The following is a 64,122-nucleotide window of genomic DNA, read 5'->3' on the forward strand; positions in this document are numbered from 1 at the left end:
CCTCCCCCCCCCCCCCCCCCCCCCCAAAAAAAAAAAACACACACACAATGTGCTAGCACTCTCTTGGTACGACTTTATAAATATCTTACCTTATTCAAAAAAAGAAAAAAAAAAAATACTTGCTCTCTCTCTCTCTACATGTTCCATATAATTTCAAATGTTTTGGTTCCTTCTTTTGATAATTCTCCCTGTAAGCAGCTAGTACATTCATGCATATCTGCTGATGGTAAAGGAAGAAATTCATATGCTCTTTTGGCAGAGATAGTTGTGCTTCTCAAGTAGAGGATCAGTAATTTCATATTGAAACTAAACTAGTCACTTTCTCAATGCTGTTTTTAGCAATGTTGACCTTGCTTCAACTGCTTTATAATTGATTATTTTGTTGTATTTTCGTTTTCTGTTTTCTCTGTGATGATTTAGGGAGTGGCAAGACATACACAATGCAACCATTGCCTCTTAGAGCAGCAGAAGATCTTGTTAGGTTGTTGCATCAGCCAATTTATCGTAATCAGAAGTTCAAGTTGTGGCTCAGCTTTTTTGAAATATATGGTGGAAAACTGTTTGATCTTCTTGGTGATCGGAGGTTGGTATCCTTATAATGCTTTGGAAATTTCTTTTTACCTTATTTAAGGGATATTGCACTCAAGTGATACTAGGTAATGTCATGCATGACACACGTTGAGTACTTGTGTAGCCTTGAACCTGGCATTGGGTCCCATAATTTGCACAACACCAATCGGAAACTTGCATAGCCTGGAACCTGGACCTGGTATTGGGTCCCATAAACTAGTCTATGATGTGAGGAGAGTAATGGTACTCCTATCAATAATTTCTCGCAAAAATAGAGGAACTTCAAAACCTAAAGGTAGACATTGAAAACTTGTAGTGTCCTAAATGGTTAGATGACTATGTCGCTAAGTCAATACAGTGGTTGGGACTTGGGAGCGTGTTGTCTTGGTTGTCCATTTAAAAGATGATTGAAATCATTGTAAAAACTGCTTATATTTTCACTCATGAATATGATGCTTCATCTATGCAACATAGTTTTTCTTCGCCAGTTTCTTACCTAGTCCATACTTTATGCAGGAAACTCTGTATGAGGGAAGATGGGCGGCAGCAGGTGTGTATTGTTGGACTCCAGGAATTTGAAGTTTCAGATGTGCAGATTGTTAAAGAGTATATTGAGAGGGGAAATGCTGCAAGAAGTACTGGATCAACTGGTGCAAATGAGGAATCATCAAGATCACATGCGATATTGCAGCTTGTTGTCAAGAAACCTAATGAGGTCAAGGAATCTAGAAGAAACAATGATGTTAATGAGTCCAAGGGTGGGAAAGTTGTTGGAAAGATTTCTTTTATTGACCTTGCTGGTAGCGAGAGAGGTGCAGACACAACTGATAATGACCGACAAACAAGGTAAGTTCTCATAGCACACTTCTTGCTGCACCTCGTTATGCTTCCCTCTTCTGAGATGGTTTCTTTTTTTCCCTTTGAATTTGTTTTCCTTAGATGTTGTGCATCTTTTTTAAAAGTCATTTCACTGAGCCATTTTTAACATAGATCCTCGGAGGGTTCTGGCTGGGAACAGCTTAGATATTTCTCGATCTTATTCTACAAGGACTAAAAGTACAAGGTCACGAAGATAGTTTGTATGTTAGATGTTATTGTTCTGAATTTTTTGCTCAAAGGTTGATCTTCCAAACACTTGGAAATAAAGAGCTTGGCATTGTCAAGTACCTTACTCTCTGCTGCTGGAAATCTTCGAGTTTCCACTTTGGCCAGTCTGAAACTGTAGTTTACATGAGTATTCAGCACTTAGAAGATTGTGTGCTTCTCAGAATTTACCTCCATATAATGCCTGCTTTTCTTTTGCTCTCCGTCCCTACCCCCTCCATTTCATACTTTATGGGCCTTGCTGCTAATTTGTTCAAGTAGCATATTTGAAATCTATATATTGATTTCCTTTTCAGGATTGAAGGAGCAGAAATTAATAAGAGTTTGTTAGCTCTTAAAGAGTGTATCCGCGCTCTCGACAATGACCAGAATCATATTCCATTCCGTGGGAGCAAACTTACTGAGGTGCTCCGTGACTCCTTTGTTGGCAACTCAAGAACCGTTATGATTTCCTGCATCTCTCCTAATGCAGGATCATGTGAACATACAATCAATACATTGAGATATGCTGACAGGGTGAAAAGTCTATCCAAAAGTGGAAACACAAAGAAAGATCAGAGTGCGAGTTTAATACCGTCTTCAGTGCCAACTTTGGCTGTTCCTGCTGGAGCAGGAGATGCTTATGAGCAACCTCAAGAATCTAAAGTATTGGACACAAGAAGAAAGGCTATGGAGAAAGAAAGCACATCTTACATTCCCTCTAGTGATTTTGATAAACAACCCTCTAGGTTTGGTTCAAGTCTTATCGCCAACAGCTGGGCCGAAAGTGGGGCAAATTCTGGTGGTATGGAGAGGGACAGGGTTGAGGTGAAGAATGCGTACAGCATTCCAGGTGGTCAGAAACTGCACTCGACAACCAATTTGCAAAGTTCAGCTGATGTAGTGGACAAGGTGCCGAAAGTGTCTCCACCTCGAAGGAAAGCATACAGGGATGAGAAATCTGAAAAGCCAGAACGGCCAGGAAATTGGTCAAGAAAAGATGTCGCAAGTGTTGATTCATCTTCTACAAGTTATAGACAACAATCTACAAGTACCCCCACAAAAAGTGTTGGATCAAGACAAAATGAAGTTTCTTCACCTCCTCGTGATGAAAATATCAATGAAATACTCGAGGTTAGTCTTTGTTATGCCTTTTGCTTTTCATTTTGTTATTTTTTTCTCTTTGAACTTGGTGTAGAACTTCTCCAACGATGTATTATTGTCCTCTTGCTGCATACAGGAAGAAGAGGCCCTTATAGCTGCCCATAGGAAAGAAATTGAAGATACAATGGAGATTGTTCGTGAAGTAAGCAAAATCCCAATGTTTTGTCCATTTTCTTGTGGTGATGATAGCTGCATGTCGTGAACTTGTTACTATGCCCTGAGTAACATATATTCTTTTGCTCTCAGGAAATGAAACTGCTGGCAGAAGTTGATCAACCTGGAAGTCGCATTGACAATTATGTGACACAGCTAAGCTTTGTGCTATCGCGCAAAGCAGCAAGTCTGGTCAGCCTTCAGGCTCGTCTTGCAAGATTCCAACATCGATTGAAAGAGCAGGAAATACTGAGTAGAAAGAGGGTACCGCGTTAGACATGAAATCTAGTTACTACATCAAATGTCCCCTTGTAATTCTTGCAGACAATGAATCAGGTGAAGAATCATTGTGCAGATTATTTTTTTACTAAATAGAAGAAAGAAAACAATGAATGGCTTCTCTCATGATTTTCTGTTATATATATATATATTCATCCTGTTTGAGCAACACTAAGATGATAATTTATTTTCTCCACATCCCATGAACCAATTTCTTATACAAAAAAATCGAGGTGTGGGGTTCATATCTAATGAGTCTATCATCTTCCCCACTGTCTTCCTTCAAATTTCCCTGTTGTTACCACTGATGAATCATAATCATATAAATTCTGGCCCAAAAGATCACTCTTTTCCAATTCATACAAAGCTAGCTTTTGAAAGCTATTTGAGAAAGAAAATTGGAAATAAACAGCCATGTATTGTACGGGGCCAAGTAAAACCGCAGCAGCAGGCGGAACATGAATTTATATGTAGAAATCCACAAATATTGCAACGAATAATAGACCCATAGAGAATAATTACAAAAGGAGAAAGAATCACGCATGTTTAAAACTCGAGAATTCATCCAAACAGGGTGAAATTTGAATGCTTTACGGGGATCGAAAAGACTAAAGAAGCAGTTCCAAATTCAAACTTACAAAATCAAATTTTTCTAGTTATATAATATACTGACAAAATCATACTATAAAGATCTTCACGAAATAGTTGGCTTCGCGCCGACCAACTATTGAACCACATAACTATTCCTTTGTTGAAACTGGATATACTGCATTGTTGCTTGGACTTTTCAAAAATGGCAACAGGTGTGTGTCGGATTCTCCAAAAGTAGTGTATTTTGGAGAATCCGACACGGGTGCAGTAGCATCAAAAGTGAAGAGTCAACGCTACTTAGCTCAAGATTGTTTAATCTGCTTTCAACCTCAAGAGCTCCTTGGCAGTCCTCATCCTAAAATATGGCATGTCTCCCTACAGATAAAAGGAAACAACACTTGAGACTTCACATTAGCATGATTTTTGCAGAAAAAAATTGAGTAATGAGTTAAGTTGAGAGTTTTCCAAGTATACAAATTGTCAAATGGTGCAAACAAACTACTTCACTCCTTTTCATTTTATATGAAGGTGTTTGACTAGGCATGAAATTTATTTTAAAAAAGAAAAACGACTTTTGGAACTAATCTTAAACACGTCATGGCATTTTTGCAGAAAAAACTTTTATTTTCCTGAACAGATTGCACTAAAAGATGAAAAATAGTCAAGAGTATCATGAGATTTCAAATGGTCCTATCTCAAGCTGGACTGGCACAGCAAAATTTATTTATGGCCTGGAGAAACATACAAGTATACAGAATCAATGTGTCATGGTACTCTTATTAATTGAAAGTTTCCTTTTACATTCTATCTTTCTCAAAACTCAATGTTTGTTTATCTTCTCATTCAGAGTTGGTATGTGTGATGTGTGTCGAGGGTAAAAAAGCATCAGATAATGATGCAGCAGATAGCTTACCTGATTAAAACAAAGTCCTATATCTCTGCTGTAGAAATCCGCATTTTTTATCATAAACACACCGCAGTCGTACCTGTTCACAACGAAAGTTCCCAATCTGATCAAATGATAACACATAAAAACCAACAGAAGATAGATCTGAAGTTAATCAATTTTCTTGCATAAAAGGAAATCTAGCAACAGACTCAAAGATATTTGGGGAATAATGGCTATAAAATCTGAGTTCAGAAGCATCAGAGTATCTCTAAAATCAGATTCACAAGGAAAGCACAAGAAACACAATACAATTTGCTGTAATAACAAGAATAACTCTTTTTTTCAAATAAGGAGAATACCTTCACATAGCAACACTAATCAGATAACAAACTTGGATATAACATATGACCTATTTATGTATCCGACTGCGGAATGTTGGAACATTTACAGAAAACATTTATGTATTCTAGCTTTAATTAAAGTAACTGTAATTCTATGTAGACTTAGCATACAAAAATAACATTTCATTCTTCTGAAAACAATTTGTGTAAGGCCAAGAAGTTTCTCTGCAAAGTAACCAACTATAAGCTGGAAATAAATTCATTTGGAATAAATAAAATAACAAAGCATGTCGCAGCGCCCAATGGCATTTAAGGAATTCTACACCAGTAGGATACAGCATTTCTCATCCACTGTCAATAAGGCTTCAAGGAATTATATCATGAATAGCAAAAAATTTCATACTTTTCGACTTCTATTTGTGATTTCTAGCAGAGCATGCAGTAATTAGAAGTTAAGAATTAAACTAAGTTCCACCCGAAATTATGTCGAATTAAATGGATTAGGATGACCATCTTTACTAATATGAGGCCGAACAATGCTATGCTTAAACAGGCCAAGATTTCCCACGATATCAGCAGAATGTCAACTACACGTGCCTTGTAGAGAGACACTCCATATAGCAACCAAGTGAAAGCCAATGTTGCAGCAGCGTTTAGCAGGTCAAAGCAAAGCGTCTTCCCGTATACTTAACAACTGACATATGGCAGGGGAAGTGCAAAACTAAGGTCAACCTATAGAAAATGCCTTCTTCTCGTACTAAGTAAAACTTAATAAGGAATAAGTTTCTATAAGAACTACTGCACAATTTCCAGTAAAACTTAATCAGCTGAAGAGGTTAACAGAAAATAGCAGTAATAAATATCAGAGTCGCAAATATGTTTGGGAGGAATCATTAGACCAAAGTGTCAACACACCCATTCTTTTGCTCTGGAAGGTCCTCAACAAACTCTTGCTTCCATGAACTAACATCAATGTGTTTCCCACTCTTGTCCTTCACCTCATCAACAAAGTAACTTGCCTGCACATGGATATCAACAAATTGTAACACCCATCAAGCTAGAGCAAAAAATCCAGAAACATGATCTTTCCTCAACACCCTTTTCCCAGTCACAAATAAAATTAAGAATAGACAAGGTAACATGTCTCAACAAGTTTTCCTTCGTACAGATACCAAACTTACCAGCACTTTCAGCACATTACTATCCCTTCCTCTGAGTGAATCAAGATATTGGAACTTCTGATCCTTTTTATTGATAACAGCTAAACACCAATGTATTTCTTTGTGGATAGGGACAAATATCTAAGTAAATTAGGAGAATCAAATTAGTACACAGCAGATAGCAAAACAAAGTAGGAACAGGAAAACAAATCAAAGAACTTTTACTTTATCGCATTCAAGGAGGGAGTAACCCAGCTTTCTTTGGGATGTCCATCTTCTCACAGATTGATAGTTATAGCCTCCCGTGCCACTTATCAACTGCAAATGCGGTAATATTTCCACGAAAATAGGCAGATTTTCAATTAAATTCTCACATATAGTTTCAGTAAGGTGATAATAATCAGTAATTGACATTGCAACCTTATAATGTGAACAAAATCAGATATTAAACGTGATAACAAGTTAACCACGAGAGAGAAACTAAACAGTGTCAATAACCATAGTTCATTCATGGAAGAGTAGAGTATGGACTAAGAAGCAGAAGCAGATCAGTATACGAATAAAATATTTTTTGAATATATCAGGTCTAGGGAAATAATTCGTAAAAAAAAAACTGCCAACTATGGTACTTATGGATCAGATAAGGACTCTGATAGAGAAGATAAATACTTCATTCTCTACTCTTGAAGTGCGAATTCAGTGGAAAGAGGGTGTGACATGTTTAGGCAAATATGCAGACTGAGATGGCATTTTATTGCAAGCACTAGTCATCACATTCCATACAGAATCTAAATCAACTGCAGAAATCAGGAAAGCATTGCAGACCATTTCCAACCATAGGCACTTGAAGAGTGGCACAGGAGTCGCTGTACTGTCTGTTATAAAGAAAGAAAAAATATCTATGGATAGTAACTTATATCTATGTATATACAAATACAATCTGATGTTTCCACACTTTAGACAAAAACATCTTCTATTCATATACATGACTTAAAAAACTTTTCTTTTATAATGAACCTATTTTTCTTAATATGAAGTAGACAACAGACATAAATCAACAGGCCACACAAGAAGGTCAGTTTGTAGAACTTAAATTTTGATCTGAAAGTCAACGAACTGACCTTCTTGTAAAAGAATGTGTTGAAGAAATGACATTTCAAGAACTTCTGGGGCTCCCTTTTCTCTCTTTCCTTTAACAGTTCAAGATACACATTGATAACCTGCAAAAAAGCAATCCATCCATGACATTAAAACTCTAATTTTTTCTTCTTTTCCATATTCAGCGTCACTAAATTTTAAACTATCCTAATAGAAAAATGAGCATAAAGTATCACCTCATCATTCAACCATGCCCCAGGTCTCAAACATTGCAATATTTCTCCAGTAATATCAATATTGGAGCTTTTATGGGTTACCAAAACCTTTCTCCTACACAGAATTAGACAGATACAACATATGAAGAGATTGCAAATTACACCTCGTACAAAATAAAATGTGTACAAATCATACCGATTGGATTTAGATAGAGCACAAGCAACCTCATCATGTTCCTCTTCAGTTAGAGGCACAAATGGTTCTGAAATCGCATCCTGCAAGTTAATAAACACCAAAATGAGGAAATTAAACTATGAACACACGTAAACCCACATCATAAAGCAGATTCTATCACGCTACCTCTATAACCTGTTCTTCTTTCTTTTGAGGCCGCAACAACCTATTCGTTTCGAGACTCTTCTCATTCAATCCTATCTGGAACTGTAATCTTTTCAACTTATCACTTATTTTATCCACTGAACCAAGAAGTTTCTTATACAAAGGGACATAGAAGTAGGAATCCGGCGTGGGGTTCATAGCTAATGATTCTATCATCTTTCCCACACTCTCTTCCTTCAAATTTCCATCATCCAAACCCGTTGTTAACACGGATGAATCCTTACCATCATAACCATCCAAAATCTTCATATCATCATCAACCTCCTGGCCCAAAAGATCACTTTTTTCACAACCCCATCTTTCTGATTCCTCGATACTCGAATCCTCCAAACCATTAGCAGCAGCAGCAGCAATATCTAAATCACTTTTTTTACAACCCCAAGCTTCCACTTCCTCAATACTCGAATCCTCAGAAACCCCCTCTTTAGCATCATCACCATCAATATCTATCACTTCAATATCTTTCCTCAAACCATCAAAATCACTTCTTTTAGTTTCTTCATGCTTTCTCGATAGACAATTACCCATTTCAGAACCTGAATATTCCGAAACACCCTTATAATTCACAGTGTTCGACTTCGTTTGCTTAGACCCAAATCTCAATTTCCTACAAGGAGCATGAACTTCTCTTCGAATTGGGTTTATCGGATCTGGGTACTTGAAAAACCTTTGTACAGTTGATTTACTTGATAATGGTGGATTTAGGGCTGAAAGTTTGAGCTTTTTGGACAAATTTGAAAGTGGGGTTTTGCAATTCGAAGAGAAGAAGTCATTACCTCGCTTCCTGTTGCTCGTTAACGCTCCCATTGAAGTAGAAATTCTTCAATTTGCTCAGAAATCATCAAAACACCGCTAATGTTGAGTTTGAACAAAAATGAAGTAAAATCTTCTGATTTGGGGGGAAAGGGCTTTTCTTCTTCTTCTTCTTCTATTTTGGCGGTTTTGATATATTTTTTATCTAATTTTTTTCCCCGTATTTATACGGAAGGATTATATCAAAGAACAGTATTAATAATTAACAATAAATTATGTGTATTTAAAAGTTTTGAATAGCATGTAATAGCGAGTATTTGTTCATAGAAATAAAAAATGGAGATATGTGATTTGCTAATATAGCGCCTTAGAATATTTTAGTATCTTATTTATGAATTGTGTTATGCTCATTTGGTAAGAAATACTTTGTCGGTCCACTTTTAATTGTCACGTTACGTTTTTCGAAAGTCAATTTAACTAATTTTCAAAGTTAAATTAGATTATATTAATTCGATATTTTAAACAAAGAATTTAAATATTCAAAAAGTATACGAAAAATACTATAAATTGCAATTTTTTACATATTAATATGATGAAAAAATACATCATAAAATGTTAGTCAAAGTTCTTATAATTTGACTCTAAAAAGGAAGTTATGACAATTTAAAAGTGAACGGAAGAAATAACATTTTGTGCATTGAGATATTGTGAAACTTGAAAGTAAAATGACGTAAATTTGAGTAAGATTATACACGTTTTACTTAAGGAAAGAAGTGAAGAATAAAGGAAATAAAATTTACAATAATAGTCTTAGTCTACGTGGAGATTATTTATTGGTTTGATAGTTTTTGATACTTATTAATAGTATATATATAGTGAAGTTAAGTGAAGTGAAATATATGATGTTTTTGTCCCACATCGGATAGTGAGTAGGAAAAATAGTGGTTTAGAAGTAAAAGCTAAAAGTTGAGAGTTCACTGTGGAGTTGTGGAGCTGAGAATTGGCTTGCACACGATTCCCGTCCCAACCATGAACCCGTCGCTTCTGTAATCAGAGGATTAATTTAAAGGGGGTGGTTTACCCGGTGTTTTTCCCCCAGTTGTGCCAAACAAAAGAAACACCGATGCCTACGCGTGTGTTAGTTCTCAGAGTTGAATTATCTCCCGGCAGGTTAGAAGGTAGGTGGCCATTGACATGAAAATGTTCGATGGTCACTTTGTTCCTCGCTTGCCAAGTACCCCCACTTTTTTTCTTTTTTTTTTCTTTTATGAACATGAATTAATTATATAGTTTTTCTATGTTGGTTTCAAAAGAAACGCCAATGCCTACGCGTGTGTCATCCCCACTTTTTGACTTTTTTTTTTCTTTTTTTCTGATGAACATGAATTAATCATATAGTATTCCTATGTTGGTTTTAAAAGAAACATCTATATCTACGCGTGTGTCACCCCCACTTTTTGACTTCTTTTTTTCTTGATGAACATTAATTAATCATATAGTATTTCTATGATGGTTTCAAAAGGAACACTGATGCCTACACGTGTGTCATCCCCACTTTTTGACTTTTTTTTCTTCTTTTTTTCTTATGAACATGAATTAATCATATAGTATTCCTATGTTGGTTTTAAAAGAAACACCGATATCTACGCATGTGTCACCCCCACTTTTTGACTTCTTTTTTTCTTGATGAACATGAATTAATCATATAGTATTTCTATGATGGTTTCATAAGGAACACTGATGCCTACACGTGTGTCACTTCTCAGAGTTGAATTATCTCCCGGCAGAACTGACATGGATTATGTAATTTAATATGGGAAAAATGGATTCATTTCACTTATATGGGCTGAAATTGTCACCCCGTTAGGCTAATTCATGAATTGAATCAAATTGGGCATTTTCATTGTCTAAATTGGAACTTAAGTAAACTAAAGAGGCACGCTCTTTAAACACCCTATAAGAAGAAGAAAGACGTTTAAGTCTTCACTTACAATCCGATAAAGGATGTTTTTGTTTTCCACGAATGTTCGATATATCAAAGAATAATTAGTTATTAATTACTAGTAAATTATGTGTATTTAAAAGTTTGGAATAACATGTAATCACATGGATTTGTTCATAAAATAAAACATGGAGATATGTGATGCATTAATACGGCGCCTTAGGATATTTCAATATCTTGTTTATGAACTATGTTATGCTCATTTGGTAAGAAGTATAGTAAGAGATGGGAAAGTTTTAATTTGTTTTCACAAATTGTGGAATTTTTATATTTATCAGAAAAAATATATTACATAATTAAGAATTTCAAATTACATGTCCAAAAAAATATAATATATATACCTTCTCAATGAAAATAAAGAGGTTGGAAAAACTAACCTTTGTGGATATCATCTCTCTACTTGGTATTTTTTTTTAGACCTTTAATTTTATTAACTACCTAGCAATGTCCACAAGTTATAGTTTAGATCCATAATTAACTCCACTAATTTGATTGCAGTATAAACATTTTATAGAACCAAACACAAATAAATTAAAGCTTTTGTATTGTTAAGCAATAAAAAGATAGAAGATTAAGAAAAAACACAAAAAAAAATGAGTGAAAAATCAGTGTTGATTTTCGCAATTGATGATAGTGATCATAGTTTCTATGCTCTTGAATGGACACTTGATCATTATTTTGGTTCTCCATCAACTTCTCAATTTAAGCTTGTAATTATTCATGCAAAAAGTAATGCATATGCTACTTGTTCGGTAGGAATGTCTGGACCAGGTATAAAATGAATTCAGAATTTAGAGTCAATATGTTAAAAACTAGGGTGATATTCTATATAAATATTGTTTTTGTGTATGTGTACATAATTTCAGTTGAAAACATGCATATTCGATGGAAATACAAAATCCTTTGTTGATTCGTCTTTATGTTAAATCAAGAGGTGACAAATAGACTATTGATGGATTAAAATGGGTTGGATGGGTCGAATGAAAATATAGAGTTCTTCCTTTTTTGCCTTTGTGTTGAACCTATATGTGTCAAATGAGTGTTAGTTAAAAATAGGTCGAGTCAAGATCGATTTGTTATATTATTTTGATCCGTTTGACCCCATTAGTAATTTAATAAAACAATTCAAATCCAATCGAATTTCGGCAAATTCTCTAAAAAAAAAAAGGGATCAAATGAAATCATTTTCAACGAGTTCATAAGAAGTGATCTTGTTTTACCTTGGATCCATTGAATCTAATCATACAACATAATATGTTAACGATTCATATAGCAAAGTCATGTGTTGTTTAGTTCCCTTATCACTATTGTTATTATTTTTATCATTCTACTATTTTATTCTTCGATTTTGTTATCACATGTTGTGTTTTCGCTTTGGTTACCCTATGATTTGTTATAGCTATTGTTCTCTTCTCCTTTTTTTTTTGAGCATGTATTTTCCTATCGATACTTGATTAGGATATTATTTACTTAAGCCAATGATCTATTAAAAACAGACTCTCAATCTTCACAGGATGGGAATAAAATTGCACGCAAACCACCCTAGCTCCCAAGACCCTCACTTATAAGACAACCCTGAATATGTTATTGTTGCCGATTCATATGACACATACAATAGATACTTGATAGATTATATTATTGATTAATGTTGTTGTGCAGGAAGAATTGATGTGCTTACACTCATAGAAACAGACATTAAAAGGGCAGTAGATAAAGTTATTGAAAAAGCAAAAGAATTATGCAAGAGTAAAGGTGTAACAAATGTATCATATGAAGTATATGAAGGTGATGCTAGGAATATTATTGTTGATGCTGTTGAAAAGCAACATGCCACCCTCTTGGTCATGGGCAGCCATGGTTATGGAGCTTTCAAAAGGTATATATACACCCAAAAACATGATCACAAAATAATAATAATAATAAGTATACGTCGATAGTATAAGATTTTTTACACTATCAATATATACGATTTAACCAAGTCTAGAAAGTTATTGTTCTATTTCTAGGTTACCATATCGGAACACTTGACATGAAGAGTTAATTACATGTTGTCAACTTAAAATGATAGTTATATATATTGGTGGTGTATAAAATTTATGCTGAAATTATTTAAAAATATCTAGGGGTGCGTATCGGATTCAAAGAAGTATATTTTTAAAGAATTCGACATGACAATACTTTTGTACTTCAAAAATTACCAACGAGTGCATTTTGGATGCTTTAAAAGTAGTATATTTTTAAAAAATCGACACGATAATACTTTTAGAGAGTCTAAACAATATAGCATTAGGACATAAACTCTATTTTTCTTCCTGAGAATATTGATTGAAAATTCATTTTCAACGTGTATAAAAAGAAACATGGTCACAAATATGATATTATTAGTTAGTAAATGATTCATTTTAGTTTATCTAGTTTAAGTTATTTACACCAACAAAATAAGAGTTTTCACAGTATCAATATAGTTTTAATCGATTATAACACATTATCATAAAGTTATTTATTATTGTAGGTAAATTTAATAATGTAAAAATTCTTTATATTGACAATGCGATGAACATAGTGTTTACTATAGTATTTATTTTTCTTGTAAAGCATTGATTGGGTGTTTTATTTTATTTTCTTTTAAAAAATGATGCAGGGCTGTATTGGGCAGTGTAAGTGATTATTGTTCCCACCATGCTAATTGTTCTGTGATGATTGTGAAGAATAATAAACCAAAGAAATAGACAACCTTAACCGCTTATTTGATCGAGGAATAAGTTATTTTGAAATTGATCATCTCAAAATTGTTATTTTATCCTTAGTGTGGGATAAAAATAATGTTACAATCTCAAAATAACTGATTTCGTGATTTTATTCCAATTAAATATGAAATAAACTCATCCTAAAATTAATTTTTAAATTAATTATCCCTTATCCCTCGTACCAAACAAGTCCTGAATGGTACTGTCTTGTTCAATTGTTAAGGAATTTAGATGATTTTTTCTGGTCTATATAGGATTGTATTGATTCTAGTGTTAGTACATTTAGTTTTTTTTTTTTTTTTTTCCTTTTCTTCCTTATAAGGAAAAATAATTAATCATAAGTTGTACTCTAATATTTATTTTAGATTCATTGTACTTGTGAATTGAATTACACTATATATGTAATACTAATGTTTTATTGAATATCACTTTGGTGCAAGATATTATAGAAATTGTTACTTTTAAGTTGTATTTTGATGAATGATGCAAACACATAAACATATATAGCTATGGTAGACAACAAATCACTTGGATTGTTACTTTAAATTTCTACATGTAAATTATAAAGCTATTGTAGACAAATCTTTATTAACCTTATATTTTATGTCATTTAAAATATATATGTTTTTACATCGAAATAAAAATACCTTAAATTTGTTTTGATAAATTTTAGTGGAGCTCGGAGTTTCTTTATTTAATTAAATAAGTCAGTACAAAATAGGCCCAAACGAGCTCAAGACAAAGCAAAAATAACAAGAACAATAAAAATATGGTTTGGCCCATAAAGGGAATCAATCCGCGTCTATAAGATATTCCTTGGAAATAGGGTTTCCCATTTTGTTCTCCTCTTTCTCCTCTTCCATGTCGCCCTTCGGAGCTTCTATGAACTTGACCTTCAGTTTTCTCTTACCGTGGATCATCAACAGTTACGTCTTGATATCTTTGCTTCTCCTCTTTCATTTTGTTTCCCTTGTCAAAGAGCATACACAATCAAAATTAAAAAAAGAATATGACAAATGAAATTTAGTGTTTGTCGGTAGCAAATTACGCAAACTATCGGATCAACACCAGACAACGGTATACACCCCACAAAGGAAATTGAGTTGTGAGGTGAGTAACTATATTCAACAATCTATAGATGTGCTTTCTCTAATCGGTGTTCTCCAGATCGAAACTGAAAGGACAGATAATCCCCTGAAAAATTATCGAACATTTCATCATGTCAGGAGGAAGAGAAGATAATGACAACTTTCTTTGTTTGACGAAAGTAAATTACACAAAGTCGCAAATTGCCGAATCAACATTGTGTAGCACAAGAGTGTTTTCTCCAATTGACTTTCTCCATATTAGAATTGAAAAAACATATCAGCCATGAGCGATTATCATGCATTTCTTCATGTCAAGAGGGGGAGAAGATAAAAACAACTTTCTTTCTTTCATTTCACACTTTTCTCCAATCCCAATAAGATAAATACAACTAGCACTTGTTATAAGGACTTCTAACTATAGCCACTTGAGTCGGCCCGAGGACTATTATGAGTGGAAACCCAAACTTAGTGGACCATTTTGTACCTTTTGCTCCAATATTTAATTGAGCGGGAGGAACCAAAATTTCAAAGAAGGTAAGCTCTACACATTTGACCCAAAAAAACTCAAGCTTCGTAGAGCCTCAACCATGGCTTCCAAATTCTCTGGTAGATTTTCCATGGAAGACGCTATAGAGAGAATAGTAAACGACCTCGAAACTCAAACACCCATGTCAGAATCAGCTTTAAAGGATCTACAAACCCTTTTGGATCACACACTCAAAACCAACGACCCTATAGATATTGAAGACTTTTACGATGGATTATCTTCAAGAAATCTCTCACCCACTTCGTTAATCAACTCAATTGCTTCAACGATGGATTCTTCACCTTCGAGTGTTTCGCTTTTGGCTTCAAAGGTTTACTTGTCTCTACTTTTGACACCTAATTCTCCTGTATTTACGCTTTTTACTCCGATGGCGTTTTTGTCTCTTCTTCGTTCAATTCGTCAGGGTTTTAAGGCACCCTCATCGGTTTCCCCAGATGGGTCGGGGTCAAATAGTCAGGGGAAGAAGAAGAGGGGGAGGGTTCGCAAAGGAGGGAGAAATGTTCGGGATGGTGAAAATGAGAGTGAATTTGATGTTAGGATTTTGTTCATTGTGCTTGATAGGTTGAAATTGGTACTGAGTTTAGTCCATTTGGGTAGGTTTCCAGATTGTTTGAAGAGTTTGGTACAAACTATAGCTGAAATTGCAGTTAAAGCAGTTGATTTATGTGGGAATTCTGGGATTTATGGGAGATTTTGTGAGCTGTGTAATCAGATTTTGAGTGAAGTACTGAAGAGTGAACATGGAGATCAAGGGATTTCAGCTGTTGAGGTATTGAAGTCATTGACGCCTTTAATTCTATTGGTTAAATCACCAGCAAGGACTTTAAGTTTGGAATTTGTGGTAAATAGAATGATGAGATTGGCGATAGAATCGAATGATATAAAGAAAGCAGTTTTGAATTTTCCAAAGTATATAGTGCAAAAGGCTCCTGAAAAGGCTGAGCCAAGGGCTGCAGCTGTTGAAGCCATTGTGGAGATTGTCAAGTTTATGGACTTTGAAGATCAAAATGAGTTTGCTAGTCATGTGGTGAAGATGAGCCAAGGGAAAGCACATCTGCGACTATTAGCTGTGGACCTTATTCCAGCATTGATGATGTCGCTAAAGGATCCATTTGGGTGGCATTCGAATGTTGAGGTTGAAAGTTCTTGGGGCTTGAGTTGTTTGGAGTTGCTGATTCAGCGTTGTTCTGATGTAACTGCTGGAATAAGGGCTCGGGCTTTGACAAATTTGGCTCAATTGGTGGGTTTTTTCTCTGGGAATGATAAAAGCAAATCAGTGCTGAAGAAGTTTATGGGGTTTGATTCAGTTGGAAATGACGTTTCTGATAAGCCTGGAAGTGTAATGAATAGCATTCTGAAGAAACGATGTATGGACGAGAAGGCTGCAGTCAGGAAGGCTGCTCTTCTTGTAATATCCAAGCTGGCATCTCTTTCAGACAGTGCTCCAGATGAAGATTTTCTCAAGACATTGGGCATGGCATGTTCTGATCCACTTGTTAGCATAAGGAAAGCAGCAATTTCAGCTCTTTCAGAGGTGAAGTGATTCATGTGCAATTTATATTGTTATTACACTGGTTTATTTCAGTTAAGCTGAGGGTCTAGTAGAAGCAACCTCTCTACCTCCCAAGGTAGGGGTAAGGTCTTTGTACACTCCACCTCTCTGTACCCCACTTGTGAGATTACACTGGGTATGTTGTTGCTTCTAGCTAAATGGATGGTACGCAAAGTTTCTATAATGAAGAGATTTGATTCAAAGTCTAGCATCTGCTGCTTAGAGAAGTTGTTACTGCTCTAATTTTGTGAGGCGGAATGGTTTGTAGCAAGTTAGACATGTTAAAAGAAATCAGTCTTATTAATAACAATTGGTTCCGGTTTCAGGCTTAATTGATTGATTGGTATTGATGTTGATAACAGTTAAAAGTGGACCTCCATTTGGTTTCCTGGATCATCGGTTAGATATTTTATGGTTATCATGTACAAAATAAAAGACAGATTGGGGTTGCATTATTATGGAGCTGGTGATAAATTCTGTTCACACTTTCCCACGCATACGTAGTTCTAACTTCTGATCTTCTTTAATTGGCAGTAAAGATGCCATTGATCCAAAAAAGGAAAAAAATGCATTACACTACCATCATCTCTACACGGTCATGGAGCAAACTGCTTAGTTATATGAACTTTTTCTCCCCTTATTTGAGGAAAGAATACCAATGTATCATTTTCAGCTACTTGTAGCATCACCACTTGTGGTATCTTTTTTGCCAGTGTCTCCAAACATTTGTTCACTTTTATCTTTTCCACATGCACATATTATGCTTACTTGGCTTGAGAACCACATGAATCAAGCCTGTGTCTTTCTCCTTTGTCTTTCTAGATTTCTGTCACCTTTCGACCATTTTTTAGGAAAATGGGTGCACTTGCACCAATTTTATCCACTCTGTGCCTTCTGCTTTTCCTTTAACTCTAGCTTTCAAATGTCAAATTAATACACATTCTTCTGTATTTATCAGATTATTCACTTTCCTCTCCATTCATTTTGTGGTATAGCATTTATTACCTAGTTTGATCTCATTTGATGTCTATATTTGCTTTACAGGCATTTAGGATATTCACAGAAGGTAGTGTAGTTAAGGAGTGGCTACATTCCATTCCTCGTCTAATAACTGATAATGAATCTAGCATACAGGAAGAGTGTGAGAATCTGTTCCTAGAGTTGGTGCTCGACCGTATTTCTAGATCTGGATCCAGCAATCTCCTGAATCATGCATCTGAGGGTAATTCAAATGGCAAGGCAGCAGCCTTAGAGATGAAGATGGAATTGTTATATCCTCAGGGAGTTTTAGGTATATTGAGAGAGATATGTGATGGAGAGGTGACACCCTGGGTGAAGAAGATCTGCACAAATTTAGGAAAGAAGAAAAAACTCAAGCCTAAGATTGTGACTACACTTCAAAATATCATAAAGTCGTCCGAATCTCTATGGTTAAGCAATTCCATGCCAATAGATAAGTGGACAGCTCCTCCAGGTGCTTGGTTTCTACTCTCGGAGGTGTCAACATTCCTTTCCCGAGCTACGGATTGGGAATTCCTCCATCATCATTGGCAGCTCCTTGACAAGTATAAAGCCACTGGAGATCCTGATAGCTCATGGGATCCAGGTTGTCCGGAGGAAGGGCTAAATACAACATCAAGCACTTTTTCATGGGCTGCAGATCGTGTGCATCTTTTGCAAACAATCTCTAATGTTTCTATGGATCTGCCACCTGAACCTGCGGCAGATCTAGCTCATAACCTTCTTCAACGTTTAGAGGAATTCAACATGCATTCAACAGAGGTATCTGCCATCAGTAACATTTCGTATTATACTTTCATGTGTCCTTCCCTTCTTACATTCGTAGAGATTATATGTAATTTGCATGTGAGTTGTTTCAGCCGACTTCAAACAAGTTTGACAAATCTCTTTATAATCTAGGTGCTTCACTTAACTGATTGCTTGCGGTTTGATTTCAAATTTCTTGAAAGGAAGCATTGATATGAAAGTTCTAGGATACGTTTTGTTTCTGCTTTCCTGAACAACTTCAAAATGCCTAACCTGTAACAATGGATTTATTATTCAGTATTTCGGAATCCACCAGCTACAATGGTATATTACATATGTCTATGCTCTAATAATTGATAGACAATATTCCTTAGGCTTATGGTCTCTCATAATGAAAACTTCCCATTGACTAATTTAAGGGAAAATGCCTGGAAACTTTTGATTTACAGAGGATAATAAGGTGCATATAAATTAGTTCTATGACTCAGTGTAGCAACTTTGCAAAATTAAGATGTGTTATTTATTACATTCTGAAACTCTAAAGGAGTAACATTGAGCTTTTATGATGTGTAAGCCTGCTGCAAGCATATTTATATTAAACTTCCAACAATAGTTGTTGTAGTTTAAGAACACAAATTTGTACTTTTGATGGATAGACAACAATCAAATTACAAATGCAAAGGTAGTCGGTTTGGCGTTAATAACATTATGCCTCTGATCATACCTTCAAAATTATATAGCAATACCTTGCATCAGTATTGCCTTGGCGAAAAGGTAGTGCATTTGTATAACTGTCATCTGTTAATGGCTTGGCTGTGGCAGGTTAATGCTCATGTGAAAGCACTCAGAACTTTGTGCAAGCGGAAGGCTCTGAACCCTCAAGAGGGTGATTCCCTTGTTGCAAAATGGGTAAATCAGCTAATATCCAAATCATCCAGATTGCTAGATGCATACATGTCAAAGAATGTGGAAGAAAACGGAACTATCTTTGTCACACCACTTGGGTGTACAACTGGAAAGGGGAAAAGAACAGTGGCATCACACTCTAAATTGTTACCGGAAACAATAACTGCAGTTCATACTATTGGGTCTCTAGTTACTATTTGTCCTTCAGCTGATGTATCAACCATTGTTCCCATTTTACACACAATGATCACTTCCGGTACCAGTAACACTAGAGCTAAAAAACCAGCAGTCGCTTCCATCTCCATAAAGCAGACTGCTCCTTCCTTGTACATTCAAGCTTGGTTAACCATGGGCAAGATCTGCCTCACTGATGGGAAACTCGCAAAGCGCTACATTCCTCTGTTTGTCCAGGTATGGCTTGTTCCTATGGATTAAGATTCTGCTCAGCCCAAAAAAAAACTCGACAAAATAATTTCTGCTGTTGACAATGTTCTCTTTCATTATGTTTCCCAGGAGCTTGAGAAGGGTGATTGTGCTTCCCTCCGCAACAACATAGTTGTAGTGATGGCAGATTTTTGTGTACGGTATACTGCTCTAGTCGACTGGTGAGTACATTTGTATTCATAAGCATGTCTATAGCAGCTTGCACAGATCGTTTTCCCTGACATATTTTTTATGTGCAATTCTTAATAAAAAAGTTACCTATCAAAAATCACCAAGTGCCTACGTGATCCATGTGAACTTGTTAGAAGGCAGACATTTATACTACTATCCAGACTATTGCAGGTACACTCCTGAAGTCATTCTCTTTCTAAATTTTAGGCAAGCTCTTGATATTGCTTTGGTTAACTGTCATCTGTCGTTTCTTGTACTCAGAGAGACTACGTCAAGTGGAGAGGAGTGCTTTTCCTTCGGTTCCTGTTATCTCTTGTTGATGAATCAGAGACGATTAGACAATTGGCTGATTTTCTATTTGGAAATATATTAAAAGGTTGTATCTCCGTAAACTTAGCAATTGAAAGTATATTTTGCATGCGAAACTTATTATTCCCTTTTTGCAATTTCTCTGCAGCCAAAGCACCACTTTTGTCCTATAACAGTTTTGTAGAAGCCATGTTTGTGCTGAATGACTGCAATGCTCATACTGGATCCAGTAATCCTCAGAATTCACGAAATGAGACGCGGATTTTTTCTATACGGTAATAAATGTTATTGTCTCTAGTCATTATCTGATCAGTAACAAGAGACTCTTCTAACTTTAGCTATTGTACAGAGGAAATGATGAGAAGTCTAGGTCTTCAAGAATGCACATATATGTGACATTGCTAAAACAAATGGCTCCAGAACACCTACTAGCCACATTTGCCAAAATATGTGCAGAGATCCTTGCTGCTGCATCTGATGGTTTGCTTAATATCGAGGATGCAACTGGACAGTCTGTTCTTCAGGTACCTATTCCTAACCAATCACCTCAGCTCCCAAAAATGGGAAAACGATAAGTACATCTTATAAGGTTTATTAGGGATTACTATCAGTATTTATTGCTGAAGGGTAGTAGTGCATCTCACCTAAAACCATAACAGAAGATTGCTTAAAATGCTTAAACCAACCTACATATAGCTTCAAGGTGAAGTGAAAAAAAGGGTAGTAGTGCATCTCACCTAAAACCATAGTCCGTGGATTTCCTTAATGTTGGACTAAGATAGAAGATTTTATCTTGTGTTCACCAAGCAGTGAGCTTATATCTCATGTTTTTGTGTGAGGATAACGAGGATTCCTTCACCGGTTGGAGAAATTTGTTGGTTAATCAACTTGTTTTGGCACTCATATTGAATTGTATTATGATCAGGATGCGTTTCAAGTTCTTTCTACTAAGGAGATCCGAATTTCCACTAGCCGTGGGTCGACCACAGAATCAGCAGATGTGGAAGAAGAAGGGGCAGATGGAGGAGCATCCTCAGCAGCAAAGGGAAGAGCAATAACACAAGCAGTCAAGAAAAGCTTAATCCAGAATACAATCCCGATTTTTATAGAGTTAAAACGCCTACTAGAGAGCAAAAACAGTCCTCTAACTGGTTCTCTCATGGAATGCCTTAGGAACCTCCTCAAGGATTACAAGAGTGAGATTGATGACATGTTGATTGCTGATAAGCAACTCCAGAAAGAGCTCATTTACGACATGCAAAAATATGAATCAATGAAGGCAAAGTCAGCTGCTGCTGAGGCAGTTGCAACCATGCAAAGACCAGATCTTTATCGGTCACCAAGTAATCCTACAACTTCAAGCTTCATGAACAAGAAATCTGATGAGGGCAATACAAAAATAGCTTCAGCAATGGCAGATGCAGTGGCAGCTGTCGCAGCTCGGTCAGTGCTCAGGGAAGTCAATAGAGGAACATCAACTCCACCACTAAGTGCAATGAAGGCACCTAGGCTCAAGTCTCATTCAGCTGGAGCATTAAGCAGAGGAGACAAGCCTCCTGAAGTGATTGAGTCTCTAAGGAGAAGGCAAAACTTCGATTCTGATGACGAAAACTGATTCCTTCCATTATCATATCATATATCATCATATCATATATATATATATATTATTAAAAGTGGGAAGCTCTTGCCTTCAAAGTTGATTTACCATTTTCTCCTTATACTAATTTTTTTTTTTATAAAATAATTTTTATTTACACCATAATTCAAAAAATCAATTAAATTAGTTTTCAATAACACTTAATTCAATGATTTAATAAGGATTGAGGACAATCATCTTTCTTGATTTAATAAGGATTGAGGACAATCAACCTTCCCTGCTTATTTTTTAGTTTATTCATTGTATATTAAAATTTTGATCATTATCATATTATATCAAGTAGAAACCTTCTAAATGAAAAATTGAATTACAAATCGCCTATTAAAAGTTAAATATCATTTTAACCTTCAAGCAACTATTATTTCAAAAAGTCTATAATATAAAAAATATAAATATGCACATTTCATACAATAAAAAAAATGTTTTACATTTAATAATTATAATAACCATAACTTTATTATATGAAACGTTGGTGGTTCGATTATTTAGTTGTTACGTTAACTAATGGCCAACCTTTCATTGCTACAGTAAGTACAAAGAAGTTGAAAAGTTGAATTGAATATTAATTGGACAAATTACTTAACTACACTCCTTTACTTACCCTAATATCCATTTATCCCTACTTATTTCAAAAATTTCAAAAATTCCTTATTTTACCTATGTATCTCGTGCACAACGCTATGTATCCCGCTATGTGGAATGTATCAAACGCTATGTATTCCGTGCACAATGCTATGTATCCCGCATGTATCCCGTGCACAACGCTATGTATCCCGCATGTATCCCGTGCACAACGCTATGTATCCCGCATGTATCCCGTGCACAACGCTATGTATCCCGCATGTATCCCGTGCACAACGCTATGTATCCCGCATGTATCCCGTGCACAACGCTATGTATCCCGCATGTATCCCGTGCACAACGCTATGTATCCCGCATGTATCCCGTGCACAACGCTATGTATCCCGCATGTATCCCGTGCACAACGCTATGTATCCCGCATGTATCCCGTGCACAACGCTATGTATCCCGCATGTATCCCGTGCACAACGCTATGTATCCCGCATGTATCCCGTGCACAACGCTATGTATCCCGCATGTATCCCGTGCACAACGCTATGTATCCCGCAAACATCATTTTTAAGGGATTTTTGGTAAATAGAAAACTAGAAGGGATAAGATGTTATTTAGTACTTATAATATGTGGTTCCTATAATTTATACATATTAATTAGTAAATTAATTCATTAGTAAATAAATGAAAGGAAATTTCAAAGACTAGGAAAGAACATTATATAAAGGCTAAATGAGTTCACTAATTTCTCATCTGCTCTTTGTAACTTTTGAGATTGAATGCAAATCATTTTATCTTCGATTTCATTTTTTTCCCTTTTCTTTTTATGTCATTTGATAGTTTGCATAAAGAACAGATGGAAAGTATGTAAAATTGTTTTTTATGCCTTCTAATAGTTTGCATAAAATTAAAGAAGAGATGAGAAGTATGTAAGATTGTTGATGCCAAATTAGAGTAACTGTCATATTCAATTTTTATTACTCTTGAATTATTAACTATACATAATATAATCTTTCAAGAAATCATGGACAATCTTTGATCGTGGAGGACTTGATTTCTCCGGAAGGTTGATCATAGTTGACATTAATGAATTCATTGTTATAGTATAATCTGATTACAATTCTTTAAGATACAAAGATAATATGCTCTCTACAAAATAGTTATTTCATCTAAAAAAATGGTGTTATTTGAAAGTGTTGATTGATGCTCCTCTTCATGTTGATTACTGGCTATAACCTTTTATCATCATTGCAATATTCAACTTTAACTCGAGTATTTATTGAAAAGAACTCATTAATCCTTTTTGTGTATGCATGTCATATTTGGTTAATTAGAATTACAATACTTTGATTTCACATGTATTGGAATTTCATTTGTTTGGGGGCTTTTGTTTCCATGCACAATTGTTAAGATTATAAAAATTAGTTTTAAATTCTTAATAATCATATATTATTTGTGTTTTGTAATTTTAACAAGAAGTTTTAAATATTTTAAATATTATATCAAGTTTTTTGTTTAAATATTTCAGATTTATTGTTTTGCTATTTGGTATGTGCATCACAATTCATTATCCAAATATTATATCATGAAATTTAATACTTAATGTTATTAGGTGCAAATATTTAATACTAATACTTCTTTATAAACAAAATATTTGCACCTAATAACATTAAAATGTAAACTCATTTTTATACATTTTACTTATCTAACTAAATATAGTTATTCAATTTTGTAGTTCTGATAGTAATTAATCATTTATCGCTCAACGAAGAAGTCATTCAAATTGGATGAGTGTTATGTTCATCAATTTTAGTTTTTACTTTTTTTTGGTTATTGATTACACTATGATTTTAATATAACTTATATCGTGTATACTACTTGCTTGAGACACACGTACAACGCATGTGTTGAGAAACTAGTATTATTATAAGTGGGAAGCTCCTAACCTCAAAGTTGTTCTCGAGTCCTATATCATCAATAAACTCACTTCATAAATACTCCAGTATTAGTGAATTTGAAAGAACACATATATGATGTTTCTTAGCTGAGGAAAAAGTTAGTGCATTTAAATGGGAAACAACTGTACACTTTATGCTGCATTTTGTACAACTATCTGCTGCTGTGTTGGTCCTAGCCCTGGTTGGCTTATAAATATGGGTAATATATATAAAATAAAATTATTAAAAAAAATAATTATCGTCGTCAAATGTACGAATCTTTCACTGATGTGGCGCGTGTGAATTGGTCCGACTATAAAGACCGCAAATCTGCTCACATCTCTCATTTTTTGCGACTCTCAAAATCTCCTCTTTCTCTGCTCGCCGTCCGGTCGGTCAGTCGTCTCTTTCGATTTCACTTCCGGTAGCAGGTGAGTAGTTTCCGAGCAGCTATTACAGTTTTTACCGATCATGTTTTTGTGGAATTTTCAGATGAGATTCGTTTGCGATTCAATTTCATGAAACTCAAGCTCTAATTTTCAATATTTTATGGATTATGTTTTTTTTTGATTGATTATGTGTTTATATATTTATGAATTTGAGCAATTGGTTGGATGTTTTCCTAATTAAGAAATTGAATTGCGATCGAGGCTCCTTCGTGTGTGTATCGTGATCTCTAGTGTAAATACAGTTATTGACAGTTCTAAGCCTTTTTTTAGTTACATATTTCATTGATTTTTGCTTCATTACATGTTTATATGTGAAGTTGAGCAATTGGTTGGGTATTTTCGTGATTAGGAATGTTGAATTGAGATCCTGCTCCATTGTGTATCTGATTCCTAGTAGAACACATATTTTTCAGTAGAGCATTTGGCTGGATGCTTTCCTAATTAGGAAATTGAGTTGTATCGTATCTCCAGTGTAATACAGTTATTGACTATTCAAACCTTTTTTTTGAAAAAAAAAATCATTGATTTTTGCTTCATTTCATGTTTATATGTGAAGTTTGAGCAATTGGTTGTATATTCTCCTAATTAAGGAAAATGAATTGCGATTACTCTCCTGTGTGTATTGTGATCCTTAGTAGAACAAGTATTTTCCAGTAGATTTACTTCATTTGTAATACAGTTATTGGCAGTTCAAGGCTTCAAGCACTAGTTTTCAATATTTCATCAATTTTTTGCTTCATTACATGTTTATATGTGAAGTTGAGCAGTTGGTTGGGTATTTTTGTAATTGGGAAATTGAATAAGCAATCACACTCCTGTGTGTATCATGATCCCTAGTAGAACAAGTATTTTTCAGTAGATTTAATTAATTTGTCATACAACTACTGGCAGTTCAATCGCTATTTTTCAATATCTCATCAGTTTTTGCTACGTTACATGTTTGTGTGTGATTTGAAGAAATTGGTTGGTATTTTGGTAATTAGGGGAAGTGAACTGGTCTGCTTCTGTGTATTGTGATACTGATCCCTATTAGAATTTCTCTTTCTCAGTGGATTTAGTTCGTGTGTAATACATAATAACAGTTCAATGTGTTCCTGTAATAATTTTGAGTGATTTGTTTGGCATTTTGGCAGTGAGGTGAGTTGAGTTGAGTTGCAGTCACGGTTTCTCTGTGTATCATGATCTGTAGTAGAATTTGTATCTTTTATCAGATGTTCATTTATTTCTCAACCAATGAAGCCTAATTTTCATTTTCTGTTTGTGTGTTAATATTAAGTAACTTGTTTGGTATTTTGGTGATTAGGTGAGTTGAATTTGCAATAGTTCCTTCTCCCTATATTTCTTGATCCTAGTAAGATGTGTATTTTTGGTTGGATACATCTTATTTGTTATACAATCTTAAATAAACAGAGTCCCAATTTCGTATCTCATCGATATTCTGATTCATTACACATTTTTGTCTGTTAATTTTGCAATTTTCTTAGGTATTATGATATAGAAAAATTGAATTGCAATCGTTGGTTCCCTGAGTATTGTGGTTTCTAGTAGATGATTTAAGACCTAATAGTTAATATCTTGTCGAATTATTGCTTCATTAGAGTTTTGGGTGACTTTGAGTGTTGACTGGATATCTTTTGTGATAAGGTGAATTGAATTGCAGGCACTATTTTTTCGTGTGTATTGTGATCCTTGTAGTATGTTTATTTTTGAGTGGATTTAGTTTATTAGTAATACAATTATAAAAAATTCAAGCCATAATATTCCACATCTCGTTTTTTGCTTCATTATTCGTCCTATTTTCAGATTTTGTGATATTGATCAACACTATTATGCTTCATTACATGCGCGTGTGCTAATTTTGAGCAATCTCTTATGCATTTTGGTAGTCAAATCAATTTTAAATCACAGCTTTTGTATGTTTATCACAATCTTTAGTAGATTGCGTTTTTTTTTCTTGTTTTGATTGATCTGATATTGACTAATATTGTAAAGTGCTCATGCATGTTTTTGTGTGATTATTTTGAGTAATTTGTTTGGTATTTTTTGGTTATCAGGTGAATTGAAATTGCAAGCGCTTGTATCTCTCTGGGTATTGTGATCTCTAGAAGATCGCGTTTTTGTTTCAGAGCTGTGATTTTCTGTTTTAGAGTTTCTTGTCAAGTTGAGTTGAAGTTGTTGCATTGAACGCTAGAATGGAAGGTAACAAGGATGAGGCTTTAAGGTGCATTGGTATTGCCAAGGAGGCAATTGCAACTGGCAATAAGCAGAAAGCACTCAAGTTTATCAGAATTGCACGGCGCCTTAACAATGATCTATCTGTGGAAGATCTTTTGGCTGCTTGTGAAAATCTGGAGTCATCAACTCCTGAGTCCTCAAGTGAGGTTAGAAATGTTGAAAATATGAAAAATGACACGAGTCGTGTTAAGTCTGATGAGGTATCTGATGGGGAGAGGAACTATACTGACGAACATGTGCAGTTGATTAGGCTAATTAAGACTAAGAAGGACTATTACGCGATTCTTGGTCTAGAGAAGGGTTGTTCAGTTGAGGAGATTAGGAAGTCATACAGGAAACTGTCATTGAAAGTTCATCCCGACAAAAATAAGGCTCCAGGCTCTGAAGAGGCATTTAAGAAAGTATCCAAGGCATTTAAGTGTTTGAGTGATGATGATTCAAGGAGGCAGTATGACCAGACAGGTTTGGCTGAGGATTTCGAGTATAATCAACAGCATAATGTTAGGCGCAGGAGGAGAACTGGGCACAGCTATTATGATGATGATTTTGATCCTGATGAGATTTTCAGAGCGTTTTTTGGTCGTTCCGATATGTTTAGGACAGCTCATGTTTACAGGACAAGAACAAATGCTGCTCCCCAGAGAGAGGATTTAGGTTCCACTGGGCCCAATTTCCTTCTCCTCCTTCAGTTATTGCCATTTTTAATCATCATCTTACTTGCTTATCTTCCTTTCTCGGAGCCTGAGTATTCTTTGCAGAAGAACTACCAATATCAGTTTAGGAAGATGACCGAAGAACATGGAGTAGAATATTTTGTTAAATCACATGAATTTGATCAGAAGTATCCTCTTGGTAGTCCTGATCGAGATAACATTGAAGACCATGTTATTAGGGATTACAAAAATATGCTTGGTCGATACTGTCATATAGAACTTCAGAGGCGACAATGGAACAGGAAGTACCCAACTCCTCACTGTGATAGGCTTCAAACTTTTGGAGTAGCATGAGGTTAGCTAAGTTTCATTTCACTTGTATACATATTAACCTAATGCTCAAATGTCAACGGGGACTGCCAGTAAATTTGCTACTTTTTGCTCTATTGATCTTGCAGGTCTGTTGACTATAGATGGGATGAAGCTTTCAAGTGCTAGTTGAACCTTTTTGTATGCTAAGAAAAGGCTTGGTTTGGCAGATAAGGCAAGTAATGAAGCTTTGTTTCCACAAGTTTTGACCTACCATCGTTCTCGTATTGTTATGGATGTCTGTACACTTTCCAACACCCATCTTAATGACCAAGAAAGAATCGAGGCTGCTGACACCTTATTTACACTTCCCTTTTCACAGTATTGTTATTTTGCACTGCTCGGTACTCCCATCTATTAATCGCTTCCATAACCTGCTAATACAGCTGGTTAGTTGCAGGAAACTGAAAGGAATGCAAATATGATGAAATAAGCTTTTAACATATTTTCCAGTGCTTTATAATACTTTGCTTCCGAGATAGATACCTTGTAATCTTGTATACTATAGCTAGTCGCATGCATATTTCAGACTGTTAAACTGTATGGTGAGTGAAATACGCAGGCGAAACTTTCCAGAAGTTCCTGATTTACTCAGTTGTTTCAGAAGCTAGTCAATGCGTCTCCAGGTTTGTATCCACTACATGCACTTTATTACCCTATGATCTGTGCAGTATCTTAGATACTCCCTCCATTCCGATTTATATGACACTATTTCCTTATACGTTGTTGAAAACAATCAAACTTCATACTTCCATTTTACTCTAAATGAGAAATTTTTATAGTCAAACAAATGCTCCAATTTGTTGTTGCACTTGAGCTGAGAGTCTTATGAGATAGTCTCTCTACCTCCCTTGGGTAGGGGTGTAGGCGTAGGGTCTGTATAAACTCTACTATGTTCTTGTTGTATAGTATAACATGAGAGGCGTTGATTCGAATCGTATCATATAGTAAATACGAAAAGAGGTGTCAACACTCTTACCTCTTTACAAATGTAGATGTACTAACGTCAACAATTACCTTACATGCCAATCAAGTTGAAACTGATTATATGAATTCTTGTTGTTTTATTTAAGTTTAATTTATATTATCGTCACGCTAAATAAAGGTCGGATGAATCATGGCCTTGAATAAATAAGAGAAATATGGGGTTAATTATTGTATTCTTTTGATTTATTATTCTAAAGTAATTTTGTTAGGTTGATTCAATTGGGATCTGAAATCAAATTTTCTAATTTAGTTGTCACATGGTGTGTCGTCTATAGATCTGAAGAAAATAACTTTCGAAATTAGAATCTTGAGACCTGTCAGAAATATTGAAAATTTCATACTAATTGTCTCCTTAACAATTATTAGCGACTGTCCACTTGTTTTTGACTATGCTACAGTTCCCACCACTATGTCTTTCTTCTTTACCATTCAAATAAATGCATAATAAGATTGCGTACGAAAAATTCATATGATATCAGTTTTTTACCTCTTTTATCTCCATGAGATAGTTGTAAGGTATGCGTACACTCTACTTTCTTCAGGCCTTATTTAGTGAAATTTCACTGGGTATTGTTGTTGGTATACGTTTTTATGGATTCCGCACAAAGTGGGAATTAATGTACTCTACCTTAATAAGATAAAGGTAAGAGTATGCATACACCATTATCTGCTGACCTCACTTGTAAGATTACATTAAGTATATTGTTTTGTTTGCCGTTTGCTATGTATGTTAATACAACTAAGCTCCCTTTTTTTTTCATTCGATGAGCGATATTTATTTTTGATCTTGATTAATTCGATTTGTGATCTAAGCTCTTTCTTTTATCGTTTCTAATAGGAATGTGATTTTTCCTAAGCCCCTCGTTAGTGGCACTGTTGGTGTCATATGATTCTTCTGCGAGGATTTAATTTCTCAAATGGTTACTAAATTAATAGTTATAATTCTAGAAAGTCATTTATTTTGTTGAATAAAAATTGAAACTAAGGAGAAAGTCACACTTTAAATAATAATTTTTAGTTGCATAGTCTGGGAAATCAATCCTCAAATGAAAAAAAAAAGGGTCTTTAAGTATAACAACATATTTAGTGTAATTCGATAAATAAGATTTGAAAATAATAGAATATGTATGAATCTTATTCCTACTATTATGAAGTAAAGAAGTTTTCGATAGACCTACGAGGCTACAGGCATCATTTTAAGTAACTTACAGAAATAAAATTCTTCACCCAAGTGTAAGACAATATTTCCTAGAGTGGAGACTCTATGTTAGGCAAGTATTCAATTTTTTTAATTTTATTTTTTAAAATAATAACCTATCAATGTTTAAATTGTTTCATTTGACTTTATCACATAGAGTGGGACAAATATACAAGCATTTGAAATGTAAAGAAAAGAAAATTTTACAAATTGTATCTTTCAATGACTTTAAATAAAGTAATTAAGTGCGTCTGATGTCATTTGTGTTTATTTTTTTCAAATTAGTTGAAAGTGTTGAAAAGGACTAGTTGTTATTTCTTTGTTTTTGCTTCATTACACTCGTGATTAAAATCTTGAGCCCTTTCGATCTTTGTTACGTTCACGAACAGAATATTAGCTTGATCCCCCACTTTCACCCTGTTTTTGTTCGATCAATTGGTCTTATAGTTAGGCAAACTTATATCATTACGTTCACGAGCAGAGTCTTAGTTTTAGCCCCCACCCCGTCTCTATTTGATCAGTAAACTATTGGTACATAAAGGGAAAAAGATCTGAAAAATACTTCAATATTGGCCGAAATTATTGTTACGATACCAAACTTTATGAAGTACCTTTTATCCCTACACTATTTAATAATGCATTTTAAATGTATATATGTGCCCACGTGGACACGTTACTATTTATAATCATGCAATATTTATGATGTCCACATAAACACATATATACCTTTAAAATACACGAGCCTTACCCCACCCCCACCCTACCTCCACACACACTAAAACGCGTAACTCAATAATAAAATGTTATAAGACCAAAAAGTTCCACACATCTACTCATTTCCCTCTTTACCAAACCAAAAAAAAAAAAACAGAGCAGCAAACAAACTCCTCTTCAAATTCACTCACATTTCCGTCAACATGAACATGATCGATGATCAACGCCGCGGTCCGCCACACGCGGTCTTATTAGCGGTGGTGGTGATAGCAGTGATGATCGTTCCGTCATTAATCGGTGAAAATGGCGAAGCGATTACTGAATTCATCTCTGAACTTCTTACCCCAATTGGATTACTACTTTTGCCTATAATTTTACTTCTCACAATTCAATTTCTCTCATCTGATAGCGGCTCTTTCGTTTCGAATATTTTTTCGAGCGGTGAGCCAAATTCAATTCATCGTGCTAGTGGTTCCCCTGTTGGTGTTGCCCTTGTTCTTCTCCTTGTTCTGTTTCTTCTGTATAATCCATTTTCGTTCTTTGGTAGTGGTGATGATGACGATTGAAGAAACGAAGAAACAAAATGATTCAAAGACGAATTTAGAATTTAAACTCGATGGATTCAAAGGTTCTAACATGAGGAATTTGATATATACGATTTGAGGTCTATTATTTTATTTTACGTTTTTTTTAATACCTATACATGTTTCGAGCAATTTGAACTAATAAGTTATGTACTTTATTTGTTCATAGGTTTAATACTTAAGATTTTTAGTACAAAACGTACTTGTATATTTTGAAATTATAAGTTCAAATTTTAGTTATTTTTCGCGTATAGTATTGCATTCAGTTGAATATGTTATATTTATCTTTGATTATAATAATTGTTACTACATCTCTGTTCTAAACCAGTTGTGATAGTTTGTATGGATATTTCATGGTAGTTGAATCTTAGAATGTCCTGTTCATAGATCTACAAGATCTTTCTCGCTCCTATGCACTTCACGATTTTCATATGTTATGAAATTTCAAAGAGTGAGTAAAGTTGTCAACTTCAATTATAATCAGCAAACGGAATTTTTTTTCTCCTTTCTCTAATAAAATAAGGTAGTCATGATTATGACCTTTATGAGTTCGAGATTCTTATTATTAAAAGATATATTGGATTCTAAATTAGTAATTTATATATATATATACTGAATTTTTAAATACAAATAAATATTTTTGAATCAAAATTACTGAAATCGTTTAAACCTCCATATAACTTGCTTAATTTCCTAGTGTTATAATAGTGTAAAACTTTTTCATTATTTGTTTCTCATTTTGTGATTTCTAGGAAGTTGGAGATGAGCTTTCTTGCCTTCTTCTCATTGCCTTTTTGTAAGAGGAATATGAGTACACTATATGGGACCTTTTAATTTGGTATTATAATATCAACTAGTGCATTTTGAGAGAGATGTTTGTGTGTGTGTGCATTTGTGGTGGGGGGTGGGTGGGTGTCATTTTTCTCTTTTCTCCTCTAATAATTTCTAAGAAGTTGGTGATATGACATTTTGATTTGACATCTATACAATATAGTAGTACAAATTTTCTAAAATTATGTAACTATACAAATTTTGTCCAAGTAGTATAAAAGTTCAAATTTTAAAAATGGAGTTGCAACCTCTAGGTTGTTGAAACCTCAATATCACATGACGTTGTATAGTTGAAATTGAAAGATTAAATAGTATTAAATTTATACGTTTGAAAAGTGTCACACATTATAAACTATAAAAAGCATAAGATTATGAAATTATACTTATTTTTGAGACATTAACAAGATGAACCATCCACAGATAGCTATGTTGGGATGAATATGATTTCTCCCCTCCTAAGCAGAGGTCTCGAGTTTGAGTTTTAGATAAGGAAACGATCTTGATAGGAAATGATTTCTCCTTTAATGGGTCTTATTCGATTGCTAATCTGAATTAGTCAATACAAATACCAGACATCGAGCAAAAATAAAAGAAAATGAACCACTTACGCGTTTGTTTGAATTATATGCATACAAAAGAACTTTCCAACCCTTGACTATATATAGGAATTGTTTCCCTTACTAAACCCCTTTTCTTTTCTCTTAAGAAAAACTCTATTTTTCTTTCTTAGAGAAGACATGTCACATTCAAGAATGACTCATCTATTACAAATATGGGAAATTTCTACTCTAATTGAATGTGGGACAATGAGATCCCACCACCCATGTAATATGCCTTGATTTATTTAATTGCTAAGTAATAGGAGCGACTATTAGGGCACAACATGTTTCACATTATGAATCGAAAAGGTTACACTTAAAAGGTAGACAGTCTATTAGTCGCTCATTCCATGACTCGAATTCATTGATGTATAGATCAAGTTATATATGCTAACAAGATACATAATCTTTTCACTATTACTACAATTTAATTGGTAATAGAAGGTCATTACTCTATTTTTCAGGTAATCAACCTTAACTTGATAGTATGTAAAAAAATTACACTATCAAACGCAAATGATATAACTCTCACAAAAAATAAAAATCTACCACACTCCATGAATATTTTTTCATAATCTTCACAAGTAGGATAGAAACACTGAAGACATAATTAACAGAAACAAAGAGAGGTAAACGACATACACAGCATAACCCACGAGTGGGGTCTAGGAAGGATAAAGTAAACAAAATCATGCATTTGAGGAAAATTCTCCACCTTCTGAAGTGTTTTCACTTGATAGAAATTGGTAAAAAACTTTCAATTTAAGTACATACAATCTGAAAATTTACATCCATTAGAACAACATCATAGTGAGGTTCAGCCTCAGAAAGAAGATGATCATGCAGAGACCATCGAACCAAGGAAACTTCTAAATTACAGAATACGAAATACGAAATTCGAAATAGTAGCTACTAAAGATGCTTCCGTAAACGAGATACAGAGATGCAGCAGAAAATTTCTGATTTGTTCTTAATTAGCCAGGGCCAACTTTGGGAATGTCATAGTGCTCACTCATGTTCGCCAAGTACTGATTGAAATCTTCAATTCGATCGCGATGTGATTTATTAGCAGTCTTGGCCATCTTATGCATGTCGATCCTCTCTCTTTGTTCTATGTAGCGCCTCTCTGCAGGGGTTAGATTATCATCCCAGCGACCGGCATTTTCTTCACCAACAGATTTAGTTGCATCTGTGGTCTCTTCCTTGGTGGAATTATCTATGGATCCACTACCACCATCTACATCCAACCAAAAACATTTTAGTGAAGCGGGTAAACAAGAAAAACCATATATCATCTCTCATAAGCACATAAGATTGAAATGTTTTTGCTCTTTTATCTTAGGATGGAAGTGGAATACGCCTCGGTTACTCATCCAATACTGTTTGGAAACTATGAGAACGACATATAGCCATTAAATGAAATTCAAGCTGATAAAATGTGTCAAAAGCTGCAGTTACTCAATGCCCGAAGAAAGCTCAATCTGGTGAACAGTTGTTAAATCATAACTTTTAGCCCTACTGATCATATCGCTAAAAACTAACATGCATGAGCATAGTTCCATTAGATGAATGAAAATTGGGATTTTAAGACCATCAGTTTGAATCGCAACAATAAACTGTTCAATCCATTATGGACTAGCTATCATCGATTCATCTATCGTTTTCATTGTACTACAACTTGAATGCAGAGGGAGGGTGGAACTTGGAAGGAATCAATAAATAGGAACAGTAATAATAAAAGCATAAATTTTATGCAATTCAAGATATCACTACTCACCAGTTGAAAGCTCGTTTTCTGTAACCTGGGAGATTTGATCATAATCCCTCTTTTCCTTCTTTTTCTTTTTCTTAATTCCAGCGGCTTTTACATCCAATGCCTTTCCCTTTAGTTTCAACTTCCCACCAACCACATTATCATATGCAGACATTTTCTGTCAGGAAGTCAAAAACATTAAGCTTTGGCCAGAATAACAATAACTATGAGAAAGCACACTACTGGGAATTGATAAGCTTAATGCGCAGGCAATATGTCATATTTTCAAACTGAGAATCTGTTCGTGATACAGCAGTAAGTCACAAACAATACACACTAAGCGCCCATCGTTTTATTTATGACTGAATAGTTCCCGAGGCTCAGTAACACATGATTCGAAACTCCGTGAGTAATGTGCCTACCCCTCTATCCTTCTCCACGTAAAATACCATGGTTTTTTCAGTGGCAAGGTTTGAACCCCTGACATACACCAAACCCACACATTACATGTTGTGCTCTTACCACTAGTCCAAATCCCTAGGTGGGGTTACATAGATGCCAGTATACATATTCCCCAAGTCTTAACTAAAAATTTTCTACATAAGACATAGAAAATATTTGCAGTTACAATAACATCTACTGCTCCTATGCAATAGCTCACAAACCACACAAGAGAGGTAACCCGCACCAGGTAAGCCTAGTGCGACGAGCTTGACTCAGAAGGCAAACTCTGCATTCGAACTTGAGACCTTCAACCCAAACCACTGGGCCACCCCGAAGAAGCTCCTTTTTTTGTTTTTTTGATAGATCATCCATTGGATTTGGTGCAAGGATAATTGGTAAGTGTTTGATTCAGAAAACCTCAAACTTCATAGAATCGAAAACTTTTGCCTCAATAGATATATCATATAGTATGAGAATGAAAGAAACACAAATAAAATGGGATAAATACATTAAGTTCATGATAAATATTAACCAAAAATGCTACAAGTAAAACAGAATATGATTAATCCATAGTAATTCATTAGAGCTTTTCTTACAACGAATCCTTGCTGCAATTACTTGCTAATTTAGAAGCCAAAAACAAAATTACTCACAAACAGATAAACTATAACTATGGATTTCAAGAGCTTAAAATTCAGATAATATCCATCACATACGGATCAAAAAACCTTAAATTCCTATATCAGTAATCACACTTCACCAGATATTTCACCCATGGGCGGCTCAACCCTAAAGCCACTACCAAAAACCCCCAAATTCAGTTACAAAGATGCACAAAAAAGAAACAAATTCCAATAAGAGGCAAGATTAAACGAACAACGATGAAGGAGATACATACCTAAAAGAGACCACCAGATCTGATGAAAAAAAAATACGATAAGTAGAATATAAAAAGAATATGTATTTATTGTTACTACTCTCTCTGTTCCTTTTTAGTTGTAGGATAATACAACTAAATAAATAAATAATAGTTTGTTGCTAATCTCGTATTAATTATTAGGCACATATTTTTGAAATTTTATTATTGATGTAGTTATAATTAAAAATTGTATTCAATTAAATTTACACTTACTTTTTATTTCTTAATTTCTCTAATTCACTTCAATTTGAATTAACCATGTTTTAATGTTGGCTTGGTAAAATTGTCTTCAATTTTTTGAGATATTTTATTAATTAGATTATCAAATATTTAAATTTTAGAAAATATTATCTTAAGTTTGAATGTCTTATAAAGATAGCAATCACTATAATATTGTTCTATGACTTAGATTATTGGATATGTTGTTATTGTTATATAACTTAAATATATTTAATGTTTATGATTCTTTTATGATGATTAACGTTTGTCTTGACTATTTATTCATGAGAACGTTTTACTTGTTATCATAGCATTGATTCTTTATATCTAGAGTGGAGGGTTAAAAATACATCTAAAGTATTTTTTAAATTTTTCATAAAACATTTAATTTATGTTGCATTTTAGATGTTTTACATATTCATTAAGATTTTCTTGCAATTTAGATTAATCGGGACTTCAATATAAGTATCAGACGCTAGGTTGGAAAAACCACCAATCAAGAAAAGACTTGGATCACCATCTTTGAGTGTTAACTATGTTAAAAGTAAAACTTTGTGAGCCTAAATGGAAATTTAAACAATTCTTAATTGTCTTTTGTCTATGAATAGTTAAAATTCTTATGAGATTTATTTATTTTTTGACACAAAAAATTGACTTTTCAGATAATTTAAGTGATTCATAATAGTTCAGTTATTTGAATATGACAAGAAATAGCTTTACGAGTTTACTATTGTAACATATTGTAAAGTTCAATTGCTTTAATGAGAGAACATATATCTTCTTACTATGCCATTACAATAATATGTAAAATTTGTTGATTATACGTGAAATTAATCAAGTACGAAATTAGAATTCAACCACAATCTTTTCGAACTTTTCATTATATCCAAAAAAAAAATTTAATGCACCTTTGCATTCTATTTAATTTCTTTTGGAAGAAGTTCAATATAAGTAATTAAAACTCTAATTAAACAACCTCCTACTCTTCTTATTATTCATTTTCATTTTCTCCATTTAACCATTTTCATGGAGAAAAAACAAATAAATTCTATATATAATTATTATATGGTTAATAAGTTGGCGGAATCTTGCTTGTCGTCGCCGAAAATCCGTTGCCGGAAGTCATCAACCATCATCGGAAGTCCTTGCCGGAGAGAAACTGCTGGCTCCCATCCTAGAAGCTGTTTTGCTTTTGTAATATCTGGCTTTCTCTTGTGTGGATCATCTTCTGTGTTGGGCCTAAATTCTATTTTTGCATTTGGATCTATTGTTTCTTGCACCACCTACAAAAATCATCGAGGAGTATAATGAGATGAATACGATTCATTCAGCATTAATCACACGTCTCAAGTTTTAAGAAATGATAGAAACTAGAATTAGTCTAAACAGACTGTCATGTTAAAAAAGAATGTTAAGTCCTATATGAGAAATGTTATTTTTTTCATGCCTATTCCTCGAACTTTTTGTTTTACATTCAGTCGGTGTTTGGAGTTTGAAACAATTCTAATAAGGTCGAGAATAAAAAGTGTAACACTATAGTAAAAAGTTTCCTTTATATAAAGTGTATTCAACAAGTTATATATATACATATTTTACCTATATATGTTGTATTGCGATTTAATTGACCCTCATTTAATTTCATCATACATTGCTCCACTACGACCTATAATTGGTTTGTCTAGTTTGAATTTGCGGTGTATAAAGCTCATTATGAAAAACCTAGTGCTCTTTATCAAAGATAATTTTTATTTTCAAAATTCACACTTTCCTCGTATTAATAATTGAGGAACATTTACTGCTTAACCACACACCCTTTGGTGGCCAATTCCACACTCTTTCATTTGCTTAGAAGGATTCAGTAACCCCCTTAGTACCCTCTTTATGTTTACTCTTTTATCCTCGATACCTTATGTATAGAGTCACTTTTAGTAGGAAAAGTTTTAACTCCTAAGTAGGACTTTTCGACATAAATTTAAATTGATCGAGTTACATTACGTATTATCGTATATCGAATGAAAAAAAGACACACATACCTTAGCTAGTTCAAGCATGGTGAATTCACCAGGATTCCCAAGATTGAAAGGACCTACATGATTTCCTTCCATCAACCTCATCAAACCTTCAACCTATTAATTAATTTCAACAATCACACACAAAATAAAGGTTTTATTTATTTATTTATTTACGATAACAATTGTTTTTGATAGACCTTCTATAAATAAATAAATATTCCATTTTTGAATAAGTGAAGTAAAAATAAAAAATTTACCAAATCAGAGACAAATTGAAAGCTCCTGGTTTGTTTTCCATCTCCATAAACTGTCATTGGCTCCTTTCTTAAAGCCTACAATTTTTTTTAATATTCAATGAAATTAAAGTATAGTAAATATTTTATCAATTAAATGCAAAGAATACATTAATATTAAATCAATTATGATTAATTTGATTGATTTAACACAAACCTGTGCAACAAAATTGCTAACAACACGACCATCATCTATGCACATACGTGGTCCATATGTGTTGAAAATCCTAGCAATTCTAACCTGTCAAAAAACAAGTTTTCGTTAGCAAATCGTCTCGTATTTACCTTTGTCAATAACGAAATTCTAACGTGAAATAAGTCAACTCAATGTGTTCAAATAATTCTTCAAGAGATCAATATTTTTTTATTTTTCAATTTTAGTTTTTTTTTTTTACTATGGTTTAAAATTAGATTTCAAGCAGAAAATGTACCTCAATGTTGAGTCCTCTATGGTAATCCATGGTCAAAGTTTCAGCTGTACGTTTTCCTTCATCATAACAACTGCGGACACCTGTTCACAAGTTCCCCAAAAAAAAGTCGAGTTTAAGTCCGATGCACTGATGATATAAAAACTATATGTACATAATCATGTCACGTATTAGTAGTGATGGATCGAGGGAGAAATTTCATCAAGGGGATTAAGGAACAATGTTCTCTTATGTATAGGGGGATTCAACTAATAATTGACATGCACACAAATAAAATTCACATATATATACATAGTCGGAGGCGGAATAATGATTTGTAACTTATGGGTTCAAGATTCTAGTAATCTTTTAAGTTATTAAGCTCTAAATTATTATTTTGGATATGTTCAACGAAATTCTGAAGATAAATACATAATTTGGATCAAAGCTATTTTACATAGTATAAATTTTCAGTAAACCCCTTTTGTCATATGTGGTTCCGCCATTACTTATTAGATAAATATATAAATTTTCATAATTGTATCACTCTGTCGAAGAGTGAAAGGGTCACCACTAGTGAGAATTCCCAAATCTTAGATAGATCATCTAAGGATTCATTTATAATACAAATAACAAGGAATTTATTATCACATATTATATAATATGATATCGATAACATAAAATTATTTAGACAGACGATCTACACTCGCGATCAAAGTTAAAGAGTAAAATGATTTGACTTACCAATGGGATTAACATTGCCCCAATAAGTCTCAGCTTGAGGATGTTGCAATGGATCACCATAAACTTCACTTGTGCTAGTAATAAGAAATCTAGCTCCAACTCTTTTTGCTAATCCCAACATATTCATTGTTCCCATCACATTTGTTTTGTGATATCTTTCCATTTTAAAGTCAAGGAAAAAATATCAAGAAAACAAATATGAGCATATGAAAAACGCGATACGTATCGTTACTATTTTCGATTTGAACTATACATTATGATAAAAAAAAACATATTTATGTAGTTCACACCTATTGTCAAAAGAATAGTGGTGCAATGGTATTATGTACTTAATTTAAAGAATATGAAATTAAGGATATGATAGTCTTGACTGGATTAAACTTGTAATGAACAGGAGAAGCAGGGCAAGCTAGATGATAAATTTGATCAACTTCTAACAAAATCGGCTCAACGACGTCGTGTCGAATAAGTTCAAATCTTGGATTCTTGAAATGGTGCAACAAATTCTCTTTTTTACCTGTAAAAAAATTATCAATAACAATAACACTATCTCCTCTTGCTATTAATCTATCCACCAAATGGCTCCCAACAAATCCTGCTCCTCCTGTTACTAATATTCTCTTACTCTTTCCCTTCAATCCCAATGGAACCTTTCCACCTACAACAACAACAAAAATCGGTCAGTCCTTTTTGTAATGTCTTTTGTTAGAATATGTTTTTATTGTTAACGTAGCATAAAAATTTGGTTACAATGAAAATTTTGGCCGTTATAGAAGATGATTGTATGTATCAAAACACATTGTTATATTCAAGTCTTGTTAGAATGTACATACAATTTTTTGAGGTAATTCAATCAAGATGTTCCAAAATATGAAATTTTAATTTATCGAAAATATTGATTTACAACAAATACCGTATTGCGTCATGTATATTCGTCAATTAACTACGTTTTAATTCTGAAATAATAAAGTTAAGATCGGTAATTTACATTTTTATATGTGTTTCATATTATTTGAGTTGGTTTTAGTCCAATACTTGAGAACTTGTCTTTTTTTAAACTAGAGATTCTCTTGAATCTCATATATTTGTACCTACTAGTAGAGTCAGAATACATGTTCAAATGAACTCATAATTTTTCAAATGGGATAGAAAATGCTAAAAAATTATTAGGATAGATGCAATGCCAATTGCTAATTGTAGAGAAGGTACTTGATGACATTAAAGAAGGTGAATCTACGTCAACATGACACAATTGTAAAGATACCTGCATTAGCGTGGTCGGTTTCATCAACCAACTCATACGCAATTCTTCGAGGGATCGGATTACTCGATATAAATGTATCTTGAATATTAATCGTTTCGAAATCGGATTTTAATATTGTAGAAGAAATAGAAACTACAGAGCAAATGGCAATTGACATAGCAATTCCAATCAAAAGACACATAAATCTTTGTTTTTCAAGCACATATAGAGTTGAATTTCTAAATGAAAATCTCTTCATCATGCTGTGTTTTTTAATGTAATTTTTATGAATCACCTCATGATTATCATCAGATCTCATGATGAAAATTAAAAAAATTAATGTCAATTTTTTTCTTGTTCTATATTTTTATTTTTTTTGGTTGAGATCTAATTAAGAATTTGGGGTCCATAAGAAGAAAAAAAGTGGAGGGATTTGCATGAATTTTGAAGACTAGTGGCTTTCTTCACTTTGCTTTTTAGCAATTTAAGCTATTCCAAGTGTAATTATTTTGCCTCCAAATTTCTAATATTCTTGAAATATATCGTTTATACCTTCTTTTCTATAGCTAGAAAATAAAATATTTGAAAAATTTCTAGCTTATATTAGTAAAGTAATGATATATGGATTAGGACGGTGTGGTGAGATCAATAAGATTTATTAATATTTTATTTGAGGTCTCGAATTCAAGTTATCAAACTGGAAAAAATCAATTAGGAAATGCTTCTTCTTTTAATGAGTTTAATGCTACACGAATCTATAAAAGTACTACTAGCATTTTTTACTTATCTTTTTTTTTTTTACTTTTGTTTTTTCAAATGGTGTTTGAATAGAGAAATATGATCGGTGATAATTTGTTTAGTCGATAAATAGTGTTGGGAACTTGTGATTGAAACGTACTTGAGATGAGAGGACACATCGTAATAATATATACTAGTTCGTTCTTCTGAATTCATAAAAATTAATATAAGATCTTTTATATATATATATATATATATCAAACCAACTCAAAAATACTTGTCGATTAAACCAACTCAAAAATACTTGTCGATTCTTTTATCGATTTTTGTTTAATTTTCGATTCGATTTTTCAATTTTTTCTTTTTTGACACCCCTAGTGCTAAAACAACAAAAACAAAAAAAGGAGGGGTCTTGATATATAGTTAAATATAAGTATGGGTTTCGAACGTAAATATATCATCTTCTACCCCACTAAGCCAAAATCTCTCTCATTCTTCGTTTTACTTTCTCTCTCGAGTGCAGCTGCGACGCCGCCGTTTCACTCTTCTCCGGTGAGTCCTCTTCCCCTTCGCCACCGTAGACCGCCTCCATAATGATTTACATATGTATCTCTTTGTCATATTTTGCTCATAGTAAAAAACCTTCAATTTTGTAATGGTTTTTTTAGTTGTGCATTTGTTAAATTCTATCTGAATATATATTTTTAATCTACATTTAGTTTGTTCTTATAGATGTTATGAATCGTGATAAGTTTGACTCTGTCGGAGCTAATATATCTGGTGATTTGAGTTTTAGGAATTAGGGTTTTAGGACTGATGTAAAAGCTGATGCCTCCAAAAAACAAATAATGTAATATAAATATTATTTGTGAGTGCTTTGTTTTTGGCTTGCAATTTGGGAAGTAGTTGCAGCATCTATGAGATTGCGTTGTGTAAGGAAGGAAGCTCTTGTGGATGACTTATTAATCAACTATGCCTTAAATCCTATTGTGTTTTATTCATAGCACTTCATCTGTCTCAATTTTAGTGTCACAGTTGGAATTTCGAGATTCAAACACTTTTAAACTTTGATCGTCAATTTGGACATAGAAGCTTTAAGTTTTTTGAAATAAAATTTTGTATATCTGAAAACTATGCATAAAGTACTAAAATTAACAATAATTAACAAATTAAAAATATTTTTAAGGCATATAAAGAAATGCGGTCAAAGAAACAGTTGGCTTGACCTCGAAATTTCAACTATGCCACATTAATTGAGACATATGGAGTATTTTATTGGCTGATGTAATGTATATTTGTTATCGGGTATATGAATCTCTGTATCCGTCCCATTTTATCAGGTCCATTTCATTTTCATCCTAAATAATTTACCTTATAAGCAAATTATGGGCTCTCTAATGTTCTTACTAAATAATTTATCTCATAAGGCAAATTACGGTTCTCTGTATCTCATACTTATCCTTGCACGAACAAACAATGGGCGAGTTATTAGGGAGGAGGAGGAGGTCGCACAAAAAGATGCATCATCATCCATACTTAAGAGGAGGGGAGGATGTGTTCCTCCTTCTGCTGCTTCTTCTTCTACTTTTATCCTTTAATGCTTCTTTTGAAATGTTTTAGTTACTTTTCTGTAGAGGATGAGGAGGATATTATTGTTACATTGTATTTTGAAAGGTATAAGTGCACACTATTGTAATGTCAAATACTTTCTGTTCCGTCTTACTTTGAAATGTTTTAGTTAGACTTTGCAAATTGTACTTGCCTCTATTTCTGTTCCACCTTTTGATAATAAATAAAGAAGCAATTCTTTCGAGCAAAAATAAGATCCCAAGAGAAAAGGACAAAACAATAACGAGGTGTCTAATAGTTCAGTCTAATCTAAACTTTTAGTGAGAAACAGGAGGGGTTTCTAAGGGGTAGAATTGAGTTTTGGGCAGTTGAGGAGTAATCTCCGATCCCTTATTTATTTTTGGTATACCCATGTAGTTCCGTGCTGCATAGAGGATTCAATATCTTTTGTAGAGAACCATATCTTTTTGTAGGTTCTTTACTTTTTGGTATACTTCTTGTATAAGGCTGATTATGGCCTTGTAATTAATGAAATTGGTTATCTGATAAAAATAAGTTAAAACTTTAGTGATTAAACTATTGTCTGTAAATCTCTATGCCTTGAGACATAGCTCAACTGTCTGTCTAAAGTCACTGTTTTGAGCATGATTTCTTGATTTATTTCCAGTTTCAGACTTGAAAATTACTGACATCTGAAGAAGTATCAAAGAACAGCTAAAATGTCTCGGAAAGGATTGATGGAGCAGGACCTGAGTAAGTTGGATGTAACAAAGTTGCATCCACTTTCACCAGAGGTTATTTCTCGTCAGGCTACAATAAATATTGGTAAACTGCTCACTAATGAACATGTATTTCTATTATTCTATATGTGCACTGCATTTTGGTTTCTTTGTATTCTTTGAGAAACTCTTTTATACGTTACTGGCATCAGACTGAATTTAGGTTCATTATCCAGGTACCATTGGGCATGTGGCTCATGGAAAGTCAACAGTTGTAAAAGCTATATCTGGAGTGCAGGTACGCATTTGTTCTGGAATCTGAACCTTCACTTAAGTATGTCTTTGTTTTTATCAGTTTCCTTTTAGTTATAAAACAAATAATACATTGATCTTTTCTTATCAAAAAATTAAAACCAGTATATTGATCATTGTAACTGTAAATACATGGCCTTATATTACTTTTGAATTCATGGATAAACCATTTGAGCATGTATTAAATGTCTAAGCCCAGTTTACTACTATTTGTTTTCTGCACATTCTTGCTAAAAGTATTTTGAGGTTGGTTATAACTTATAACATATAAGAATAACTAAGTATTTCAAGATTTTTCCTCTTTTTTAGTTACTCTATGGTGCAGAATAACTACTATTTGCGTGTTTGCACATTCTTCCTAAAAGTATTTGGAGGTTGGTTATAAGAATAACTAAGTATTTCAAGGTTTTTCCTCTTTTTTGAGTTATGATTGAATATTGTTACTCTGTGCGGCATATATTATGGCATGAGATGTAACCTCATTATTATGGGGAAGTTATCAGCTGTTGAGATCATTAATGATTTGCATGTATTTTTAGCTTATTATGAATTGATTGCCTTGATAAATTGACCACCAAGATAGTTTGTCTGATTATGTCTACCTACTTTGATCGTACTGCATTTGTCATAACAAATTCATGCTACAAATTTTTTGAAAGCTAAGCACATGCTGATTTGGGTAACCTAAGATTCTATTGTCCTCTAGAAAGAAACTAATTATCTGTCTTGCCTTATTTATGCAGACTGTTCGTTTTAAAAATGAGCTAGAAAGAAACATCACAATTAAGCTTGGATATGCTAATGCTAAGATATATAAATGTGAAGAAGACCGCTGCCCTAGACCCATGTGCTACAAGTAAGTACTTGAATTTGAATGGAACTGTTCTTTGCTCGTTTGTGTCACTTTTATGCTGTAACGGTGTATCCTTTTCAGGGCATATGGAAGTGGAAAAGAAGACGGTCCCATGTGTGATGTCCCCGGTTTCGAAACCTGTAGGATGAAATTGCTGAGACATGTATCTTTCGTTGATTGCCCCGTAAGCTTCTCACCTACCATTTACAGTATATGTTACTGCCATTTTACTTGAGTATTGGGATGCGACAGAAGATGATAGTTCTTTGTTGCTTGATCTTGTGCAAATATGGATACTCTAATGAAAATCTTAAGCTGTCATAATTCAGGAAATACACCAACATGATGGTTATCAAGATAATCTTTAAATGGATCATTTCTCTTCTTTTTCTTTTGATAATGTTCTTTATGTTCTGTTAACACATTTAATGTTCATGCTACTCGTGGTTCCAATTAGCTGTGTCTTGGATTTGATGAAAGACTAGGAGTTTTTGTTTTCCTTAGTTTTCGGTTTCTAGTTTCCCCTAGGGTTCTAGTTTATCGGTAAGAGTGCATTGCGCGACGTGTGGGCTAGGCTCACATCGCTAGTATCTAATGGAAGAAGGGTAGAGGGATTGGCCTATTATCCACCGAGTTGTAAACTGTGCACCACTGGTCCTCGATGTTTTCTCGGTTATATAAAAAAAAGGAAAAGGTTTCTGCCTCCTGTTTTTGCTGTCTTCTTAACTGTCATGCCTTCTCTAGGAAGAAGCAAGTTCAGCTATGTTGGTCTCTATCTAAAGAAAAGTTGGTAAATCTCATAGCTGCATCTGTTACCGCCATGAGAATCTGTAGATGTTGTTTTTATGATCTCAGGTTTTGGATATTTAAGTCCGTGAGCATGCAGTAGGTTACTTTATGTGGAGAGATTCTTTTAACCTCATGCTATGGAGAGATTTTCTAACATCATTCTATGGAGAGATTTTCTTAACCTCATTCTATGGAGAGATTCTTTTCTGTAGGTTTTTGTATTAGTAGATACTTTTCAATACTAAGTGAGGCTCTTTTGTCTTGTAAACTTCCATCGACTGCATTGCAGCTCACTTTTGGAAGGTGCATAACCCTTACACGATACAGCAGAGGCCCCAAAACCCGGCTTGCCCCTTTTCTAGAGTATACAAGGGGAAAGAGATCTTTGTCTTAGAACTGTCATTGGCTGCATTACTGCTCCCTTTTAACAGGTTTGGGACCCTTACGGTATATGCTACAAATACCTGATATACCCCTTTTTAGACTGCAAGGGGAAAGAATACTTTTAAAGTTATCATAACAAAGTCGAACACATATGGTTACATATTGACAGTAGTCAAAATGATCTCGGCACGCTGATGGTCTGACACGCCTTCCTGTCATTTATAGGAACTTTTGTCTGTTGGTCTGATCTGTAGGATTCTTTTTGATCCTTTACCTTTGTTAAAACTTAAGAAGATAGAATATACGTTATCCGCTTATATTCTTTTGTGAGTCTCTGCACTATTCTTTTGCAATGTGTCAATCTGTAAACACTTCCCCTACATGTAGTCTTTTGCGAAGCACCTAGGTTCATTGTCTGATTTTTCGCCATCAGCAAGACATTTAATTTCCTGATATAGAATGCTTTTGTATTGTGAAATTTACTGCAGGGTCATGATATTCTCATGGCTACTATGCTTAATGGAGCTGCAATTATGGATGGAGCATTACTTCTAATTGCTGCTAATGAGAGCTGTCCCCAACCTCAGACTTCTGAACATTTAGCTGCTGTAGAAATTATGCGCCTCCAACACATAATAATTCTCCAAAATAAGGTTGATCTAGTTCAGGAAAATGTTGCCATTAACCAGCATGAGGCAATTCAGAAATTTATTCAGGTCAGTGTAATTGGTTTACCTCTTTACTGTGTCTATGCTTGATCTTAAGGCTGTATCTTTATACCTTATTTCAATACCTTGTTCAGGGAACTGTTGCTGATGGTGCTCCAGTTGTACCAATCTCTGCACAATTGAAGTACAACATCGATGTTGTTGCTGAATATATTGTGAAGAAAATTCCAATTCCTGAGAGGAATTTCATTTCACCACCAAATATGATAGTCATCCGATCATTTGATGTTAATAAACCTGGTTTTGAAGTTGATGATATCAGAGGTGGTGTCGCTGGTGGCAGTATACTTAAGGTATGTCCTTAAATTCCATAAAGCAAACAAATACTACAACTCATACCTTCTTTTCCTTCACGGTTTCCTTGATTGGCCAAGGGCACAAATTTCTAGTGCGACAGATGTCCTTTCGTTATACCTAATGCTTATGCTAACCGTTACATAGAGAATGAAAATCTGATTGAAAGATGGACCAAGTCAAATGAGCAAGTAAATGTTTTTTCTGCAGGGCGTCCTGAAGGTAAATCAACTCATTGAGGTTCGTCCCGGTATTACTGTCAAGGATGAGAGTGGCAACATTAAGTGTACCCCAATATATTCAAGAATAGTGTCATTGTTTGCTGAGCAAAATGAGCTACAATTTGCTGTGCCCGGAGGCCTCATTGGAGTTGGAACAACTATGGATCCAACATTGACTCGTGCTGATCGATTGGTCGGACAGGTTCTTGGGGAGGTTGGCTCACTTCCTGAAGTGTTTGTCGAACTGGAGGTAAATCACTTAGACATCAGTTTCAGACTCTTTTAGAACAAAAGGAACATCACTATTCTTCTTCTTCCAAATCACATCACTTTGTAATGCAGGTAAATTTCTTCTTGCTCCGCCGTCTTCTGGGAGTGAGGACAAAGGACACGGAAAGGCAGGGTAAAGTCTCAAAGTTGGCCAAGGGAGAGATTCTCATGTTAAACATAGGATCTATGTCAACTGGGGCTCGTGTTGTCGCTGTTAAGAATGTCTTTGCAAAACTGCAATTGACATCACCTGTGTGTACCAGCAAAGGTGAGAAAATTGCTCTTAGCAGGAGAATCGAGAAGCACTGGCGTCTCATCGGTTGGGGCCAAATCCAAGCTGGTATCACCCTTGATGTTCCACCTTGCCCAATCTGAGTGAACTACACAGAAACACGATTTTGACATTTAGATGTGGAAATGCATACAATTGCTAGGAACTAAAAAAGATTATCTGAAATTTCGAATACTTTGTAATTTGCAATGTTTCCTTTTTCTTATTTACGACTTCTCTTTGTTTTCTCTTATTTTCCTCTTTGTTCTAGTGGTTGTACCTTGTAATTCATTAGTTGTTAAGGGTGGATATTATTCCTATGAGTTTCATCATAAACATTGAGGTTGCGGCATGTTTTTATCTAAAAGTTTAAACTATCATAAACGACATACTTTTATTTACATTTCATGTGGGACTCGATTCATATGGTGAGATTTGCATTTAGAATTTTTATCTGCTCTGATAATATCATGTAGAATTGTGATTATACAAGTGGGGTACATAAGTTAATGTTTTAAAAAATAAAAATAATGATCCTTTTGACACAAGTAGGTCGTGATTACATGAAAGGCCAAAAGAGGTAGCCTTTCTCGTGCCTAGAGGCCACCAACTATTCACACAAAGTTTAAGTTATATACACGGATAATATTTTTTGTTTTGTTCTCTGTGAATTTAACTTGTGATATCATGTCAATTATCATTTTCTTTAAATAATTAACTAGTGCTTGTCATAGAAACCTATATGTGACTATTTTATATTTGATTTGATTATACGAATATATTTTACATTATTAGTGTATATAACGTCTTCCTCTTGGAAACTTCTTTTTATATAATAGGATGATGCAACGTGGGTGGTTCTTCTTATTGAAGGGAAGTTTCTAGGTACTAAAGTCATAATGACCAAGTAGCTTCAATTATACAAGTGGCCTACCAAATTGTTCCACTTTTTGACTATCCATTTCTTATATAATAATACAATATAATGCAACTTTGGTTTGTGTCTCTAGACTTGGTAAATTCATTCACCAAAGACTTCGTAATATTATTTTCAAGTCTTTGGAGTTCTCTTTTACTCTCAAAATGGCTGGCAATATGACAAGAATCATCTCCAAATTCAAGTCTTCTTATTGTCTTGTTGATGGTAGCTTTCCCTTGAATCTTGTAACAAGGTGAGTTGATCTTTTTGTACCAATTCATTATTTTGTTATGAATTTGAAACAAAACATGTGTTTGTAAAAAAAAATTCTCTATCTTACAAAGTTAGGGGTAAAGTCTGTTCTCAGACCTTACTTGTTAGATTATACTGAATATGTTGTTATTATTGTTGACTTGTTGTTGACAAAGAAGAAAATATTGTAGGAGAGGGTATTGTGCAACACAAGCAGAAGAAGGGTCAACAAAAAGGGATCATCAACAAAAATTAGTAAAAGATGAGAGGGCAAATTCTGTTTCTTCAGAGTCATCATGGGTACCAGACCCTGTCACTGGATATTACAAGCCTTCAACTCAGACTGAAGAAGTGATTATCAACAAAAATAACAACAAAAACACTAATAAACCATAGGTGAAAGAAAAAATCCAAAAGGAAAATATTACTACTATGTATCAATTCAATTATATATACTATAGTAACTTAATTGTTGTTTCCTAATTTGTTGTGTTATCATTTATTTGTTGTTACTTATTTTTTTTTCTCCATTGTTTTCATAATGACTTGTTCACTACTGTATTCCCTTTTCATACTTGCTTTAAAGTGCTCTTCTTGAGCTGACAGTCTTATTCGAAACATCACCTTTCACTTCACAAGATAGGTGTAAGATCTGCGTACACACCAACTTCCTCAGGTCCACTCATGAAATTATGTAGCATTCTATGAAATTCTCTCAACCTGTTTGGGTATAATTTTAAATTGTGTCTATATTGCTTATTAGGCAAAAGATATGATTGTATTTTTTGAGAGACTAGTCTAATATACTATAACAATAAATTTCAGTATAATCATAAAGGAGGGGTTTCAAAAGGTTAAAATATACACAATCTTATCTTTATTTTTATGGGGTAGAGAGGTGGTTTCGATTGACCATCAACATCCCTCATCATAAAGTTTTTTCAGAAAAAACTTTCGGGCGCTATAAGGCACCAATTTCCATGGCTAATACACGCAAAAAATCAAGAAAGTTTTATCGTTTCTAAAAGTTGGCCTCTATATGCAAAAATATGCCTTAAAAATGATGGTATTATACGTAATGTTCCTCCAACTTTTTACAGAGATCCTAATAAAGTTCTTTCAGAAAAACCTTCCGGGCGCCAACATCCATGGGCTAGCACATGAAAAACCAAGAAAATTAAGTATTTCACAAAAGTTGGCCCCTATATGAAAAATATGCCTTTAAAAATACTGGGATTATGCGTAATGCTCCCTCAACTCATTACAAAGATCCTTATAAAGATTTTTCAGAAAACCTTCTGGGCGCCAAAAGACGTCAATATTCATGGGTTAATACATACGAAAATCAAGAAAGTTGCGTAATTCCTAAAAATTGGCCTTAGATGCAAAAATATGCCTTTAAAATTGGTGGGACTATATGTAATGCACTCTCAACTCATTTCTGAGGTTGTCATAAAGTTTTTTCAAAAAAACCTTCATTGGCCCATGAGCATTATAACTATGGACTAATATACACGAAAAATCAAGAAAGACGCGTAAACTCTAAATATTGGCCCCTTGATGAAAAAATATGCATTAAGAAAATGGTGGAACTATACGTAATGCTCCCTCAACTCATTACTAATGGTCTCATATAATTTATAAAGTTGTTGGGAAAAGTCAGTTTTAGTGGCGACTATAATCGCCGCTAAAACTTATAAAAGTTGTCGCTAAAAGGTTCTTTGGTAGCGACTAAAATCGCCGCTAAAACTTTTAGAACTTGTCGCTAAAAATCTCTTTCGTGGCGACTTTGACCGCCGCTAAAACCTATAAAATTTGTGGCTAAAAGTATTTATTAGTGGCGTCTTAGTCGGCGCTAAAACTTATAAGTTGTTGCGAAAAGTCAGTTTTAGCGGCGACTATTACCGCCGCTAAAAGTTTTAAAAGTCGTCGCTAAAATGCTTTTTCTTGGCGACTAAAACCGCCGCTAAAACTTTTACAAGTTGTCACTAAAAGGTTCTTTGGTGGCGACTACAACCGCCGCTAAACTCTATATATTTTGTGGCTATAAGTTTTTATTAGTGGTGATAAACTTGCCGCTAAAACTTATAAAGTTGTTGCGAAAAAAGTCAGTTTTAGTGGCAACTATAACTGCCGCTAAAACTTTTAAAAGTTGTCACTAAAAGGTTCTTTAGTGGCGACTATAATCGCCGCTAAAACTTTTAAAAGTTGTCACTAAAAGGTTCTTTAGTGGCGACTATAATCGCCGCTAAAACTTTTAAAAGTTGTCACTAAAAGGTTCTTTAGTGGCGACTATAATCGCCGCTAAAACTTTTAAAAGTTGTCACTAAAAGGTTCTTTAGTGGCGACTATAATCGCCGCTAAAACTTTTAAAAGTTGTCACTAAAAGGTTCTTTAGTGGCGACTATAATCGCCGCTAAAACTTTTAAAAGTTGTCACTAAAAGGTTCTTTAGTGGCGACTATAATCGCCGCTAAAACTTTTAAAAGTTGTCACTAAAAGGTTCTTTAGTGGCGACTATAATCGCCGCTAAAACTTTTAAAAGTTGTCACTAAAAGGTTCTTTAGTGGCGACTATAATCGCCGCTAAAACTTTTAAAAGTTGTCACTAAAAGGTTCTTTAGTGGCGACTATAATCGCCGCTAAAACTTTTAAAAGTTGTCACTAAAAGGTTCTTTAGTGGCGACTATAATCGCCGCTAAAACTTTTAAAAGTTGTCACTAAAAGGTTCTTTAGTGGCGACTATAATCGCCGCTAAAACTTTTAAAAGTTGTCACTAAAAGGTTCTTTAGTGGCGACTATAATCGCCGCTAAAACTTTTAAAAGTTGTCACTAAAAGGTTCTTTGGTGGCGACCCCCCCCGCCGCTAAACTCTATATATTTTGTGGCTATAAGTTTTTATTAGTGGTGATAAACTTGCCGCTAAAACTTATAAAGTTGTTGCGAAAAAAGTCAGTTTTAGTGGCAACTATAACTGCCGCTAAAACTTTTAAAAGTTGTCACTAAAAGGTTCTTTAGTGGCGACTATAATCGCCGCTAAAACCTATAAATGTTGTGGCTAAAAGTTTTTATTAGCAGTCGCTGCTAAAACTAATATTATTGGTCACCAAAATTTCTAATGTTCATCCCTAAAAGTCCCTATTATTTGGTGATTATTACTATTAATAATCTTGCTAATGTACATAAAATATAAAACACAAAACACACGGAAAATTGGAACAAAATCACATTATTCCTTTTGAGTAGGTACTAAGTGTTTTGAAAATGATGTGGATCATGGATGTAACACCCCGAAAACTTCTAAAAATAAATTTGAAGATGAGTTGAATGTTTCCTAACAATATGTTTTGATATAAAATTCTACTTAGATAAACTTCAAGCAATCATATCTCTTTGAATATGAGGAATTTGATGGCCATAACCGCAAATGAAAGGTCTATGAGTCTTCTTTTCAACGCCACCAAATTTGTGTTAATTAAAGTTCAGAGTAAAAAGTTAGGTCCGTTTCAATGAAACTCTATAAGGCAGTAATTATTTCACGACAGTTGAATGTTATACGGACAGTGGAGCCTTTTGTGAATGCTTGTTGCGATTTTTTTTCCGGAAACTTGATGCACGTGTTCTACAATTATTTTAGTCATTTCCCAAGTTTGTTACCTCTATTGAAAGTCATTTTTGGCTGTTTTAAAGGAGTATAATGTACCAAAAATGGAAAAATTGATATTTCCCGTTGCGGGCCTCGTTTGAACTAGAAAATATCGACATTTGTTCACCAAACGTCTTCATTTTCAAGTTCAAACGAGACCTAGAATGGAAAATACAATTTTTTCTATTTTACGTGTGCTATAGTCCATGAATTTTGGGTGATATGTGATCCCGACGGTTTTTGGCCAAAAATATTTTGTGGGCGTCTGTGATGACTTTATTAAAGGCGTATATTGGTCCAAAGGGACAAACAGTCGTATTTTAAAATTTAAACGAGGACCGAAACAGGAAGTACCAATTTTTCCATTTTACGTGTGCTATTAGTCTATGAATTTTGGGTGATATGTGATCCCGACGGGTTTTTGATCAAATTTTTTTGTGGGGGTACATGAAGACTTTATTAATGGCGTGCATTCATTTGGAGGGACAAACATCCGCATTTTCAAGTTTAAACGAGTTCCGGAACGAAATATACCGAATTCTTCATTTTACGTGTGCTATAGTCCATAAATTTTGGGTGATATGTGATCCCGATGTGTTTTTAACCGAAATTTTTTGTGGACGTCCGTGAATACCTTATTAATGGCGTTCATTGGTCCAGAGGGGTAAATATTCATATTTTCAAGTTCAAACGAGGCCCGGAACGAGAAATACTGAACTTTTCATTTTACGTGTGCTATAGTCTATGAATTTTGAGTGATATGTGATCCTGATGGGTTTTTTGCCGAAACTTTTTATAGGCGTCCGTGCAGACCTTATTAATGGCGTGCGTTTGTCCGAAGGAAAAATTATTTGCATTTTCAAGTTCAAACGAGGCCCAGAACGGGAAATACCAAATTCTCCATTTTACGTGTGCTCTAGTCCATGAATTTTGGGTGATATGTGATTCTAACGGGTTCTCTGCTGAGAATTTGTGTGGGCATCCGTGAAGACCTTTTTAATGGCGTGCGTTGGTTCGGAGGGGCAAACGTCCGCATTTTCAAGTTCAAACGAGGCCCAGAATAGGAAATATCGAATTCTCAATTTTACGTGTGCTATTGTCCATGGATTTTGGGTGATATGTGATCCCGATGGGCTTTTGACCAAATTTGTTTGGGCGTCCGGGAAGATCTTATTAATGGCATGCATTGGTCTGGAGGGGCAAACGTCCACATTTCCAAAAATTCAAACGAGGCTCGGAACGAGAAATACTGAATTCTCCATTTTACGTGTGCTATAGTCTATGAATTTTGGGTGATATGTGATCCCGATGGGCTTTTGACCAAATTTGTTTGGGCGTCCGGGAAGATCTTATTAATGGCATGCATTGGTCTGGAGGGGCAAACGTCCACATTTCCAAAAATTCAAACGAGGCTCGGAACGAGAAATACTGAATTCTCCATTTTACGTGTGCTATAGTCTATGAATTTTGGGTGATATGTGATCCCGACGGGTTTTTGGCCGAAATTTTTGTAGGCGTACATGAAGACCTTATTAATGGCGTGTATTGGTCTGGATGGGAAACATTCAAATTTTCAAGTTCAAACGAGACTCGTATTGGGAAATACCTAATTCTGCATTTTACGTGTGCTACAGTCTATGATTTTTGGGTGATACGTGATCTCGATGAATTTTTGGCCAAATTTTTTTGTGGGCGTCCGTGAACACCTTATTAATAGCGTGCATTGGTCCGGAGGGGAAAACATCCGCATTTTCAAGTTCAAACGAGGCCCAAAACGGGAAATACTGAATTCTCTATTTTATATATGCTATAATCTATGGATTTTGGGTGCTATGTGATCCCGACGGGTTTTTGACCAAAAATTTTTGTGGGCCTATATGAACACCTTATTAATGACGCGCGTTGGTCCGGAGGGGCAAACGTCCGCATTTTCAAGTTCAAATGAGGTCCGAATCGAGAAATACCAAAATTTCCATTTTACTTGTGCTATTGTCCATGAATTTTGGCTTCGATTTCCCATCTACGTTCACCGAATACTTTGTGTTATCCATGTAAGAAAGAGTGGGTTCAAAGAAGTACTATAGATCGAAGCAAATGTACATTAAATTTCTACTAGACACTTGCTCTCATACCAACGATATCAGTGAATCTAGAGCTCTTATACCAATTTATCACAGTCCAAAATCTTAAATCATGATGACACCTACAAACATCCACTAGCAAGTAAGTCGAATCCATAGCCCGAAACCAAAAACAACGAGCTATCATGTGAAAAAAATAATACACACAATAAAGAATAAATACTAGAAGTACAACGGTGAAATCTTAGATGCATGACAATGTGATATTCATGCAAAAAACACAGACAAAACTGACACCAAAAAAAAAAAGTTCATCAAGATATATATATATACACAAATCAATTTATTTTTTCTCCAACAGACAAAAAAAAATAGTGAACAGAGACATTTACAGCCTCTTGTGAGTTATCTGCAAATCAGGTCATCATGAATGGTTACTTTTATCTACTTGTCCTATTTACACATGTATATATAAGCAAACAAATAATCAATATATGAGGTAGACATAACAATAAGCCAAAAAGTTTTTACCCTACCATTTTAGATTAAGTTCATTGTCCAAATGGTCACTCTATTATTATATTACGTTTCGGATATATCAGAAACAATCTCTCTATCTTAAGGTAACGTTTGTGTATATACCACTTTGCTTGGATCTCATTTATGAGATTATATTGATATATTGTTGTTGTATTGTTGTTGTGTACCTATCACGATATTTCTGAAGGATTTGAACAGTATAACACAATGATTGAAAATTATGTAGTGAAGTCATATTTATGTATTTTGTTAGAGAGATCATTTTTATGTGACAAATGATAAATCAAGAATTGAGTGTTGAAAAATTCAGAAAACCTAGTTAAAATAATTATAGAAAAATGACTTTTATGTGATAAAATTAAATAACCAATAATAAGTTAACACATGAAATTCTAACATGTATGCTAGTTAAGTTAGTGTTAGGTGTCAATTATTATATGCCCCCTTGATTTAAAACCTTTTTGGCATGTGTTTTCCATCTACCAAACATGTGATACTATTTTGACTTGGATCTTAGAGACTTGAAGATTATTCTTAAAAAAAAACCTTTTTTAAAACATGATTAGTTGTGTCCACCAATTCTTGCACATGAGTAACTTGTTCTTTATAGATCTATTGGCTTCTAGCTTTTTGGCCAACTAGAGAAGTAGGCATATAAACTAGTCATGAGACTCCTAGATGGAGACATTTAGATGTAAAAAGGGTTCCAAAATTTCATAACAAAAAATATACTTTAATTATTATGATTCCCTACACTCCCATCATTGTCAATCAAGATTTGAAAGTTTGGTATAGAGAGGACTTTAAAGGTGTGGCTTACTAATCAATAAATGAAACGAAAATCACGGAGATGAAAACTCCAATACCAATACAAACAAATAAAATGTTAGATGATTTCTTCTTGTCTGTCTAAGTTGTAGTTAGAAGAGCTATTCGATATCTTTGTTAGTGGGAGATAACAAGCAGAGGCAGATATAACCTACTGAGTCATTGAAATCCAATAATTTTAACTCAAAAACTGTGTATGTATTTAAAAGCATACTACATAAATATAACACAAGATTTTGAAACTGATAAATAGAATGAGTTGTAGTTAAATCATGAATTTGCCTATGATAGCAAGTATTTTGTGAGATAAAGTACTCAACAAAACAATCGAGATGAACACAAGCTGACCATACACGATTGTTATAAAAGAGTTCTACAAAATTATGTCTTCATGTACAACAAAGAAGGAAATACATGAATTGATTGGAATTGCTCTCATTGAAAATCATTACAAACAATTGATCAAACAAAAAGAAGAGAACTCATTCTTTAATCATCTCAATGCCCAAACACTACAAAAGATTTGAATTCAACTCAATCATCATCATTCTACATTGTCATACAAAAGTAATAATTATGAGAAATCAACATCCACCTTGCAACAAGACCAAAAAAAGAAGGAAGGGCTCTAATAAACAGTGATGAAACAGAGAAATTAGTTGATAAAACCTGATAAATGAACATAGTTTCTACACAAGAATATAATGCAAATTTGTATAATAGTATCAGTAGTAGTAGTAGCTATGGAGGAATCAGATCAATCTTACGGATTTGCTTTCAACGCCTCGTTCTTTCTGGATCAATAGCTCCAATCCCCGCCTGCTCAAAACGTTAGCGTCTTTCACTTAAATTAGATTAAAAGAAGTTTCTTTCTAGCTGCTAACTGTCAACAAGGAAGGAATTGCAGCCAAGTTTGGAGTAGCATTCTTGTTATCATTTGAATCTTCTCTTTTCACACTTGATGATGTTTTGCTAAAAGCTCTCATTGGACTTGCTAAGGCCCATCCCCAATTCTTACTTCTTCCATTAGCAATATGATGTGATTTTCCATTCAGATTATTTACTTCAGAAGAAACCAAATATGATAATATGCCACCACAGTTAACTCTTTCTTTATGATGAACAGATGAAAATCTTGGTTTGCTTTCTCTTTGTGACTCGATTCTTCTTAATGTGCAATCTCCAAAACCTGTCGAGATTTTTTCAAATAAATCACCTGAAAAACTCCTACTTCCACAACCAACAGATCTTGATCTTGCTACTTTATTGTTAAATGAAGTCTCATTAGGACTCTCATTCTCTTCCACTACAACAATCTCTTCTTTCTTCTTCTCCCTTGATGTTTTAGAACTGTTCATAGATGATCCTGTTGAAGACGTAATTAAGTAGATAAAAATGTTCCAAATGATAATTGATAAGATGGTTACACATTTCAAAATATGATACTAATAGAGCAGAAAAGAAAGAAGTCCGTTTTTTGAGTCTTCATTGTCACCGACTTATCGAAAAGAATTTACATTTCTTTATCAACTTAAACGTTCAGATAAAAGTATTACACACTTCAACATTATAACAAAGCAGGCAAAACTACTATGTTCAAAGCTCGTCAGCCACCAATTTATCTAAATGAATTTCCAAGGGACATTTCCTCAAATGGCCATTTTTGAGTCCATTCTTTAAATTCTATCCCCAATTAGTCACTAGTCTAAGTTTGTCCCAAAAAAATCATTCCAACTACTTTTAAAGGCAAGATTTAGCTCACTCAACTAACAAGAGACATAATATTAAGCTAGTGTTTGGCCATAGATTTTGGAATTCCAAAAACTGATCTAATTTCACTTTCACTCACAAAGTTCAACTTTTCTCCAAGCAAAATGAATGTTCAAACACAACTTCAAGTTTCAAAAACTCAAAGTTTCAAATTTCAACTTCAAAATCTATGGTCTAACGAGAGCTAAGAGTCAGATAATTTCCACATGCTTAGTCCATGAAAAAGAATAATACCAGTACATAAGGGGGCATGTTAAGGATATAATTAAGTAAATAAATATAATACTTCTATTAAACAACTTAAACTTTTAAATGAGACGAAGCTTTTTTTACCTGTGGAAGAATAATGCTTTGAGGATGAGTAATGAAGAAAAGACCAGAACCCTTTTCTGTGAGGACCATAATCTTCTCTTTCATTAGCTTCCAAGAAATGCAAATGATTTCTTGGGGTTGTAGTTGACTTACTTCTCTTAAAAACAATGCCAGAATCTGAACCAGAACTTGCCATATTAACATTAACATTACTATTACTACCCTTATTCAAAAAATGCATTTTTGATTTCCTAATATTGTTTTCATAAGGATGATAGTTAACACAATCAGTGGTATTTTTGTTAGTTGTTGGGGCTTGTAGGGTTGAAGTTGTAGTAGTGGAAGAAGTGGCTACAAAATCAGATCTTGAACTAGAGGAAGAAGAAGAAGAAGGGAAAATGGAAGAAGAAAAAGAGGAAGAAACCAACTTTCCAAGTTTTTCTTGAAGGCACAAAGCACAGATCCCACCTGGGGAACTGTTCTTATAAGGATGATTCATACATTGCATATTCCCATCACCTATATCTTCTTGAATCCCTTCCATTACCATTTTCACAGCAAAAAATGGGGAAAAAATTGAATCTTGATAAACCCCAGCTGACAAAACACACACCTACTGTCAAAATGAAGAAAAATTTGAATCTTGATAAGCCCCAGTTGACAAAAAAAAACACACACTATGAAAAGGGGGAAAAGATTAAATCTTGATAGACCCCAGTTGATGAAACACACACACAAATGCACACACTGTGAAAATGGAAAAAAGATTGAAACTTGTTAAAGCCTAGATGACAAAACACACCTATGAAAAGGGGGAAAAGATTGAATCTTGTTAAAGCCTAGTTGACAAAACACACCTATGAAAAGGGGAAAAGATTGAATCTTGATAAACCCCAGCTGACAAAACACACACACCCTATGAAAATGGGGAAAAAAATGTATCTTGATAAACCCCAGCTGACAAAACACACACCTACTGTCAAAATGAAGAAAAAAATCTTGATAAGCCCCAGTTGACAAAAAAAAACACACACTATGAAAAGGGGGAAAAGATTAAATCTTGATAGACCCCAGTTGATGAAACACACACACAAATGCACACACTGTGAAAATGGAAAAAAAGATTAAATCTTGATAAAGCCTAGTTGACTATGAAAATGGGGGAAATATTTAATCTTGATAGACCCCAGTTGACAAAAACACACACACACAGTGAAAATGGGGCAAAAACTGAATCTTGATAAATCCCAGCTGACAAAACACACAAAAATGCACACACTGTGAAAATGGAAAAAAGATTGAAACTTGTTAAAGCCTAGATGACAAAACACACCTATGAAAAGGGGAAAAGATTGAATCTTGATAAACCCCAGCTGACAAAACACACACACCCTATGAAAATGGGGAAAAAATTGTATCTTGATAAACCCCAGTTGACAATGCACACACTATTAGAATGAAGCAAAAAGATTGAATCTTGATAAATCCCAGCTGACAAAACACACAAAAATGCACACACTGTGAAAATGGAAAAAAAGATTAAATCTTGATAAAGCCTAGTTGACTATGAAAATGGGGGAAATATTTAATCTTGATAGACCCCAGTTGACAAAAACACACACACACAGTGAAAATGGGGCAAAAACTGAATCTTGATAAATCCCAGCTGACAAAACACACAGACACACTCTGTTATATGCTTTAGTTTCTATTCTTGATGCATATAATGTTGCTAGCCACTACTAGAGCTCAACCTCAATGGATTGATTATTTTTTTAGAGGATTAAGCTAGTAGTATAAAAAAGGAGAAATATGTAGAGAAACTGGAGAAGCAGTAAGCTAGACAAATATGGTCAAAGGACAAAGGTGGTGTAAAGTGAGTGCAAAAATAGAAGAGTTGTGGCATTGAAGTAAGGAGAAAATGTTAGTCCCCAAAAGCACATGGAATCCTAACTAAGCTCTACTATAATTTAAAATACTTAATGTAATCTCGTACATTATTTTCAATAGACACTCGATTCAAGTAAAATTATTATAAACAGATTGAAAAAAGAAAATTATAAAAATATCAAGATAAATTATTAAAAGAAATAAATGTATAACAATAACATACTTGAAATAAAATTATAACTATAACAAAATAATATGATAATTCAAAAAAAAAAAAGCACTACTACTAATAGTAACATAAATGATTATGAAAACATAGGATACCTTAATTATTTTTATTAAATTGTCAGTCTTGCTATACGTCAAAGAGACATATCCAACGTTTAGAAGTGTTTTGGATGAGTTAGGGAGTTAGAATATAATATAATATATAGTCCATATATTATATTAATTATATATGAGTGAAATATAATTTAACGTGTATTATTCGAGTCAATAATTTTTCAAAAATAATTTTTTTAGAGTAAAAAAGGTTATATAGCGTTAATATCCATCATCGGACCTAGAGTAATAATATTGACATTATTTGAATCTAATATTTTTTATACAAAATATAAATTTATACATAAGAATTTACTAAAATATTAGTATCAAAAAGTGCTTCGTATTTGGGATCAAATTCCTCGTGTGAATGCCGTCTCATGATATTCCTGATCGAAAGATTATATGATCTGTTTGTTAACGTGTGCATGTGTTTCGATAGTAAAATTAATATATTTATTACTGTAGCTATTAATTTTATCTTATAAAAAATTAGATTGATATGTAATTCAACTAATTCATAAATAATTTTTTCAAAATATTTTCAATCTTTTATTTAATATTACCACTAGTACTACTGGAGTATATTTTTACTAATCTCGTTTGTCTTTTGTGTTTTAGTATAATATTAAGATGTACATGGTGAATCTGACACTCAAACCCAACAGCTGTTCCATATAGCATGGACCATCTTGCTTGCACACGATGCAAGATTTGTAAAATGTTGTTGACTTGTTATCACCACTCAATATTTTTATTTTTTTTATATATATATATAGACCTAATGATCAATACTTTATTAATATTATTATTATTATTGATGTTTTAGAGTTATAAAATTAGAATACATGAATTTGGGCTTTTTTGGTTTTTTGTTTATGTACATGATGATATTTTTGAATTTGATTGACAAATTTCGATTGATCTGAAATTTAGCGAGTTTTTCAAAACTAGTCTCATGACTCACCAGGTTTGTCATAACAAATATCGTTTATTTTGATGTTTTGGGGTTATGAATTTGATTATTTTGTGTGTATTAATTAATGTACATGCAAATTTTCCTGAATCTAATTGACAGATTCTGATTAACTTGAAATTTGGTGAATCCATTGAAAATGATACACTGACCAATACTCACCATGGTTGCCATGATAAACATCATTTATTTTGGCTTTTTGGGGTCGTGAATTTTGTATTCATAAATTTGATTGTTTTTCACTAATTTTTCAGAATATGATTGACATACACTGATTAACTTGAAATTCGATGGATTCAACGAAAATAGTACTGTGGTTAATACTCACCATGTTCTCCTTGACAACATCATTTATTTTAACATTTTTGAAGTCATGAATCCCAAATTTATGAATTTGATTATTTTTCGTATATACATGTTGATTTTCTTGAATATGATTGACATACTCCAATCAATTCGAAATTTGGTGAGTCTAGCCGAAAAGTCGAGCGACCAATAGTCACCAATTCACCATGTTTTCCATGACAAAAATAATTTATTTTGATACTTTGGATCATGAATCACGAATTCATGAATTTGATTATTTTTGGTGTGTTTAATGTCTTCAATCATGAAATACATACGTGCAAAAGTATAATTCTTTGCATCTATCAATCAAATCAATACTAAAATTTTCGATCATTTGACCAATTATAAAACATGTAAGAAAGGAACAAATAGAGGAAGAAGAAAATTCTTTGCTCCCCACGTTTGATTCCTTTCTACTTGCACACATGTTGTCCCTTTTGCAATATATTAACTAGTTAAATGACAATGTTATATTTTATGCAATTTCATTTCTAATAAATTGTCTCAAGGAAATAGCATAATGATTAGAATTACATATGAAAAAACAAAAAATCAAAATACAACATTCACATATCCATGGAAGCAAACAATCCAGATACACAGAAATTTCGAAATTTCGCAGTGAAAGAGAGCATGGAGATGCAACAAACAAATATTTTGATTAATATGAGAAAACCCATGGACCATCAAATTAACCCCATTTCAGATGACGAAGACTCTACTCGAAAGGAGTATCAAGTGGAAAGATTACATTTAAAAAATCCAGTTAACTATCGAGGCATAAAAACAAGCAGGGGACTGTCCGATACTCGTCTCACATTTTATTTCCGGACAACTAAGCTTTTAACTTACGTAATATAATCTAGCTCTTTGATTTTATTTCTACATTATTGACTCTTCCTTGCCAAATCCTATTAGCTGACCAGAGTAAGGAAATAACGAAGCTACGAAGTGGAAGAGTGCTCACTAGCATTGCTGATCTTACAAGCGCGACTTGGCTGAATCTGTTGTAGCACTCTGCAATGACCACAAAGAAAATGAATATATCAGTAAATATTTTCAAGCTGATGAGTGGGAGAAGGGTTTAAGATAAGATAAGATGACAAGCTGTTGCCCGCTCTTTTTCTAACAAGAGTTCCCTTAACACCCCATGTTGACGAGATTTGTTTCTTTATATGAAAAGCTTTACACCCAAACCCCCTTACCCAGGAACTCAAATGTGGTTCTTTCCACTTCGTTACATTAATAACTCAAATGCGGTCTTTATCCCTAAGCTACCTCTCTCGTCTAATTATGAGATGATTTCTTTTTTTAGCACACCACATTTGATGCATCTGGTTACTGACTACCAGTTGCTAATGATTATAACACTCTGCTAGTGCACACAGTATTCAGGATCATCTAGTGATAATATATTAGTGCTTTTACGTGACTACTAATGTGACGTTGCATTCAACAGCAAAGGATGTGTGTCAATGAAAATGATGGCCTCATGGCTGATCTGAGCTGCGGTCTAATATGTGCTGCAGATAGCAAATGGAAACCTAGTCCACTAATCCAACAAAGGAAAACTAGACACATACATTTGGAGGTAGAATAATAGAACAAAGGGTTGATACTCACAGTAGTTGTGGCAGAAACAGAATAGAGTCAGAGATCTAAACTAAACACTAGATCTAAACTACACATAGGTCCATGAAATTGCCTCAAACATTTCAAAACCTATATGAATCCCGGAACACATAACACTAATAGAACTCAAAACACTCACCAGAGGAGCCCCCTTGGAAGCTCTTTCAGCTAGGTAGGAACAAGGCTTGAAAAAGTCTCCATACATTCTTGACCACTCATCCAATCGTGAATAGATGTATTTGGATCCAAGAGTGTCTGCCCAGAATATGATCCCTCCTCTGGCAAAGAAAGTTGACAAATCTTTCTTATTAAACAAGAAAACTTTTCTTAATAGATTCAAGTCTCTTTTAGCATGTTCCTGGGACAGAGTTCACTTTGGAGGGGGGGGGGGGCTTTGTTTTATTGACAACCA

General features: G+C 34.0%; 12 protein-coding genes across 17 annotated transcripts in view; 7 read left to right on the forward strand and 5 right to left on the reverse strand.

Annotated features, from left to right (window-relative positions):
• Positions 1-3,512, forward strand: part of LOC102605086 (kinesin-13A-like) — an 8,570-nt gene extending 5,058 nt beyond the window's left edge. For all 4 annotated transcript variants that reach the window (XM_015309753.1, XM_015309751.1, XM_006349753.2 and 1 more), the window contains 5 exons: positions 421-583; positions 1,087-1,416; positions 1,971-2,787; positions 2,894-2,959; positions 3,064-3,512. In XM_015309753.1, coding sequence (XP_015165239.1) covers positions 421-583; positions 1,087-1,416; positions 1,971-2,787; positions 2,894-2,959; positions 3,064-3,246 — 1,559 coding nt within the window. In that variant the 3' untranslated portion in view covers positions 3,247-3,512. The remainder of the gene's footprint in view (positions 1-420; positions 584-1,086; positions 1,417-1,970; positions 2,788-2,893; positions 2,960-3,063) is intronic.
• A 159-nt stretch (positions 3,513-3,671) lies between these two features.
• Positions 3,672-8,899, reverse strand: LOC102605421 (ubiquitin-like-specific protease ESD4). Its single transcript, XM_006349754.2, has 9 exons — positions 7,905-8,899; positions 7,740-7,819; positions 7,565-7,658; positions 7,352-7,450; positions 6,456-6,548; positions 6,252-6,371; positions 5,986-6,089; positions 4,754-4,826; positions 3,672-4,215 (listed from the first exon to the last, which is right to left on the reverse strand). The coding sequence occupies exons 1-9, from the start codon at positions 8,748-8,750 to the stop codon at positions 4,153-4,155; spliced, it is 1,572 nt and encodes a 523-aa protein (XP_006349816.1). The 5' UTR covers positions 8,751-8,899; the 3' UTR covers positions 3,672-4,152.
• Positions 8,900-11,291: 2,392 nt separating this feature from the next.
• On the forward strand, positions 11,292-13,427 carry LOC102595448 (universal stress protein A-like protein). The gene is made up of 3 exons (XM_015309723.1): positions 11,292-11,469; positions 12,358-12,574; positions 13,340-13,427. Exons 1-3 carry the CDS (start codon positions 11,292-11,294, stop codon positions 13,425-13,427), a joined length of 483 nt encoding a protein of 160 aa, XP_015165209.1.
• A 1,592-nt stretch (positions 13,428-15,019) lies between these two features.
• On the forward strand, positions 15,020-21,902 carry LOC102606092 (condensin-2 complex subunit D3). The gene is made up of 9 exons (XM_006349756.2): positions 15,020-16,614; positions 17,677-18,414; positions 19,222-19,716; positions 19,819-19,910; positions 20,004-20,091; positions 20,182-20,296; positions 20,378-20,504; positions 20,579-20,753; positions 21,155-21,902. The coding sequence occupies exons 1-9, from the start codon at positions 15,121-15,123 to the stop codon at positions 21,842-21,844; spliced, it is 4,014 nt and encodes a 1,337-aa protein (XP_006349818.1). The 5' UTR covers positions 15,020-15,120; the 3' UTR covers positions 21,845-21,902.
• A 2,819-nt stretch (positions 21,903-24,721) lies between these two features.
• Positions 24,722-28,823, forward strand: LOC102605758 (chaperone protein dnaJ 49). The gene is made up of 3 exons (XM_006349755.2): positions 24,722-24,827; positions 26,900-28,088; positions 28,192-28,823. Exon 2 carries the CDS (start codon positions 27,038-27,040, stop codon positions 28,085-28,087), a length of 1,050 nt encoding a protein of 349 aa, XP_006349817.1. The 5' UTR covers positions 24,722-24,827; positions 26,900-27,037; the 3' UTR covers position 28,088; positions 28,192-28,823.
• A 2,381-nt stretch (positions 28,824-31,204) lies between these two features.
• LOC107061032 (uncharacterized) lies at positions 31,205-31,567 on the forward strand. The gene has a single exon (XM_015309724.1). The coding sequence runs from the start codon at positions 31,205-31,207 to the stop codon at positions 31,565-31,567; it is 363 nt and encodes a 120-aa protein (XP_015165210.1).
• A 2,144-nt stretch (positions 31,568-33,711) lies between these two features.
• On the reverse strand, positions 33,712-36,215 carry LOC102606432 (protein FAM32A). Its single transcript, XM_006349757.2, has 3 exons — positions 36,111-36,215; positions 34,793-34,946; positions 33,712-34,252 (listed from the first exon to the last, which is right to left on the reverse strand). The coding sequence occupies exons 2-3, from the start codon at positions 34,941-34,943 to the stop codon at positions 33,990-33,992; spliced, it is 414 nt and encodes a 137-aa protein (XP_006349819.1). The 5' UTR covers positions 34,944-34,946; positions 36,111-36,215; the 3' UTR covers positions 33,712-33,989.
• A 1,196-nt stretch (positions 36,216-37,411) lies between these two features.
• Positions 37,412-41,227, reverse strand: LOC102595776 (UDP-glucuronic acid decarboxylase 4-like). The gene is made up of 8 exons (XM_006349888.1): positions 41,071-41,227; positions 40,166-40,464; positions 39,807-39,954; positions 39,087-39,166; positions 38,813-38,896; positions 38,620-38,694; positions 38,384-38,476; positions 37,412-37,633 (listed from the first exon to the last, which is right to left on the reverse strand). The coding sequence occupies exons 1-8, from the start codon at positions 41,225-41,227 to the stop codon at positions 37,412-37,414; spliced, it is 1,158 nt and encodes a 385-aa protein (XP_006349950.1).
• A 1,027-nt stretch (positions 41,228-42,254) lies between these two features.
• On the forward strand, positions 42,255-48,584 carry LOC102578436 (eukaryotic translation initiation factor 2 subunit gamma-like). 2 transcript variants are annotated; one of them, XM_006349758.2, is made up of 9 exons: positions 42,255-42,339; positions 44,024-44,181; positions 44,312-44,373; positions 45,131-45,243; positions 45,322-45,424; positions 46,902-47,129; positions 47,216-47,434; positions 47,646-47,906; positions 47,999-48,584. In XM_006349758.2, the coding sequence occupies exons 2-9, from the start codon at positions 44,076-44,078 to the stop codon at positions 48,299-48,301; spliced, it is 1,395 nt and encodes a 464-aa protein (XP_006349820.1). In that variant the 5' UTR covers positions 42,255-42,339; positions 44,024-44,075; the 3' UTR covers positions 48,302-48,584. The 2 variants fall into 2 exon arrangements, with proteins under 2 accessions (XP_006349820.1, XP_015165240.1); XM_015309754.1 differs by having other exon boundaries at positions 44,030-44,181.
• A 451-nt stretch (positions 48,585-49,035) lies between these two features.
• LOC102578780 (late embryogenesis abundant protein Lea5) lies at positions 49,036-49,929 on the forward strand. 2 transcript variants are annotated; one of them, XM_015309755.1, is made up of 2 exons: positions 49,036-49,369; positions 49,545-49,929. In XM_015309755.1, the coding sequence occupies exons 1-2, from the start codon at positions 49,281-49,283 to the stop codon at positions 49,762-49,764; spliced, it is 309 nt and encodes a 102-aa protein (XP_015165241.1). In that variant the 5' UTR covers positions 49,036-49,280; the 3' UTR covers positions 49,765-49,929. The 2 variants fall into 2 exon arrangements, with proteins under 2 accessions (XP_015165241.1, XP_006349821.1); XM_006349759.2 differs by having other exon boundaries at positions 49,144-49,369; positions 49,560-49,929.
• A 6,957-nt stretch (positions 49,930-56,886) lies between these two features.
• LOC102579106 (uncharacterized protein DDB_G0271670-like) lies at positions 56,887-60,478 on the reverse strand. The gene is made up of 2 exons (XM_015309756.1): positions 58,565-60,478; positions 56,887-57,827 (listed from the first exon to the last, which is right to left on the reverse strand). The coding sequence occupies exons 1-2, from the start codon at positions 59,091-59,093 to the stop codon at positions 57,334-57,336; spliced, it is 1,023 nt and encodes a 340-aa protein (XP_015165242.1). The 5' UTR covers positions 59,094-60,478; the 3' UTR covers positions 56,887-57,333.
• A 2,147-nt stretch (positions 60,479-62,625) lies between these two features.
• LOC102579434 (glyoxysomal fatty acid beta-oxidation multifunctional protein MFP-a-like) overlaps positions 62,626-64,122 on the reverse strand; it is an 8,559-nt gene continuing 7,062 nt past the window's right edge. The window contains exons 17-18 of the mRNA XM_006349761.2: positions 63,850-63,988; positions 62,626-63,095 (exon numbers count right to left, since the gene is read on the reverse strand). Coding sequence (XP_006349823.1) covers positions 63,060-63,095; positions 63,850-63,988 — 175 coding nt within the window. The 3' untranslated portion in view covers positions 62,626-63,059. The remainder of the gene's footprint in view (positions 63,096-63,849; positions 63,989-64,122) is intronic.

Source organism: Solanum tuberosum, unplaced genomic scaffold, assembly GCF_000226075.1.
Source record: "Solanum tuberosum cultivar DM 1-3 516 R44 unplaced genomic scaffold, SolTub_3.0 scf00114, whole genome shotgun sequence".
Lineage (NCBI taxonomy): Eukaryota > Viridiplantae > Streptophyta > Magnoliopsida > Solanales > Solanaceae > Solanum > Solanum tuberosum.

What these genes read in the sequence shown, in the direction of transcription:
- LOC102605421 (XM_006349754.2), bottom strand. Translation starts at nt 8,750, where the DNA reads ATGGGAGCGTTAACGAGCAACAGGAAGCGAGGTAATGACTTCTTCTCT. An exon ending in GCTCTATCTAAATCCAATCG is followed by an intron (nt 7,659 to 7,739) that starts GTATGATTTGTA and finishes AATTCTGTGTAG; the next exon opens with GAGAAAGGTTTTGGTAACCC. An exon ending in TAGGACTTTGTTTTAATCAG is followed by an intron (nt 4,216 to 4,753) that starts GTAAGCTATCTG and finishes TTTTATCTGTAG; the next exon opens with GGAGACATGCCATATTTTAG.
- LOC102595448 (XM_015309723.1), top strand. Translation starts at nt 11,292, where the DNA reads ATGAGTGAAAAATCAGTGTTGATTTTCGCAATTGATGATAGTGATCAT. An exon ending in GGTAGGAATGTCTGGACCAG is followed by an intron (nt 11,470 to 12,357) that starts GTATAAAATGAA and finishes GTTGTTGTGCAG; the next exon opens with GAAGAATTGATGTGCTTACA. An exon ending in GGTTATGGAGCTTTCAAAAG is followed by an intron (nt 12,575 to 13,339) that starts GTATATATACAC and finishes AAAATGATGCAG; the next exon opens with GGCTGTATTGGGCAGTGTAA.
- LOC102606092 (XM_006349756.2), top strand. Translation starts at nt 15,121, where the DNA reads ATGGCTTCCAAATTCTCTGGTAGATTTTCCATGGAAGACGCTATAGAG. An exon ending in CAATTTCAGCTCTTTCAGAG is followed by an intron (nt 16,615 to 17,676) that starts GTGAAGTGATTC and finishes TTTGCTTTACAG; the next exon opens with GCATTTAGGATATTCACAGA. An exon ending in ACGCGGATTTTTTCTATACG is followed by an intron (nt 20,505 to 20,578) that starts GTAATAAATGTT and finishes GCTATTGTACAG; the next exon opens with AGGAAATGATGAGAAGTCTA.
- LOC102605758 (XM_006349755.2), top strand. Translation starts at nt 27,038, where the DNA reads ATGGAAGGTAACAAGGATGAGGCTTTAAGGTGCATTGGTATTGCCAAG.
- LOC107061032 (XM_015309724.1), top strand. Translation starts at nt 31,205, where the DNA reads ATGAACATGATCGATGATCAACGCCGCGGTCCGCCACACGCGGTCTTA.
- LOC102606432 (XM_006349757.2), bottom strand. Translation starts at nt 34,943, where the DNA reads ATGTCTGCATATGATAATGTGGTTGGTGGGAAGTTGAAACTAAAGGGA. An exon ending in AGAAAACGAGCTTTCAACTG is followed by an intron (nt 34,253 to 34,792) that starts GTGAGTAGTGAT and finishes GGTTGGATGTAG; the next exon opens with ATGGTGGTAGTGGATCCATA.
- LOC102595776 (XM_006349888.1), bottom strand. Translation starts at nt 41,227, where the DNA reads ATGTCAATTGCCATTTGCTCTGTAGTTTCTATTTCTTCTACAATATTA. An exon ending in GGGCAATGTTAATCCCATTG is followed by an intron (nt 39,167 to 39,806) that starts GTAAGTCAAATC and finishes ACTTGTGAACAG; the next exon opens with GTGTCCGCAGTTGTTATGAT. An exon ending in ATAGAGGACTCAACATTGAG is followed by an intron (nt 38,897 to 39,086) that starts GTACATTTTCTG and finishes GTTTTTTGACAG; the next exon opens with GTTAGAATTGCTAGGATTTT.
- LOC102578436 (XM_006349758.2), top strand. Translation starts at nt 44,076, where the DNA reads ATGTCTCGGAAAGGATTGATGGAGCAGGACCTGAGTAAGTTGGATGTA. An exon ending in CTGGTGGCAGTATACTTAAG is followed by an intron (nt 47,435 to 47,645) that starts GTATGTCCTTAA and finishes TTTTTTCTGCAG; the next exon opens with GGCGTCCTGAAGGTAAATCA. An exon ending in AAGTGTTTGTCGAACTGGAG is followed by an intron (nt 47,907 to 47,998) that starts GTAAATCACTTA and finishes TTTGTAATGCAG; the next exon opens with GTAAATTTCTTCTTGCTCCG.
- LOC102578780 (XM_015309755.1), top strand. Translation starts at nt 49,281, where the DNA reads ATGGCTGGCAATATGACAAGAATCATCTCCAAATTCAAGTCTTCTTAT. An exon ending in CCCTTGAATCTTGTAACAAG is followed by an intron (nt 49,370 to 49,544) that starts GTGAGTTGATCT and finishes TTGTTGACAAAG; the next exon opens with AAGAAAATATTGTAGGAGAG.
- LOC102579106 (XM_015309756.1), bottom strand. Translation starts at nt 59,093, where the DNA reads ATGGTAATGGAAGGGATTCAAGAAGATATAGGTGATGGGAATATGCAA. An exon ending in AAAGCATTATTCTTCCACAG is followed by an intron (nt 57,828 to 58,564) that starts GTAAAAAAAGCT and finishes CGTCTTCAACAG; the next exon opens with GATCATCTATGAACAGTTCT.